The sequence below is a fragment of the Peromyscus maniculatus genome, chromosome 7 (genome assembly GCF_049852395.1).
Source record: "Peromyscus maniculatus bairdii isolate BWxNUB_F1_BW_parent chromosome 7, HU_Pman_BW_mat_3.1, whole genome shotgun sequence".
NCBI classification, from domain to species: Eukaryota; Metazoa; Chordata; class Mammalia; order Rodentia; family Cricetidae; genus Peromyscus; species Peromyscus maniculatus.
In genome coordinates this window covers 28,551,125-28,621,413 of record NC_134858.1, presented here as the reverse complement: position 1 = coordinate 28,621,413, position 70,289 = coordinate 28,551,125, and the positions used below count along the sequence as shown (strand labels likewise).

Here is a 70,289-nt window from a genome sequence, read left to right as displayed (position 1 = left end):
GGCTCACAGAGTACGTGGTCCAGCCCCAAGGGCAGGGAGGAATCCAATGTGCTGGGTATCTGGAAAGCCATGTGCACACACTATAAAGTGTTTAGCCCACCCTGAGGATGGCACTGACCTTTATTTTGGGACTTGGATAATGAGCAGGAATGCACAGGAGTGTAGAAAAGCAGCATTCTAGAAGAGGGAAGAACATAGGTAAATGTCCGGAAGGAGACCGAGTATGTGCTACAGAGCACTGTAGGGTGGGAAGAGATGGCTGGAGTGATCAGGGGCGGGAAGGAGGGGTAGATGATTGGCTGAGGACCTTGAGGTGGTTGAGAGCTGGGTATCCAGATGGGACAAGATGGGACAAATTTTGACAGGAGGAAAATATATGCTAACCTATATAACAAGAACAGAGGCAAAAAAAAAAAAAAAGATTTTCAGATCAGACAAGATTTTTAGATCTGATGTTTGTTTACAAGGGTTGACAGAAATTGTAATATGCTTCTCTTCTTTATTCCAGAAGAATGTAGGATTGTAATGTTCTAGATTTGTCCCTGACAGATCTGTTGTCAGTGGCCGTTCCCTCCCTGTCTACTGTGAAAAGAGACGCACTGTTGGGTTCTACTGAGTAGTGGAGTCTAATGCTTCTTATCACAGTGAAATGTGGCAGCATCATGAACTCCAGGAGAATGGAGAAAGCCCGAATGATTTCCCTGCAGACCTGGAGCTAGAGCCATCTGCTTGGGTTGCTGGACAGTTTCCAGTGGACCCCGTAGCTTTATATTGGCACATAAGCGCTCCATCATGTAATTTCTCCAGTTGTGTGCGTTCTGCTAAACTGTATAATGAGAGTGAGAAGAGAGCTGGATCAGTCCAGAGTGGGCCTCTGCTGTGGAGGACAAGGGAAAGTCAATGAAGCAAGTACCCTGAGAGAGGGACCTGTACCTTGGAAAGCATTGGGCTTCCAGTCAGATCTGGCATGCTCTTGTTGGCGTTTGATGATATGGAGTAGGTATAGATCTCACCCTGGGTTGTCCATGTATCTGTGGCAGGTCTCCAAAGTGAAAAGCCTCCTGCATATTAGAAGAGTATAGGGAAAGGGAGTTGGCAACTTTGGGAGGGGCAGGACCCACCAATCTGGGTCCAGGGTATTGAGAAGAAAGTCAATGGGGCAAGTATGTGGAGATGTTCAACGTCCTTGAGGTGCTCGAACATGGAGTTTAAATGACCCAGGAAAAGAAGCAGCAACATTGCAGAAGTAAAGGCAGATGAAGAAAGTACATACATGGGAATGATCAAGGACGTGGGAACCCTGAGGATGAAGGATGTGTGGTGGGGCTAGTGAAAGATCTGGAAAGATGGCAAGTTGTGGTCAGGGAGCAGGATATTTGGATTTATGACTTCAGAGGTGGAGAAGCTCTGAGTAATCCATAAGTCAGGAAGTGGTCTTGGGAGGGGCACTGTTGACCCTTGTCATCACTGGGACCACCTCTTTGATCTGACACTCACATGGCTTCTCTCGCTCCTTTCGGCATCTGATGCACGTCCCTTCCCAACTCCCCTTTCTCCTCTTTCTGGTCCAGCAAGAGGAACTCACAGCATCTTTTCTTATTTCCGGGGAAATTCATTCCACATGTGTCTGATTCACTTGCATTTACAGAAACTTGAAATCTCTAGTGTCCAAATACCCTTTCAACTATTTTTTCCCTTCCCTTTCTTAGAAACAGGAAGTTGTGTTTGGCTGAGGCAACTCTTTTCAGTGCTCCTGAGACTTGGAAGATGTTTGGAATGAGGAACGGTGAGGTCTGGGGAAGGCTTCTTTACTTTCTTCTTTGCTGGGACAATTGGACATCACCTGCCAGGGAATACTAGAATGTTTTGGTCTCCCTCTACTGAGTCCAAGCCCAGAAGGAAAATGTTCCAAACGGGACAGGTGTCTTTCCCCGTCCCTGTCTTAGCTTGGAGTTTCAGAATGCATTCCCATATTGGTATTTTCTCTCTCTTCCCAATAGTTTTCCCAGAGGAACCCCTTTCTCTCTTCCATGGGGTTTCTGGGTTGGTCGGCAATGTTAAGCAAGTATGGTTACTTCTTTAGTGAGACGTCAGTGAACCTTCCCATTTGAAGAACAAACCAGGGAAACATGTCACAGATTATAACGAGGCACACCTATCTTGCTATGTCTGACAAGGCCGTTCTTGTTTTTGTTGGTCTAAAAAACAGACAGGTGCCTGGGAGGGGGTCTCAATCCTACCGAGGAAGACTGGGAGTCTCAGCTCACTCACAGCTTACATGGAAATCCATCTGTTAGTTCCTCGGTGTGTTAGCTGATACTGTTTAGGATATTATATCTGTTTTATCCAGCCTACATTTCTCACCCTCCCCTCTTTTTTTTTTTTTTACCCCCTGTGCTCCGGATCAAAACTCAGGTTTTCACTCGTGCTAGCCACACATTCAACCACAGAGCTACACTCCAGGGCCCCTACAATATTTCCCTGTGCAAAGCAGATAAGGCCATAGTATCTGTTCCTTTAATGATTGCCCACAATGAGCCAGCAAAAATGTCGGCTTCCATAGGTGAGTTCTTCCCTTTTATGTTCTGCGCACAGAGATTTCCTCATAAAGACACGTTGTCTCCTGCCATAGGCCACCAAAGGACAGTAAACCCGTTTATCTTCCTCGACCACAGCAAAGCTGGTTCCCACTTCCTCTCCCTTTTGTCCTCTCATTTTAAATGACCTTGAGGTGCCCAATGATCTGAATGAGGATGGCATTAGGGGTGTGGCTGGCTGGCAGGGACACACTCCTTCTCACTTGGGGAATTCCCTCCCCAAATTTGCAGTCTCTGTTTGGCTACTTGGGAATAAAGCACAGAGAAGAAACCCCAGGCAAGGATTCACTTATTTTGTATTTTTGTGACAGGGTCTCATTAAGTAGCTCAGACTGGCATTGAACTTAAGAGCTTCTAGCCTCAGCTTCCTGAGTGCTGGGATTGCATAGGTGTGCCACTATGCCTAATTTTGGATTCACTTATTTTAAGGATGAAAAGTTGGGGGAAAACCCAACTTGATGCTAATGCATTACCTTTGGGATATTTGGGGCAGCTGCTTGGAGTATCCAGATTAATGGCCGAGTTACCTGCTGAGTTAGGGTCTCCAACGAGAAAGCACTGGTACCAGTTTCCGGGGCAATGGCTAGAAAATGCAAACTCTCAGCAGAGGAAATCCTGTCTTTCCCTCTCTGAGCTAAAGGGGTGGCCGCGGCTGGCCAGGGCCGACCATGGTGTGGTCTCCCTCTGCAGCTCTGTTTGCTGAGTACTGAGCTGCAGCTGTTGAATTTTCAGACACAAACAAGTATGTATTCTGTGAGCCTTGCTGAGCCCACACAGCAAGGGAGAGCCAAGCCGGATTCCATTCTGCTTTGCACATCAGCAGCTCTGCTGCCAGCTGAACTCCAGGGCAAAAGCTGTGTCTGGTAATGATACAGGCAGTCGGGATGGCACAGCTGGCCCCACAGGGGAGCTGGTGAGGACGGCACACTCGGCTTTGATTATTTGGGGGACAGTGAGAAACGGAAGGGCGTGAAGACTTGCAGAAACACACACCAGTCTCAGCAAACTGGGGTACACCAAAGTGGGGAGAAACAGTGTTGATCACCCATCAACAACATGCCTGTGTGTGCACGCTTGTTTATATTTAGGTAAGCCCGGCCTCCTACTCTCTTGTTTATATTTAGGTAAGCCCGGCCTCCTACTCACTGAAAAACTAGACAGACATGAAAAAGTAGATGTCAATTGCCACCGTCTAGAGACCAGTTAGGGAGGGCAGTAGTGGCTGCAATCCTACTGGCCTTACTTTGTGCTCCAAAGGTCTAAGTCCTTATTTATACCAGGGCTCCATTTTTGTTTGTTTGGTTTTTTGAGACAGGGTTTCTCTGTGTAGCTTTGGCACCTTTCCTGGAACTTACTCTGTAGCCCAGGCTGGCCTCGAACTCACAGAGATCCACCTGCCTCTGCTTCCCAAGTGCTAGGATTAAAGGCGTGTGCCACCATTGCCCAGCTATGTTTGTTTGTTTTTCAAGACAGGGTTTCTCTGTGCAGCCCTGGCTGTCCTGGAACTAGCTCTGTAGACCAGGCTGGCCTCAAACTCACAGAGATTTAATCCCTCCCAAGTGCTGGGATTAAAGGCATGTGCCACTAACCACTGGCCCCCCTAAAGGCTGGGGTCCAAGGCTGCATTTAGCAGAGTGTCTGTCTGCTCATGTCTCATGTCTTGAGAGAAACTTGGAAGCAAGAAAAAAGGGTAATGAAAAACAGGAAGATGTAAATTGAGGTATATCCCCTCTATTGCTAGAATGCATTTCTTTCTTCTTTTTTCTCTCTTTCTTTCTTTGTTCCTTTTTTTGCATGTATATGTTTTTGTGGTGTGTGTGTGTATTCATGTGTGTGGTGCATGTGGAGGTCAGAGGTTGATATCAGTTGTCTTTCTTGATTGCCTTCCACTTTCTTTATTGAGGTAAGGTGTCTTGCTGTACCTGGACCTTGATGGTTGGTTAACTCTAGCTAATCTCCCACTAATCTAAGGTAATCTAGCTTCTCTACTTACTCTACTCAGTTGGCCTGTAGTTCCCTTGTCACTGCCTCCTGAGCTTTGGAATTACAGGCAGCTGCCAGTGCTACTTGGCTTGTTACATGGGTACAGGAGATCTGGACCCCTGGCTTCACACCTGGACATCAAGCACTTTATCCACTGGATCAGCTCTTTGGCTCCTAGGATGCCATTTTTTTAAATGTCCATTTCTTCTCACCCATTTATGACCAAGGACTGAGTTCCTTATATGGAAGATTGAGCCAGAGAGCTCTTCTGAGCCTTGAGGGAGATGAGCTCTGTAGACAGGATTTTAGGGGCTCTCGGGGTTTCCCGTGGGTAACAGATAGGGACCGTTACTCCAGGTTAATAGTGCTCACGAGGGAGTTGGACTAAAAGAGTTGTGAAATACGGATGAAACATGGTGGGGGTCAGGTGCTGAGCAGGTGCTCTTGTCACTGGAGTGATGTTTGTTCCCTAGGCAGAAGGTGGGAGAGGCTCTTGTGTTGTTGTTGTTGTTTAAATGAGGCAGGCCAGCATGTAAGAAGGCTGATGGAGCAGCCTGCTGAGTAGAAGGATACCCTTTCTCAAGAATAACAAGGCCCTGACTCAAAATAAATAAAAAAATGTAAAGACAGGCACAGTGGCACACCCCTGCAATTTGAGCACTGGGGAGGTGAAGATAGGATCAGAAGTTCAAGACCACCTTTGACTACATAGAAAGTTTGAGGTCAGTCAGCACTACATGAGACCTTTTCTCAAAATAAAAAACCAAAATGAACAACAATGAAAAAAAAAAGTATTCCAAAAGTATTGAAAACTACCATGACCTCGGGTAGGAATTTTCTCTAATGCAGGGTTCTTGAAATGCGGTCTCTAAAACAGCAGCCTTCATATTACCTGGGTGGTTGTAGAACCGCAGACACTAGCATGCTGGGCTGAGTCCTCTAAAGGCACTGGGGTTTGAGAGTCATTGGTGGCGCTCACACAGATGAGCAGGTGCTTGCATGAGTTGGACTTTGTAGGCTTGTGAGAACCTAGGGCGGTCGCTTTCTTACTGAAAGCTGAAGATACCCAGGGAAGGTGGCAGCTGCCCTATGTGTACTCTGAGTAAGCTTGTTTTAGCCTTTGTTTTTGGATGCTGGGTCTCTGCCCTTTCCAAAGAAGTAATGAACCAGACTAGACAGTTTCATTGGCATAAGATCCCACTTTAGTTCAGAGACATATCTGCATAAATATTTGAAATGGGGTCCACCCCAGCAGGCGGCAGCCTGAGAACAAGTGGCTCTCTTGAACCCTGTATGGACACCACCACCCTTTAGACACTGGCTTTTAACACTGAAGATATTCATTTCTGAAGATAACTCGGAGCTTGCTTTGACATCACCAATAACGCCTGGCCTCATACCTCTCATATACTGACTTCCCCCTCACTGTGAGGTAGATTGATTATTGGGGAAACCAAATAGAAAAAAAAATTCTTCTTTTTCACTTAACTTTGCCAAGTCCTTTGCAAAAAGGTTGGCTCTGAAGTCTCCCATTTGGATCAATAAGTGCACTTTTATCTTTTAACTTATACCCTCTACTTGAACCTAAGCAAGGTCCAGTCCACTGGACAGTCAGCTTCAGGATCCGTTACCCTCGTACCCTCTTCTCCTCTTCCTTATGAATTAGGCAGTACCCAAAGGGCTGTAGTAACAGGAGGCCTGGAAGGGCCAAGCCATCTTGATAATATCACCTCAGAGGGGACCCTTGTCTATATACCCCAGTAGCCCAAGTCCATGAGCCTAAGACATTTCCACCAAGGGGATCAGAGGGGACATGGCTGGCTTCCACAGGGCTTGACATCTTCAGGTTTCAGAGCCTCATCACAGGTGTCAGAGGCCTGACCCGAGGGGTCTCTGCATTCCACAGTCCGCCGAAGCCAGCTTCCTCCACAAGTGCTAGGACACTCAGACCAGTCCCCCAGCACCCACTCTGCATGGGGCAGTGACTGGATGATGTTGGTGGTCGCTCTTTCTTTGCTATTCTGTGTGCTGAAGTCCATGTCATTGGGGACAAAGAAGGTGTACCTGAGTTTTGGGGGAAAGACCTCACCAGACACAGTCAGGAGCTGTACTGTGAGAGGCTCAGGTAGGGCCTGGAAGCTCTGCAGCCTCTCCAGGGTAGCCATGGAGCCACTGTACTTTAGGACCGTCCCCTTCATCAAGATGTCCTGCTCTATGGCGGAGATGGCCAGGTTGCCATTGAGTAGGTACTGCCCACTGGCTGTCTTCAGTGCCAGGTAGCTGCCATCATTCCGGACCCCTGGGTGGCTCCGCTGTTTCACATCAATGTTCGTGGCACCAGCTGGGATGGTGACAATATCATTGTAGCCATAACTACGATAGAGATAGAACAACTGTTAGGGCTGGTGGCTCCCTAGCCTGGGAATTAAAATGGGTTCCCCCAGGTGCACAGACAAACAGCTCGCAAATCATAAAGCGATTGCCTCAAAGTTCTAAATAAATTAGTTGCTAAGGCAGATAGAATTGTCTTGGGTATTGGGCTCTCCATGGGTTTTGCTTCATCTGGCGAATTTGCTGTGGCTATTGAGGCAGTTAGACATGCAGGAGAGCCTGGCAGAAAAGTGCCGGCAGGCTGGCCCCGCCTTGGTTCAAGTGAGAATTCAAATACATTTGCTTCCTTGCAGCGGTAAAAGTGGGCACGGCTACCTCCAGACCCAGAGCTCAAACTCATGTGGAAAAATATGAACCCTTCACTCATGCCAGAACCCAACCAGGATAGAGGATTAACACTGCCTCTTTGAGTAAACTCTCATATAATATGTGATGACTATGGACTTGGCAAAGATGGAGGATAACGCTTGCTTCTTTACCACCTCTTGAGTGTGCCCAGACACTGTGAGCACCATGGTTTTTGGTGATGGGATACTGTTGGGAAAAATGCTTCCAGTCCATTGTAGACATGGGACTTTATGCAGGACGCCAGAACTTAGTTCCTTGTCCTCCTGTAGGAATGTGGGTGGCACAGGGTTGAGATAAACCATTGAGGAGGGCCATCCGGTGGATTCTTTGCTATTCTTTATGTCCAGCTGGGGCCAGTCGAAGGCTAGGGAAAGTGTCCAAGGCCATATGTCTAGGACCTAGGAGGAAGTGGCGAAAGCGACCCACGATCTGAATAGCTCATGCTTTTTTTTTTTTTCCCCTACTTATTTTGAGCTTAAATTTGAAAATACTTCCAAGTTGACTGCTGGGAACTGGTTCTATTTTTTGAGATCTGCACTACTATAACATATGTACATGAGAAAGAGAAGAGAGAAGAGGAGGGAGGGAGGGGTGGAGGAGAAGGGAGGGAAAGGAGAGAAGTGGGTATAGAGAAGGATGGAGCAGGCTTCACTAGGCAGAAAACTAGTTAGTAAAGAGACAAAAACTCGCCGGGCGTTGGTGGCGCACGCCTTTAGTCCCAGCACTCGGGAGGCAGAGCCAGGCGGATCTCTGTGAGTTTGAGGCCAGCCTGGGCTACCAAGTGAGCTCCAGGAAAGGCGCAAAGCTACACAGAGAAACCCTGTCTCGAAAAACAAAACAAAACAAAACAAAACAAAACAAAACAAAACAAAACAAAACAAAACAAACAAAACAAAACAAAACAAAACAAAAAGAGAGACAAAAACTCCGAGGTACTGGGGCTGGACCGGAGGCTTGAAAGATACAAAGTCATGAATGTACTTGACCCCAGAGTGACAAAGGAAACACTTGACCTTGACCCTACCTTCCGGGACTCTCCAGGAAGTGCAAGGGACAGCAGACAACAATCACCAGGTACTTCAGGAACCTGGCCTGGCATGCAGAGATGCCCTAGGTTTAATCTCTAGCCCAGCAGGAGGAAGAAAAGAAGAAACCCACGTGTTCTTTCTGTCTCTCACCAGCTCTCAGTGTGACCTTAGAAAAGTCAACTGATCTTTTCATGTTTCAGTTCCTCAGCCCTAAGGTAGGGAATGACAGGGTTGGCCTTGCCCAGCAGAATGAAAGCACTTTGGAACACCACAGGAACGCTAATGCACGTGGGGTGCTTGGATGTGAGACGCTCTCTGAATGCTTAGATTCCCAAGGGTGCTGAGCGCTGGTTTGTGCTCTCTTCTCTGATGAAGATCTAGTCATAGAAGGTCGCCGGCCTGAGGGTTAGATGTCCTTTCCGTAACTGGCCCAGGGGAGCTCTTTTGTGCCTGAGTCCTGTGTTACTCAGTGTTGCTCTCCTGCTGATTGACTCAGAGCTGACACATTTCTGTCCGTGTGGTCTCCAGCACTAATAAAGTAACGGCTGCCCTGGTCCCATCCTCTCCACGGCCAGATCCCATGCCATGTGCTCTATACTTCCCACCTCAGGAAATCCTGACAGTGACTGTAAAAAGAGGTGACCACTGTAGAGAAATGGAGACTTGAAGTACTTATAAGGCCCCCTGCCCCCCACTCCCTCTACACAACTATTAACTAGCAGCTGTAATTTATACTTGAGGCCATCAGTGCCCAAAGCCCTTTATGAGATGTAGAGGCAAGAACTCTGCCTAGGTTCAACCACTAGGAGACCTACCTGAAGGGGGTGAAAGAACCGGAGACCTTTCTACAGGTAGTGCCTCTGCCCCCACACACCCCACATTTGTCCAGCTTCTTAGGTGAGTTCACCACATGGTCACAGCCAGCCTTAACACACTGCCCCCGGACGCAGATGGACAGAGTGTCCGGCCCACACAGAGTGCCATCGATCACCTGGGAAAGGGAAGGTAAGAGAGGACATGGAGCACATAGAAGCAGTCTGTAGGTGGGGGTGGTGGGGGTGTCGGGGGTGTCGGGGGTGGTGGGGGTGGCGGGGGTGGTGGGGGTGCCTGTCCTCCCACCCTGTCTCAAGCCAGGAGATTCTTACCTTGGGTTCAAACACTTTGAACTCACTCCTCCCCCGGGCTCTGCAGAACAGCTTGCATCGGTCCCGGGGGGACACTCCTGAATACTTGGGGACCCACTGCAGGAGATTCCCATCCAGATCAGTATGGTTGTAGGCATTGTATTTCTCACACTGCTGCTCCCTGAAGCTTTTGCCTGAGAAGAGCAAGGAATGACATGGAAGTAGCATACCTGCTGGAGGACCCTGGCAGAGAAAGATCTGGATCCAGGGACCCTTTCTTTCTCTAGGCTTTGGACTCAACCCAAGGACACAGGCAGAACCTATTATTTCTAGACACACCTGCGTGCTGGTGCGTGACCCTTCCTCAGAGATCCAAGGGGAGGAGCCATCCAGCTTCACACTGGGCTCCCTGGTACAAATATCCTTCCCATCTGGGCACGTATGATTGGTACAGAGCTATATTTCCAGGACTCTGCTAATTATACGTTGTTGATTTCCCTAGTAACAATGGACATGTGGCAAAGGTTCACTGACATTTCTGGTCTTGCCTCTACATCTCATTTTCTGTAATTCTGAATATCTATGGGAGAGCTCCATCTGCAGGTACTATAATTACCCCCCAATCACCATTGTCTTACTCTTCTGATAATTGGTTTGGTTTGGCACTATTATACTCCAGGATGAGACTGGCACCCCAGCATTCTGAACATGCAAGCATCTCTCTGTGCTATTTCTAATCTACCATGCCATCCTCTGCCAAATTCAGGAAAATCTGTGATTTCAAATGCATGCCTATGACTCTCATAATCTCAGGCCCAGGCCTCCCGCCATCCTCTGGGGACCCAGTGCTCAGGCTCTAGTGAGCCTCCTTGGTGCTTATACATGAAGGCATATGTGCACTACCTTCAGGGGTACTCATGTGTGCTCCCTTGCTCAGTCCTGAAACAAGCCTGCTCTTCCTACCATGCATCTCCACCCTGGCTGTGCATCCAAATGGCCGATGGAGACTTCTAAACACAGATGCACAGTGCTGAGTGTGGGAGTCCATACTGCTGAAGGGGTCCTGGCTGTAATCGCAAAACTTTCAGAGTGACCTGATAGGACAGTTGTCATGAACGATCCACATACGCTGTTTCAGGCTTTAAGGCCCTTTGTGGTCTGGCTCCACGCTGCTACCTCCTGCTGGGCTCCACGTGAGTAAATGGTAGTGCATGCCATACCTGCCTCATCCTGGCACATCCCTCCTGCTCACCAATATATCATCTTCTGGGCCTTCCTTGGCCTAAACTCTCCTAGCTTCTTTCCCTGAATTCCTCATAAGCCCAGGGTTGCTGCCTCACAGAGGAAACCATAATTACTATGTAAAAGATTTTTACCACTAATCACATTGCAAAGTCCTTGAGGGCAGAGACCATGCCCTGTATATGTCTAGCTTCTACATCTATTATAATTATGGACACAAAGGCACTGGCTGATCTCAGTGCCTGTGAAATCACAGTGGTACTGTCACGTATCATCCATGCCTACCTTTCAAAGTCTCAGTACCGGAGAGAAATTTCTGAAGCCTCATATCGTTGCTGATCCTCCTTGTTTAGCAAAACTACAAAGCTTACACATTTCACTGTTAGACACCCAGCCCAATGCCAGAGCATCTTGGCACTTGGGAGAATGTATCCTAAAGTACCCCTTGTCTTTTCACACTGTCAATACTTCCTGGAGCTGCCCAAACTGGTGCTGGAAGGGTTGGTGGAGAAACAATATCTAACTCCCTTTGCTGAGTTGCTGACTGCCCCTTTCCACCTCTGAGTTCATATCTGTGCTTTCTAGCATGACTTAGGGGGTAGGAATGGGCAAGGGGAGGCAGAGGTGGTGCTCCTTGTTGGGAAGGCTCTGTCAGGCGGTTGCCATGGCCGCAAGGGAAGATGGGCAGCTCTTCTCAGAAGGAATGTGCCCAGGCATCACACTCAGAGATCCTCTCTCCTGCCTGAGCTGAAAGTTGGCTGGAGAGACCTTGGAGGTTTGGCTCAGACCTTAGCTTTGGAAAAGGCTTCCATCTGCACATAGAGAAGGGCTCAGATGCCTCCAAGATGATTATTCCCCTCCCTCCATACAACCTCTCTTCAAAGGTCTCTTCTAGGCAGATTTGGTTGGGAGTGACATGCTTTGTCTTTTTACAGCTCAGAGACCAGGGCAAGGGTAATCTCCCTTCTTCGACATTCCCAGCCTTTCCCTAAAGTTAGCACTACCCTGGGTGCTTGAGGACTGGTCCCAAGCATGGTGTCTTGCAGAGTCCATGTAAATGTGGATCAGGACTCAACTCTACACCCGGGAAGACTTCCCTTCCCTTCCTCTTGGGATCTGTTACACTTACACCATCAACTATTCTGGCAGGTAATTACCATTTGGCGGACATTCCTCTGTGTTGCATGATTGGTACTTGACTCTCTCACCCAGGCAAAATCTTCCTCCATTCTGAGGCACTGGATTATCACACTCACGGTTGGAAAACTGTATTCCTCCTCCACAGGTACGAGAACATTCTCCCCAGGGTCCCCATGGACCCCAGTCTCCATCTACCACAGCCTGCAACACACAATGCCACTGAATCAGGACCAAAGGGGAGCAGACTTCAATCATCTAGGTCACTTGGTGGCTATGGACCTGATCTCTTCATCTAGTTATTCTCATCCGAGTGTATGGAGTTCTATAGATGATTTCAATTGCTTATTTAATGATAGTGTGGCTTGCTTGGATGTAACTTAATGAGCACAGAGGATGGGCTGGGTTTGTTTGCTGTGATTGCCCAGTGTACATGAACCCAGCACCTTATGCTAGCCAAGTGCTCAACACAGTAGCTGCTGAATGAGTATGAGGGAGAGTCTTTTATGGTTAAGTTTGGGTCTGGTACAATAGGTTTCCATGGGAGGAGTATGGAGTCACCGTGGTTGCCTCACCTAGGGAGGATAATATACCACTAGCACCTAGTAAATTCAATGATTCTTCTAAATAGCCAACAGTGCACAATTGCCGCCCCCCCCAAGCCTTTCCCAGCTCCACATGTCACTGGTGGCAAGGCTGAGAACCCTTGGTGTAAAGAAATGACCACTGAGAGGTCTTGCCATGATTCTATCAGCTACTGGTTCCAGGGCTAGGACAGTGCTGGGCAACACACAGAATCACTTCCAAGTTTACAACAGACTTATGAGGACAAAGCCTTTTCTTTGATAGCGCCATAGAGAGTTCTAAATCAGTTTTTTTCTATTACTAAATCAATGCTTTGCTCATATAAAAATGGAAACAGAAGACTTAAAAAAATAAACAAATAAAGGAAGAGAGAGAAAGCAAACAAGCTTTCACAATGCACCACTGCCCCCAAAGGAACCACCTCCATGACTTTCATAGTGTCCTTCCATTCTTATGCCCTGGATATAAAATCCTACAGCCATGGAGTTTTCATTTGACAGACATGACACTGCATACAAAAGTTCATTTCCAATCCTGCCTTTTCGCTTTCAGGATAGACGATCCTGTAACTGTTTAATGTCACCCTGCCTCTGAGATGGGTGGTTGGACTCTCCTCCTCGTCTCTCAACACCACGAGAAGAGAATGAATGGGGAGGTGGCTGAGTTGGAATCCATGAATGTGGCGCCAGCCCAGGCTTTGGATGAGAGTATGTGGCTTCCACAGCCCAGGAAGGCTCCCAAGCTCAGCACAAGAGCATGTCACTGAGGACAGCCCTTGGAACGTGCTGGGGCCACCGTGGCGATTCAGCGCTGGGCAGGGCCCAGGCTGTGAAACTCATCGGATGGTATTTCATCATGAAGGCTCCATGACTTGCAGTAGGAGAAATGTGATCAGCCTTGCTGTTTGGATGTATTAAGAGCAGGGCGAAGAAGTGAACCACTTAAAACCCTCACTGGCATTGCCTTGGTTTTTCATGCAAGTTTCCTCTGTACTGGGCCAAGATTTCTCTTTCTGGACACAGGCCACTCGGATCCCTTCTCTCCTCCTCTGCGAGTATGACATTCTTACTATTACAGTTATTCTCTGATTTCTGCTAAGGAACTCAGCTTAAACATGGCAGGCTCTGAATACTCAGACCTTGATGAAATGTTCCTATCCCATGTCACTCTCTATTTATAGTGGATTCCTCCAGGCTCTCATTTGCTTAGTGCCCACTCTCTGGTCTTCACACCATCACCAATCTTACTTTTTTTTTTTTTTGGTTTTTCGAGACAGGGTTTCTCTGTGTAGCTTTGCGCCTTTCCTGGAACTCACTTTGGAGACCAGGCTGGCCTCGAACTCACAGAGATCCACCTGCCTCTGCCTCCCAAGTGCTGGGATTAAAGGCGTGCGCCACCACCGCCCGGCCATCACCAATCTTCATAGGCTCTCACATTAGCTACAAAACAGTTACCAAGGAGGAGATGCTAAAGCATGGGCAGGGATGGCAACATCCCATTGACTGTGAGCAAGCTTCAAAGCGCCTCACACATGGGGGATAATTACAGTTTGTTTTGTTCAAAGATGAGTGATTTTTCTGATAAGCAGCTTGGGCTGAAGTGTCTTAGACTGACTTTCAAATATGGTGCCCTTGCCCCCCCCCCCCACCTCCGGCTTTCCTCTCTGCCCTTTATTTCTCCACCTCCTCACCTTGGGATTCTCCACTTCCTCTCTGAGCACACAGCTGCCAGACAGGCATAGGTGCTCGGGGCCACAGGGTGTACCATCAGCCCAGAGCAGGCTGCCATTCTTTGTGTGGCAAATGGGCTCGTCACTGTCCTGATGGCGGCACCAGAGCTGGACACAGATGTCCTCTACAGAGGTGTTGGGGCAGTGGCGGAAATCAGGCCCGAAGATCTGCTTGCACTGCTGGTCCAGCTCATAGAGGGTGCTGTGGCCTGGGAGGCCTGTGGGGAGGGGCAGGACCGAGGTGGGAGCATCCAGGAGACAGTCTCCTGAGAACAGAGGAAAGAGATGAGTCAGGACAAGGGCAGGGCCTTGCTCTCAGCTCCCCATGCACCCCTGCGCCAAGCTCCAATTCTGAACGATGTACTTCAGTGTCTAGGCATCCTAGATTCTTCATCCTTGATCTAAACATCACCAACATCCAGCCATGTACATAGAGCTCATCTAATCCTGGGCAACTGTAGCAAAGGCTTCTGTAGGACGAGTTTTCTTTTACTGTCCAGAAATGCCAGGCACATTCCCTGTGACGCTCATGTGTCTAGTGACTGCCAGCCACTTGCACTATTAAACCACATCCACTTAAGGACACTGACATGCAAATAAAGCCTGAGTATTGGTATTTGCTCATTCTACTATTTTTACGTCAGCTTTTATCCCTGCCTCCTTCAGAAGAATCTAGAATTCTTGCTTCACTGTTTTGCTCGACAATCCAAACTTCTTTAACTAGGTGCCCCTGCCCTAGACCCTTGCTCCCGTACGACCCGCCCACAGTCTTTCTGCCATTCCTCAGCTGCCATACAGTCTACCACTCTAGCCTGGAACATTCTCTTCTCTGCTCTTTCAAACTACAAACAGTCTTCCATTCCTTTACGTTCTGCTTAAACTCACCGCTTCCAGACAGCCTCCCTAGACTAATTCCTTCTGCTTTGGAATGAATCAATCTGAGTTAGCCCAGAGCTCGGGCTATGGGAAGATGGGGGCAAGGAAGAGCATTCTGAGAGGATGCTTAGCATGCCTTTCTAGAATGACATGCCTCTGAAGTCTCTCCCCACCCGATGGGCTCCGTGAGAAAGCACAGCTGCAGGGAGTCCCCAGGGAGAGCAGGTGCCAGCAGTCAGGAAAGAGGTTCTACAGCAGATGGGTGGGGAGAAGCCGAGGGGAGCCGACTGGGGCATACCATGACCATCATCCAGGAGCTCTGTGAGGTATACCGCACTGCAGGGGGACCAGGGCAGCGTCTTGTTCACGTGGATGAAGAATGGCGCCATCATGTGGTACTTGCCCATGGGCCCAAACAGCCTGGCACAGGGCTTAGAATCATCATGGGGCATGCTGAGAACGTGCCCTGGGTGGGGAGGGGGGTGGGGGAAGAGAGCAGAGAACTGTGGTCCATTCCAGCTGCCCACACCTCCAGGTGCCCTGTCCTGCCTGCATGTTCCCTATGTGGCCAGCAGTGTTGATGGTCTCAACTGCCCTTTCTTGTTACCACCTCCCCAGAGGCATGGCCACCCGGACTTCCTGAACACTTCTGTTTTGGGTCTTACTTGCAGGGCCTTCTTCCAGGAAGCCTTTTCAGATGACGGAGAACCATTGAGACCCTTTTATTTTTTTGGCAGATCTCTCTGGATCTCATGTTCGCTTTTACTGTTGGCTTACACGGCTCTCTCTTCATAACCCATCTCCCCGTGAAGCCTAACTACTTAGCTTCCTTACGTCGTCACGGTAACCTAACACTTCCACTTTTGGGCCTTCTCTGGGTAATGCTGCTGATGGCCCAGGACACCACTTTGGCACTTTGGTCTTATGCTCAGGGTAGGAGTGGAGTCCCTGATAATCATGCATAACATCTATCTACATAGAACCACTTTGTCAATGGCTACATGTGAGGCTGCTTCCTTCTCCGAATCCAGGCCCCTGCGGACCTGAAAGAGGCAGCTTCCTCTGATGTGTAGAGCAAGCTCTGGTAGGACAAGTCTCACCTAGCTCGTGGGCCAGAGTGTAGGCTGCCTGCAGCCCCTCATCCTTGATCACCGAGCAGCTCTTGTTGGGGTCACAGATGGTGCCGACGTCCGCCATCCCCAGGGTGTCACATTGCTCCCCCTTTCCACAGAAGTTCTGTTTGGTGAAGAGAGCACGTTAGGTTGTAGAGATAGGCTTGGAGACCAGAGGTAAGTGCCCAGCGTCCCACTCAGCTTTCCAAGAGACACCACCTGATGGTGCAAACATTACTGAGCCTTCTAAAGCTTTTTAAAAAAACAACAGGATAATCTGTAGAGCTCAGCTTCTGGACATCCCACCTAGCTGTCCTGCATTCTTGATTTTTCATTTTTCTGTCTTGGTTGTGACAGTTAGTTCACCTACCCTTGTTTTTCTTACCTGAAGAAGGACCTAAGAAACACATTATTGTTAAAACAACACCAACATCAATACCAACACCACACACACACACACACACACACACACACACACACACACACACACACACACACACCCCAGCAGGAGGGGGCACTGAGTGACATTTGTCTTGTCTGGGACTTTAAAGACTTGCTTTCAGAGGTAGAGCTGCACAATTACTCTGAGTCTGCCCCTGCAGTGAGACTGCTTGGGCTTAACTCTGGGTACTACCGATATATGGCCTCTTGGTGCCTCAGTTACTTCAGCTGCAAAATGGGTATAACACTACTTCACTTCTATCTGTGACTCTTGTGAGGACTGATGAAGTAGGAGGAAGGCCTGTCATACCTGACTGTGGCCTTCAGGAAAGCTGTTTAATTAAGTCACCACAGCCATCCTGTATGAAAACCCTGGGGTCCCTAGGTTATCATCCCAATGCCTCACTAGACTGAAGACAGAACCCCTTTCCCATTTCTATTGCCAGACCTCTCCTAGGGCAGCTTGAGTCTGTTTCCTCTTGGTATGACCTCAGCAGACAGCTGGTCATAAACTTTTGGAAAAGAGCCCCTCTAAGATTCTTCTCCCCTTGCAATGGCCTCACACTTGTCCTCATGACCTCCTTCTCATCGTTCCAGCAAGAGGCCTCCCAAGTCCAGCTGGGGCCAGCAGGGAGGCAGTTCCCATGTTTGGGCAGGCCTCAAAGCTCTCCCTTTGATCTGCCCATCCCATCTCCCATCTTCCCCGGCTTTCAGAGCCCGCCCACACACCTGTCTGGTGAACAAAATGGCAGTGTCATAGTGCTCTGGGTGGCGGTCACTGGGCTTGTTGAAGCGCCGCTGCCAGGTGCAGAAGCTGCGAAGCGTGAGTCCACCGTTGTCTGACACCTCTGGGCCCCAGCCCTCCTCTTCCACGATCAGCACCTTGACCACCACAAGGTTGATGGAGTTCCTGATGCTTGGGTGCTTGTAGATTCGGGCCGCCATTGCCATCACTGTGAGGATGTGGTTCTACCAGGAAGGGGGAAGAGTGGGAGAATGCTAATCACTTTCATGTCCTTGGCTGCTCGGTGCTACCTACCGCCTCTGATTGGGAGACACTTATCTATCTCACTCACACCAGTCAGACTCTGGGCTGAGCCTTAGATATGCAGCACCTCCTGAGGATGAGGAAGACATTCGAGAACTCGGTGTTATCTCCCCAGAGAAGAAGAACAAACCTCAGTGGCTAGTCCAAGATCACAAAGCTAATGAACCATCATCTGAACCCAGATCTGTTGGATCACAAAATTTAAGCATTTAACATCCGGACCAGCTCCTGAGGTGACCTACTTCCTAGTAATCAATGAAAATTCAATGCAGCCAGTTCTTCCATTGCACCAGCAACATTTCGAGTACATCCACAGCTCTCCATGGAGCATCGATGTTACATCGGAACTGTAAATAAAAAGTTCTCTTGGGTTAGATGGTTTATTCTGACTGTCCGGGACACCAACTCGTTCCTTGCCAAGCACCCCCGTCTTCCCTGGCTTCACTCCAGAAGCAATAGTCTAAAAACTCACAGTCAGTGGAATTTCCCTCTTAGCATCTGTCTGAGCATTTTCCTGGTGTTCATTGGGATAACGTCGACTTTTTAGCATGGGAACTATTAACCCTGAAAACTCTGCCCTAACAGTAACCCTTAGCAACAGCTACTCTGCAGTAGTCCCTGGCCACGGTTGACACATCACCTCATTAACTTCTCACAGTGCCTACAGACCAGGCATTGCCATTCTGCTTGTGAATGAGAGAGTGTCATTCTAGTTCAAAAAGTTCTTGCAGATCACACTACTCTTAACGTTGAGAGACCAGCCTGGGTGTGTGTCTGAGGTCCACACTCCTCCCTAGAGGTCCCTGGAGTTCAGATTTCTGGTTTCTGCCTGGATAGCTCTCCCCATCCCCCGCCCGGCTTCAGTATTTATTCATTTCTATTTGGGGCTTGAGAGAAGAAGCTAGAGGACCTAATGAGACCCACATGCTGGGGATCCCACCTGCTTTCAGTCCCGCCCAGGCCAACTGAAGGGCCTGTGGTCCTATGTCATTAGTTGGCCTCTGGCCTATCCTGGAGCTGCCAACTGCTTCCTTGCAGGATTCCGAGGCTTTGAGGGGAGGCCAGATGGGAGCTTATTGTCCTGCCTAGGGGACCTCGTGGATAATTTTTTGGAGGCAGAGACAAAGGGTGACAAGCTGGCATGCCTTGAGCCCCTGGTGTGACCAGCTGAGCAGTTGCTTGCATGCTTTGCCTTTTTTTTTTTTGGCTCCCTGGAGCTTCACCTCCCTCAGCTCCCCTCTCTCTGTTCTCCTGTGGTCTAAAAGGTGGGAGTAGGAGAGGAAAGGCTGTGGAGGGGACATTCCATCGAGGAAGGCCATGTGTGGGAGTTCCAGATGCATTCCATTATCTGTGAATAGGAGCTGTCTGTTCATCCTACAGGCAATAGACCAGATGTTTCATGAGTCCTACAACAGGTTGACGGGTTTCTGAGCTCAGGTTGCTGGCATGCCACACACTCTGGCTTGTTTAGGCTGATGTAAACATCTTATCAGCAAAGCTGCAACTTGGCCTTTGTTCCCTAAGTTGGATTGCTGAGGGGAAAAATGCAATCACATCATTATGCAACTGGGGGTGACTCCTGAGGAATGGTAGCTTGTGAGACAAGTTCCTGGCCAGATCTTCACTGCTTCTTGAGAGAGGACAGTCTCCTGGTCTGCCTAGTGAGGCTAGGATCTGACTGGACCAATCCCTGGGAATCTCTTCTAGAGCAGTCTACAACTATCCTTCCAGGATTTCTTCCTGTTGAGTCCCAGTTCCAAATCTAAAATCTAGGGAGGGTGAGGTCTTTTCAAAACAGTGTGAGGCCAAGATGCTGGTTTCTAGGTATTCAACCAAGGAGGTCTAATATGAGGAATTGGAAGATTTGGGGGTTCAAGAATGGTTCGTATATGAAAGCTGACCGGACCAAACCAGATTTAGAATGACAGACGATGTACTAGTTCCTTAGGGAAGAGGTGAATGGCTACGTGCAGGGAGTATAGTAGAGGACATTCATGAGATCCTTTTCTCCAGATACTGAACATCTGTCAGCCTGAGATGGCTGGGAAATCACTGCCTCCGGACAGCAGCTGGCTATGAAGACATCTGAAGTTCTTCCTTGTCCCTGACTATCTCAGAAGATAAACTGCATAGTGGAGGGCCACAAAGACTCCGTGGTCCAGTGCTCCTTTGAGGACCTTCAGTCCTTGTCTCACTGAGAAGCAGGTCATCTCCACTACCCCCCACGTCCAGCTGGATCTTCTAGATACAGTGGCAGGAGCTTTGAATCATAGTTCATGTCATAGTGACTCCAGGGACAAGGACTACGTAGCTAAGGCTAGGCATGTTACCTGCCATCTGCAAGCTTCCGATTCTCCACCTGTTTTCCAGGTCTTGAAGGACAGACCTGACTTATGGATACGGGGAGCTGGCCCAGGTGCCAGTCCAGGCAAAGGTCAGATGGCTTGCCTGCTCTGCCACCTGGTGTCTATTTATACCTCCCTGCTTACCACACAAGTATGAACTGTGAGCTAACAGGCGGGAATGAGATTCTTCCCCCTACTGACAGAGACTCCTGCTGTTTGGCAGGCAACTCTAGAACTATCCCAAAGTGATGGAAACCCATGATGACCACAGTCAGGGTGAGTCCAACAACTTCATTTTCCTTAGGTAAAGGTGGCACTTCTGTGGGGGTCTTCTCTATCAGTACCCCCAGAATTCTTTGAGCTACAAGTAAGAACATTCCTTCCCCAGGTTCTTGGATGCTCCGATGGCAATCAAAGCCTGCCTTTGGGATCCTTGTAGAGGCTGAGCCTTGGCAAAGTGCAAGTTCTCATCCTGGCTACAACATTACCTGTAGTAGTTTGTTTATTTGCTCTCACATGGTGGGTACTGAACGAAATCCTGTGTGGCATGTCTGGGGATGCCAGAAGAGTGGCAATGTATGCCCACATGTGACATCCTTACTCTTATTTCCACGTGTGACTCTAGGCCCTAGGATAGCGCTGTAAGGAGGAAAGGGAGAGGCAAAGGGAGAGGTAAGAGTGAGACTCACAGAGCCATCCTTCATCTCACCTTGTTCCCCAAACAGCAAAAGGTGTTGTTGCAAAAGCTACCTTATTCAGGACTGCCTGAAACCAACCTTAAACTCTCAGAGCGGGGGCAATCTGCAGAGATGGTCTCTCTGCCACACGGGACAGCAAAGCTGGAAAGCAGAGGTTAGTGTTCCAGTGATGTGTAGCCAGACCATTAGGCCGACTCTGACAAATGCTTTTTATCACCAAAGGCAACTCTAGGAATAGCTGTGCCTTGGTGAATACCAACTATCTACCAGGTCCTGGCTCAGATGCTTTGTTACATTCTCGAGACAGTCTCAGGGCTTGGGTATGACTGCCCCCATTTCCTTAGTGAGGAAATCAAGGTACAGAGAGATAGATGCCTGCCTAGAAACCCCCAGTTACTTCTATTTTCCTAAGTCTAGATACCTAGCCACCACACTACCTTCAATCTTGGCTGCTACATGGGAAACCAGACCTGAAGTTTGCAAGCAAATAAACAAGCCAGGCTACCCTGCTGTGATCTACGCTCCCCTCCCCACACACTTGATATTTGGACATTTTCTTTGGGAAACAGTGTCTTTGGTCATTCTGACTGCAGCAGAGGCAAGAGATGGAAAGGACTCCCTGTTGGGAAGGTGGGCTGAACATAATTAATGTAACATAACAGTCTGCCACCCATGAAGACTAGCACAGCTGCAGAGCTCATGGAGCTACACCCATGCATCACTCAAACTATCACGTGACTGACGTCAAGAGATGACACTATTTTTTGTTTATGCTACCAGGCAGAGATTCCTCTGGGCAAACCAGCGTATAGAATAACTATAGTACTAGGGCTTGTATGAAGCACTCACTCCAGAAGGTAGATGTAAATGAGATGGCTGCGACAGCCTCCTCCTGGAATCCTCTCCCAGGACCCTGACATCTGAGAATGCTCCAGTCTGCTTTGGGGAAGAAGAGCACCTCTCGTAGACACTCCCTGCTGAGAAAGGCGGCTCAAGAGGTCTGCTTAGTGCTGAGACTTTGTTCTGCTCCAAGGTCTCCCAGGGGACACTTAGTAGCATCTGAGATGTAGACAAAATTCATGGACTCTCCTGAGGTGGTCCCTCTTTCCAGAAAGTTTTCTTTGTCCCATTTCTGACAGAAATCACAGCTGTCCAGACTCCAGAATTCCTGAACTATTGAATCAGGACATCTGGTTCTGCCCCAGGTTATGCTGACTTCTGCTTGAGGTCCAGGTGTGTTGCTCATACAAGTTGCCTTTTTCTGAGAAAACCAAGTCTTGATACTTTAAGACTGGCTTATTCAAACCCACACCCTCCATACAGAAGCCAGTCCTTAACATGGGACCTGCAGGGATGCTCTGAGCAATTCATTCACACAGATAGAAGGCACTTTGGGGAGTCTTTGGGTAATGGGGTGGGCAATGGTGATGACCAGAGTCCCTGATCCTCTAAGGAGTAACAAGACACTTGGACAAGGTAATGGATTTTGGTCTATGCATCTGTGAGACTGTTTCATGATTAGCCCAACTTCTGGAAGGTTCAGCCATTCCCTGAACATCCTCCATTTACAGAATGGTTTTTACATGCACGACCTCAGTGGAAATGCTGTGAGAGAGGCAGAGGAAGACCAGACAGCTCAAAGAGGACATGTGACTTTCCTAAGGTCACACTGGTAAGTGTGGCAAATCTAGCTTGCCACACACCCCAGATTGCCTGAACCTAAGTCTAGCACTCTTTGCTGTTGTACCATACTACCTCTTCTCCTGAGGAGGATCTGTGGTTCTTTCCACACTCTCACAGCTGTCTACTTTGTGGCATGGCTCCTTAAAGCCAGCAGTCTCAAGATGCCCCACCAAAGCGCCAAGCCCCATTCTGAGAAGAAACCACCTTTGTCTTCAAGGTGCAAGAAGAAATTGGCTATGATCCAGATTGGTGTCACTGCCAGCAACAAGGGCATTTGCCAGAACTCTGTAAGTGAGTTCACTTAATCCCTTCACAAGAAGGGCCCCTGCCTCCCACCTTCTTATCTGGCTTCAGAGTTAAGGGCTCATCGTGAAGCAGTCTCACAGATGCATAGACCAGAATCCATTACCTTGTCCAAGTGTCTTGTTCCTTAGATGATCAGGGGCTCTGGTCATCACCATCGCCCACTCTATTACCCAAAGACACCCCAAGTGCCTTCTCTCTGTGTGAGTGAATTGCTCAGAGCATCCCTGCAGGTTCCATGTTAAGGACTGGCTTCTGTATAGAGGGGTGGGTTTGAATAAGCCGGGTCTTAAAATAGCGGGACTTGGTGGTTTTCACAGAGAAAGTCAACTTGTATGAGCAACACACCTGGACATCAAGCAGAAGTCAGTATAACCTGGGGCAGAACCAGATGTCCTGTTTCAGTAGCTCAAGAATCCAGGCAACTATGAGTTTTGGAGATGCCAAGTACATCCTTGAAGGAAATGTTTAATATCTCTGTTTAAATGAGGAGCTGAGAGAGGTGCTAGGGAGGATATTTTGGCTCTGAGTTCTGACAAACTGACTTCCCTGCAGTTTCTCCATGTTCTTCTTAGTCTTTCTGTATTTTGGCTGTCAAGCAGATGTCACAGACTGGTCTAATTTGGGGGTAGATGTAAGTTTTAGCTCTGAGTTTGTTCCTGAAGGAACCTGGAGCCAGGTGTAGTGGTCTTAGTGAATTGGGGAGACTCTCTTCACCCTTTTCTACATCTCCAATACTTACTGGGGGAAAGGAGTCAGAAGAAGTGGCTGGTACCTCCTTTTAGGGTAGGCAGACAATCAAATATGACATCAGTACAGATTAAACCTCAAGGGTCCGATGGCTCAGAGCTGTCTTGCAGTGCCCTGAGCAGAGCCAATACCACAAGAGCATGCAGGGAGACTGCCCCAGGTTTAACCGGTTTGTGCAGTAGATAGAACAGCAATCACTCGGACTTCCCACCCACCGCCTTTCCTTGTCCTCTCTACTTGGTTTTCACTGGAACTTTCTTACCAAGCACATCTTCATCACAGAAAAGTGGGAAAGACCAGATGAGAAGTAGAAGGCTGGCTGCGCCCTTGCCTGGCCATTCTACAAAGGTAATGCCTATGTCCTTAGCACCCACAACAGTTAGGCTAGGCTAAGTCTAGGACGGGGACCCTAATTAAGGACATCACCACTGCCAGAGTGGTAACAGGGCTGTTGTGGTGCTGGGATCTCAGACCCGGGGAACTATGATCTCTGGGCAGGTCAGTTTCCTCTAGCTGAGCCAACATTTCTGGTTCTATATGTTCCAGAAGACAGGACCCTTATCTCTTCTCCTTCTGGTAAGATCTTTGTCCTGTCTCTAGAGGGAGGTATTGGGGACACTTCTTGCTGAGTCAGCACTAACTGCAAGTCGTTAGGAATGCTCAGCTACTAGCAATGTCTTGGACTCAGTTTTTCTGCCCAGGTCATTTGAAAGCTGATTCTGGGCTGAGCGTGGCTCTGGTTCCTTTAGACACAGTAACTGAAAAAGTTCATCCTTTAGCCCAGCTCGCTCCCCTTTCACTGAAACTTCAGTTTTCCAGGCTGAGCCCCCAGGGCAGAAATTCTGTTCTCCTCCCTTCTTGTGCTGGATGCTGGCATTGCCAAGTTCTGCCGAGGCTGAGCGCCAGGTTGGCAAGGTAGTGCATGCCCCTTGATCAGAACCAGCTGGGCTTACAGAAGTTGGACAGCTTCCTTCCAGGTTCCGCTAACGTCTTTTACTTACAGGAACCTCAGTTCTGTCCCCAAAGACAGTCCCAGCCACCTCGTCCCAGCCCAGCTTCCTGTCCTAGGGAGCACCAGAGAATGACCGACAGTAGAGAGTTGCGGAAAGCAGGCCCAGGAGGAGCAGGGCTCTTAAAAAAAGTGCAGTTTTCATCTCCTTTGGGAGAAGCAGGTGCCTGGGGACTGCGGGACGAGACTCAGGATGCCGGCTTGGAAGAGTCAGAGGCAGCAAGCCTACTGTCAATTGGAAGGGACTTAGGGGCTGGGAAGTAGGAAGCCAGGATAGCAGAAGTTAATGGAACTACTACTCTTTCTCAGAAAGGAGAAAGTCTCCTTTGGGATTGGGCTTGGGAGTTTCAAGATTCCCCCCCCCCCACCGCCCCCAGTTGGAAGGGAATTGAAAGTCATTTGGGAAGAGATGGATGTTATGGATTGTTAGGGTCCGCGGAAGGCTCTTGAGTCCTACCTGCAGGTCGGTCCCATAGAAGGCAGCCATGGACGCGTCAGCCACCAGTAGTGTTTCCACGAAGCGAGCCTCGGACACAAACCGTTTGCTCCTTGTTTTGGATCTTAAGGGTAGTGGCAGTTCTCTGGAGTCTTCTGTCTCTTTGCGCAGCCCCTCTTTGTCCTGCTCCCTGCCTTCTTCGTCGTCACTTCTCTCCGGTCCCTGCCCCTCACCCATCTCCACCTCCCACTCGAGTCCTTGAGGGATTGGGAAGACTTCGGCGGCGGCGAGCCCGGGGTCCTCCCGGCGCTGCCCCGGCCCCCAGCGCTGCAGGCGGTGAGGCTGGTCCAGGGAGTCCCCAGCGCCTTGCGGCTGGATGGTGAACTCCTCGCCTGCCAGCAAGAATGAGCCGCTCAGCCCGCGACACAGGCTCACCGCCGCCAGTGACTCTCGCTCCCCATTCACCGTGCCCGAGAAGAAGCAACCGCGCAGCCCCGGCTCGCCCCCGGCCGCAGCGCCCGAGCCCCCGAGACGCTCGATCTTGAACTCGGGCGCCAGAAAGCTGGCGTCGGGCGCCAGGCGCAGCACGAAGCCCTGGCCGAAGGCGGACAGGTGGAAGGCGAGCTCGCTCGTGCTGCCCGGCAACCGCGTGGGCACCAGGAGCTCCGAGGCCTGCGACCCGGTGGTTCTCGGCTCTGCCGGGGCGCCGCAGACGAGCGGCGGCGGCGGCAGCTGCAAGAGCAGCAGCAGGAGGGGCGGCCACCGGGCGGCGGTGGGGTCGCGGAGCATGGGGGCAGAGGGCTGCGGAGCGCGGGAGAGGCAAGAAGGCCGCCGCGCGCAGGCAGGTGCTGGTGGCCCAAGGCGGCCGGGCCGCTCTCTCCAGGAAAAGTGATCAGTCGGATGGGGAGGCCGACGCGGTCGGCGGCAGCAGGCGCGGCGGTCCCCTGGCGGCCCCTCTGGTTCGCGCAGCCCGCTCCTCCTGCGCCCGCCAGCCAACTTAGCAGAGCTCGAGCAGCTGGCGCCCGGGACTGCGAGCGAGCGCTCTCCTCCGCGCTCTCCCGTGCAGCCGCCTCCTTCCTCGGGAAGCACCGAGTGGGCTGCCGAGCCTTTCGTATTTATACTTCCTTCCCGGCTTTGACATAAGAGGTTTATTTTTGATCTCTCACTATTCCCGTTTCCCCTCCCCTGGGGTCAGAGACAGAAACAGAAAAGAGGGAGAGGAGGGGAAAAAAAAAGGTTGAAATGTAAAACCAATCAGGAGTCAGTGAGCCCCTCCCCATAGTTAAGTAGTTAAGCGTCAACTTCAGCGTTTTTTCTTTGTTTCTACGTGAAGACCCAAGTCAATTCCTCTAACGCTGGACAGCCCTTGAAGACAAGTCCTCGAGGTGTGTGTATGGGGGGGGGGGGAGGGGGCGGGGGACGGGGAGGGAGGAGACGCTAGCCTCTTCCTGTGCTCGAGCCAGGTGCTGGGGACAGACACTCTCTCTGGAAAGAGGCCCAGTGCATTGGTCTCAGTGACAGTATTCAGATTCCTGAACAGACCTGGCAGTGTTAAAAGAGGTTTTTGGAGACGATTCCAGAGCCTTTAATGGTAAAACACAAGGAGAGGTAGAAAGTCACACTGAAATCACGCTGATCATGAAGACCATTGCAGAAGTTAAAACAACAACAATAACAACAATAACAACAACAACAACAACAACAACAACAACAACCACCACCACCCTGGTCAAGGCTAGCAAGGACTCTTTGGTTCTTGGTTTTTTTGGGCTCTCTCTCTGTAGACCAGACCTGCCTCAAACTCACAGAGATCCGCCTGGCTCTGCCTCCCAAGTGCTGGGATTAAAGGCGTGTGCCACCACCGCCTGGCACTAGGAAGGACTCTTAATGGCTTGGAGGACAGTGGGACAGTGAGAGGTAACCATCGGCAAGGCAATGCGGATTCAATACCATGAAGTTCCCATTTCACTTGGGAGGAAGCACTTCTCCAGTCTGTCTTCTGTCACACACTTCTGCCAGTTGCCTTGGTGACACGAGGAAAGGTGGTCAGGTCCCTTTTTACTGCATCGTCCACAGCTCTAAATACACATAAATAGGTGGGAAGCTAATTCACCCTGCCACACACCCCATCTTCCTGTAGAAGAGTGGGACCCAGGAAGAGTGCTGCCAGTCTTAAGACCACAAAACCCAACGTTCGTATCTGCTCCAGTCTTAAGGGTGCAGGTCGAGATTGGATTCGGAATCCTGTTCTCTCAGTACCAGTCCAAGACTTAGCCCCACACCCTTCCTGAACGGCCAGCATGGAGGACATACCATTTGCCAGCTCACCTACCCCAACAGACGCAGTGTTTTCCTCATGCTGAGGGTGCCCACAGCTGAGAGAAGCCCTGACACCTTAATTCTCTCTGCTTTTATAGCAATTCAAACAGGTGACCGAGAACCTTCAAGGTGCAGAATCTCCTTGGTTTCCTGCACAGAGAACTGGAAGTTTGGGTGAAACATTCCTAGAGGCAGGGGAACAGAAAGCATCACGGCTTCAACCCTTTTTCAAAAATGAACAAAATGCTTATCCCACAACAGTTTAATACCCCTGGGACAGTGTGACCGGCACGGATAAAGGAGTAATCTCATTCGTCTCAGGGCTGTGGTGACATTTCTATGACTGGACTTTGCCATTAAGTCCCTTGTTCACCATTTTCCAGTGTGGAGCTCCTTCCCCGTCCCTTCTTGAGACAAGGTCTCAACTACATAGCCCAGGCTGGCCTCAGACTCCTTAGTCTCCCGCCTTAGCCTCCTCAGCACTGAAGTCACAGGGATGTGCTGGGACCTCATGCCTGGCTTTCAGTAATAGATAGGCCCTTCTTCACCATGCCTTCTTTCTCCTTTGTGACTATATGAGAAGAGTACCCAGCTCCCCTTTTCTCCTTAGACATTAATGGCTATAACCAAGCTAGGGGAACTAAATGTTGTTGGTGCTTTCAATCGGGAAGCCTTTGGAAACTGCAGCTGCTACTGTTTTAAAATAGGAAGAAGAACCACCTTTGGATGTCCCCTTAGGAGGCAGCTGATGAACTTCGGGCTTTATCTAGCCCCATTTTATCAACAACCACAACTATAATTACACAACAATTGTGGGCTGGCAAACTATCCCAGGAGCCAGCCGGGCTGCTTGGTTCATCCTTCTAGGAGGTTGCATGCACTTCCATGGGAACTTCCAGGGAAGTGCCTGACGTTTGCAGTGCAACCACAAGGTGTCACCCGAACCTCAGCTATGCTTAATCCACAGCTTGCAGGGATGGTGGATCGCTGGGGAGGAAGCCCTTAAACACGGTGGATGAAATCCGCACAGCAAAAACAAACACTATCGCATCCCACCACTGAAAATCCCAAATGGGCCAATTATGAGTTCCTATATTATAATTTTTGTCCCCTCAAAGAACATAACTACTGAAAGGGTTGGCAAACTGTGGTGTATGTGCTAAGACTTTTTTTTTTTTTTAAGATTTATTTATTTATTATGTATACAGTGTTCTGCCTGCATGTATGCCTGTGAGCCAGAAGAGGGCGCCAGATCTCATTACAGATGATTGTGAGTCACCCTGTGGTTTCTGGGAATTGAACTCAGGACCTCTGGAAGAGCAGCCAGTGCTCTTAACAGCTGGGCCATCTCTCCAAGCCTAAGACTGTTTTTTATACATCCTACATGCTAAATAAAAGTGTTTTACATATCTTAAGTGGTAAATTTAAAAAACTGACTATTAATATTTCACAACACCTGAAAATGCCATGAAATTCAAATTTCAGTGTTTATAAGAAAGTTCACTGGCAACAGACATTCATGGATACTTTGGCTGCATTTGAGCTGTAAAGAGTATGGCTGGATGACCTTGAAATGTTTACTACTTGAGCCGGGCAGTGGTGGCACACGCCTTTAATCCCAGCACTAGGGAGATGGAGGGCAGCTGATCTCTGTGAGTTCGAGGCCAGTCTGGTTTACAGAGTGTGTTCCAGGACAGTCAGGACTACACAGAGAAATCCTTTCTCTAAATACCAATGTGTGTGTGTGTGTGTGTGTGTGTGTGTGTGTGTGTGTGTGTGTGTGTGTGTATTATCTCTTTCTACAAAAAGGTTGTTGACTGAATGTAAAAAGGTGTTAGTTTGAATTCATTAAATTTGAAGTGTGAAATGTAGGTGCCACACATGTGATTCTTAGAAAGTAAGAAGACTCAAAATAATTTTTTGCTTGGAATATGAATGGGAACTATGAAAAGTTAAGATGTCTTTGTTTTGTCTTTAAATCTATATTTAGCAGTCATTCAGTATTTAATTAGCATGCTGGCACATATTATAGGCCCATTGTAAACTTCAAGTTGTTTTTGGTTTTCTTAAGATCTGTTTAGATTTATTTATTTTATATGTATGAATGTTCTGCCCACTTGTATGTATATGGACCACATGTGTGCCCATGGAAGTCAGAAGAGGGCATCAAATCCCCTGGAACTGGAGTTACGGACAGTTGCGAGCTGCCGTTTGGGTGCTGGGAACCACACTGAGGTGCTCTGGAAGAGCAGCTGGAGATCCAGATCTCTCTCTCTCTAGCCTCTTTAGTTTTCTAAAAATATTCATTTATTTATGTGCATGTTTGCATGAGTGTATATGCATGTGTGCATATTCTGACATGTGTGGAGTCCAGAAGAGGCCACTGGGTATCCTGCCTTACCACTCTCTACCTGCTCTTTTGAGGCAGGGTCCCTTCCTCGGCCTGGGACTTCCCTTTCCTTGGCTAGGTTGGAAGCCAGCACGCCCCAGAGATTTCCCTGTCTCCATTTCCCTTGGGACTGGTTATGAGGGATGTTAGGCTTGTGTGGGTGCTCCTGACTATGCCGCAAGCTCTCTTTATTAGGGAGCCATCTTCGTGGTCCTGAACTTTCGGTTTTTAATTAATTCATACTATTTCTCAGTTAATCACTAGAGTTTTATACACGGCTTGCCTCATAACTTTGTAGTGTGTACTGAATTCTGGTAGGCTCTAGGCTTCCAGATTCTTTCAAAACTGGGAGAAACATTAGTGGTCAACTAATCCACTTCTGTTGGCATTTTGGAGAGGAGGGCAAACGCAGGTTTCAGTGACGGACCCAAAGCTGTGTGAACCGTGACGGCTTTGCTACCCTAAGTTCTCTGGCGCCTTCTGCAGAGAGGCAAAGGCTGCTTTGCTCCAGAGTTTCCTCTGCAATTCGTATTGTTTCATCACCACTGACTGCAAACCGTGGGCGAGGCATTGTCTTTTTGCTCATTTCCCTTGCCTCGGTCACATTTGCTCCACAGTAGTGATAGCTGTCATCCTGTGAATGCTTGCTTCGTGCTAACCACTCAGCTGAAGAGGGGATCAGACAGGGGAGAAGCAGGTTTGGAGCACTTAAGTGATGTGCCTAGGGTTACTTGGCTGACAGGTGATAGACACAGGCTTCCTCACCAAAGTCAAATGCTAATGAAATAGAACATTTTGGTGGAAGAACATCTCACACAGTGTTAACCACGGTATTAAAGGGCTAGAGAGGAGTGTTGGGCCAGTGTCCTTCTTTGGGAGGATGCTTAGTCTCTCTTTCTGGACCCTGGCTCTTTCAAGGTTTCAAAGAAAGAAATAAAATGGCTTCTCTCAAAGTCCAGCTACAGCTCTTAAACATAAGCAAAGTTCATTCCTTCCAAATCGTTCTGTGCTGCAAGTTATGCCCATTTCCTGTCATTTTAGCTATCAGATGATGGCCACAACTTCACCTAACAGTCACCAGAGAAAGGACTTCCCAGTCCCTCTCTGTCCTACCATTGAACACACATCCCAGGCATGCCATATTCCATTTCCGACACCAATTTTATATTGATTCACACCTGTTTTCTTCATCACTCAGGCTTTGGTGCTGTCACTCATGTGTAAGAGAGGCTCCATGCAAACCTCTATCTGCTCAATTCTTTCTTAGTCCTAAGTGAAACCTCTGGAATAGAGTTCAGTATTTACAAAACCAGTCATTCATATTCTCAAGGCTACCCTGGCAAAGAAGCAGTTATTCTGATCAGTTTCTGCTTTCACCTGGCTGCTGTGGTATTCTCAGACAGTGTCCATGGGCATGCAGCCAACTGTGTTATCAGCATCGCGAGAATCAGACTAGCACAAACAACCTTATGGTGATATTGACATTCTCTTCCTAACAAGAGTTTTATTGATTTAAATACACCAAGAAACAAAGACCAATAACCTTGCTGTTTAAGTTCTCAGTGTCTGCTAATGTGTGCATCAAATTGCTTAAGAGGTGGTCCCTGCCCTCCAAGTTAGCCTAATGAAGGAGTGTTTGGGTAGCATACATGCACAAAAGATACCCGGGATTCCAGAAAGAATACATCCATGGTTATAATCTGTGATTACTATGTAATTGACTTAAAAGAGTAACTTGGACATTTGAGCAATATAGGTAATAACTATGGCCACAATGAGAATAGCCTTGGGACTGCATATGGCCAGAAGGTGGCAGTGGTGGAACTTGGTGTTTCTAGAAGTAACTATCATGGCGTGAATGAGTAGAAGGAGCAGTCCTTTCTACTTCTACAGAACGGGGAGCTGAGTGCTCAACTGATTCCTGACAGCCATTCATTGAGGGAGGTAAGTTGCCTATCTTTTTTTTTTTTTAAAGATTTATTTATTTATTTATTATGTATACAGTGTTCTGCCTGCACATATCCCTGCAGGCCAGAAGAGGGCACCAGATCTCATTACAGATGGTTGTGAGCCACCATGTGGTTGCTGGGAATTGAACTCAGGACCTTTGGAAGAACAAGCAGTGCTCTTAACCTCTGAGCCATCTCTCCAGCCCAAGTTGCCTATCTTAGTTAATGTAACCGATGTGCCCTCTTTCTTATTAGCCTTTCTTCACTTCCATCTATGGTCTTCATTAAGACCAGTGTCTCTCAATTCAAAAGGGAGTCTAGGAGGGCAGAAATAGCTGAGGTGTTCTCAGGTCCAAGACCACTTGGATCTCAAGAATGCCTTGGCTCCTGCATACCCAGTTAGTTACCAAAGTAAGCAATACATTTCCCTAAATTGTCACTATTTATTACAACCACCAGATGGGAGTCTTGTTACATTTACCTTTTGTAGCTGCTATTAGAGGGTCTGAAACCTCCTTAAACAATGGTCTCATCTCCATGTAACCATTTTACACACACACACACACACACACACACACACACACACACACACCTACTTTGCACCCATTTAGCTTTGTTTTGAAAGGAAAAGGGAGATGAATGAAAGGAGCTAGGCACTTCAGGATAGAGAATAATTTTTTAGGTATGGCAAGGTGCTTAGTCAAGATTATGAATATATATATATATATATATATATATATATATATGTGTGTGTGTGTGTGTGTGTGTGTGTGTGTGTGTGTGTGTGTGTGAATATATTTTCAGTAAGTTAGAATGTGAAGTGCAATGACGTATGTAAGCATGTTTAAATTACCAGCAACATCCCTGCCTGCCGCCACCACCACCACCATCACTACCATCATTCCACCACCACCACCATTACCACCACCACCGCCATCACCATGGTCATCATCTGTTCTCCCATCTGGCCTGGGGGAGCAGCTGTAAAACATCTGGAATAACTCTTACCACCTTTCCACCCAGCTGTCAACTCCAGAGTTGCCTGGAGCTCTCATCTGACCTTCTGCTTTGAGGACCAGCAGAGAATCCAGTAAGTCGGGAACACTTGCGCTCAAGAGTAACCACTGCCAGGAATATTCGCATTGTGAGAGAGCGGAGGAAAGAGAGCCAAGAGAAACAAACAACGGACAGGCTTGCAGGCACTGTCCCTGCAGCTTGGGAGAGGCCGGGGCCACATGCCGTGTCCCCAGCAGCTGTGTGGCCTACTGCAGCTTGCATCTAGGCGGAACTGTCATTTTAATAGGTCAGTGGAAGCAGTCAAACAATAACAAGAGACACATGTAAGAGTTTTCAAAAAGCAGGACTTCGGAAGAGGATGGGAGACGATATTGTAAGACGCACCTGTTGGAATTGTCAAGGATTATTGAACAGTGCAACATTCTTTCGAGTCTGGATAGGAAAATCTAGTTTCTACTGTTTGTTGTGTCTTAAGACATCTATACTTATGGGAAATTCTTCACCTGTCCACCAGTCTTACCTCCTTACATTACAAGGATTATTTTCCCCCCAAATGTTCTTCCAGAGAGCTTAGTCTGTTTGGGTCTCATCCTGCTTGTTGTCATTATAGAATTTCAAAGAGAGGCATAATCAGTCTAGGGAGATAGGACCTACGAGATCCCTTTTCTGACAGATAGGGAATGAGACTTATGAGGCATTTATCTGAACAGAATCACACGGGTGATTGACAGGAGATTAAGGGCTGAACCTTGGGTTCTCAATGCAGGTTGTTTCCATGTCACATCTGGGCACAGTGTAACCCAGAGCCCATATCTGTGTGTCGATGGGGCCACCAGCAGAAGTGGCTCATCAGAGTGCAGGGGTTGTACTGATGTATTTCCACATCCTCCCTGTCACAGTGATTGCGTGCCTTCATTCTGACCTCTTTCTTTTATGATGGCCTTTTAAAGGAGAGACTTATTCCCTACTTTTGCTTGTATGTGTGTGTGCCTCCATGCATTTATGTGCATCACATGCATGTAAGTTCTTGTAGAGGCCATAGGGTGCTGGATCCCCTGGAACTAGAGTTATGGGTAGCTGTGAACCTTTTGATACTGTGCTGGTAAATGAACCTGGCTCTTCTATGAGAGCTGTAAGTGTTTTTAACCGTGGAGCCATCTCTCTAGGCCTTTATGTTTGTCTCATTAAAAGAATCTTCCAAATGGAACAATCTGAGATCTTCTGATTTTCTGAAGCACCTCCAAGCAGTGCTTTAGTTTCTATGAACTCATCGAGACTGTGAAACTACCTTTTGCTTGCATTAAAGGTGATTGGGAAAGAAGCCAGGCCTGAAGACACAGGAAGAGGGTTTACCGTCTCAGTGAAGCAGGGGAGGTATGGACAGATGTGGCTTCTGGTGCAGTCAATACAAATATTTAAATAGTATTGAAGCTTCAAATGTTGAAGGTTTTTCTTGGAATATTACATTATGTGGGTGTATACATGCTCACTTACACTCAGCCCACATAGGCACCCATCTATTCACATGCATGTGCACACACTTGCACGCACATGCACAGGTGGACACACGCACACACATTTGAGTGGTGATAGGAGACAAAGCTCACTCTTCTGTTTCTCCTTTCTTGCTTTTCTTCTCTTGCTCCACCCCTGCCTTCTACCCCAGTCTTCTCTCTTCTCCTTGACTTTGCTCATTTTTTCCTTCTTTCTAAGTTGTCTTCCTCTCTGCCTTTCATCACCCAGCTGCTCATCATCTTCACTTTCAGTCCTTTCACATATCGGCTGTGTGCCAGAACTGGTCCTGGACACTGGGACAAAGAAACGCAAATGACATTTCTGGTGTTCTGAATATCTCTTTCATCAAGACTGCCCATGGTCTGCCTTGACATAGTCAAGTAACTGTCCTATTACAGTTGGTATTACAGGTGCAATACTAAAGCCGAATGAAAGGCCCAGTGCAGAGAGTGGGAGTCCAGTAAACACTTGCAGGCACACTTAATCGATAACTTATTTGATCACAGAGATAGGTGTGCTTTGGTGGGCAGAGGGAAGGTTGTGAAAGATTCACCCGAATGTTTTTTTCCTTCTTCTTAACTTCAGTGAAACCAATAGGATTTTCCTGGGCACGAGCAGGAGAAAACTCTCTTAGGAAGGTGTAGATGCGTGCATGCATGTACATGCTCTCTCACACAAGGACACTAAAGTGTCTGGTGTGTCTGATAAAATAAGGAACTAGCTGGATGTAGTGTAGCAAGCCTGTAATCCCAGTGCTGAGAGAGGAGTCAGAGGCAGGAGGGTTGCAAGTTTGAGGTTAGGCTGGACTGCGTAGGAAGATCCGGATTATAAACGAAGGGCTGGGAATGTAGTACTGTGCTAGAGCACTCGCCTGTCGCGCGCCCGCAAAGCCCTGAGTTAAACCTGCAGCACTAGAAAAAGAAAGCAGCCTCACAGGCCTGCAGGACAGGGACTGCTGGAGGAGCCAGCCGGGGCGGGGGCAGTGTGGGAAAAGATGTATTTCTTGCTCTGGGTACTGTGTACTCTCTTCCAGATGGCAACATAGATGTACTAGGGGTTTCTGAGCAGGGAAAGGCCATGATGGCATTACAGGAGCTGGTGACTAACAGGAAGACCTCAACTGGCCAAGGCACAGAGAATAGGAGACGGCAGAATTCTCAGCCCTAAATGAGGCATCTGTATCCCATCACCTCCTCCCGAGGCTCCATGATCGTGGTGGAAAAATGGATGGAAAGACTGTAAGAATCAGAGGTTCTGGGTGACTGCAAGAAAAGTGTCCTCCACACAGTACAATACGAGCACATGAACCCTTGGCAATTGTAAAATGATGTACAAGTCCCATACAAGCTCAAGCCAGAACAAATCCCAGCATGGAGAGGGAGGTCAGCATGGATGTTTGCCTGCATGTATGTCTGTACCCAGTTTGTGTACCTGGTGCTTGTAGAGGCCAGAAGAGGGCATCTGATCCCTTGGAACTGGAGTTACAGATGGTTGTGAGCTGTGTGGATGCTGGAAATCAAATCTGGGTTCTCTGGAAGGGCAGCCAGTGCTCTTAACTGCCGAACCATCTCTCAGTCCCAGTTTTCAGCCCTTTGATTCCCAATGTCTTTGAAGATGAGAGAATTGATACCTACAGGGCTCATCCATATTGAGTTGTGGGTGCTCAGTAGTAAATTTTATCTCCACTTTGGGCTATGCTTTCACCTTGGCCGTGCATGAGGCTTGTTTCTTTGGTTCACTCACATTTCCACTTCCTGAGTGAAATGGAGAGGTGTGGAGCCTAGAGGAAAGCAACATGCATCAATTAGGTTAGTACCAAAAAGAGATGCCTGAGAGATAAGCATCCTACCATACAGTTTGAAATGAGCTGCCAGACAAAAGACTCGAGGGCCTGCATGTGTGTGGCAGCTGTGGAGCTTGATCTGTTTGTGGGGCTCCTAGCAGTGGGATCAGGACCTGTCCCCTGCTCCTAAGCTGGCTTTTGGGAGCCTATTCCCCATGCTGGATTGCCTCACCCCGCCGTGATGCAGGGGGAGGAGCTTGGTCCTGCCTCAACTTGATGTGCCATGCTTTGTTGAGGCCCATGGGAGGCCTGCCCCTTTCTGAACAGAGACCAGAGGTGGAGATGGACAAACAGAGGAGGAGTGGATGGGGGTGGGATAGAGGGGAAGTGGGGGGGAGGATGGGGGAGGGGAGGGACCAGAGGAGAGGAGGGAGGGGAAGCTGTGATAGGGATATAAAATAAATGAAAAAAAATTAATAAAAAAATTTATACCATTAAAAATAAACCACAACAACTTGAGGGCAGTAACTTACTTACTGGAGGCCTCCCTATCATAGCCCTGCTGGTCTCGGGAAAATGCTGGAGGGATGGAACGTGGTTAGCAAGTGGGCTCAGCTGCTGCTATATGCGTTTGCTTCTGCTGGCCTTTGTTGATGTGAATCGTGGCCCCTAGAGTTGTGTACAGTCTGTGGATCTGCTGACAGCAGCTCTTCCTGAGGGCCTTTCTTTCTCCTCCCCTCCTAAGGACTCCGTCCTTACTGGGTACAATCTGAAGTCCCACCGTCCGAACTTGGCTTGGAAAGACAATTTGATTCTCTTAAGCTGTAAATAAATGTACACTAACGGGAACCATTTTCAAGCTGTTGTGATGACTTTCACACCAGTGGGAATGAAATGCTGGCCACACAGTTTTGAGAAAAAGGAGCGAAGATGTGTGGGAAGTGTGGGAGAGCCGCAGAAAACACAGTGGTGGAGGGGCCAATCAGGGAATGCGTGCACAGAGGGGAGGCAGGCCTTCTCTGAGGGGACAGGAGTGGAGGAGCAAGTAAGTGTTTGTCGCCTCTGGTGTGCACAGGCTGTATGCCTTACCCTCTAATTTACCTAAGTGAAGTGAGCAAGAATCCACTACTCTTCTCTGTTTTTCTTGGCAGAACAAATAAAATTCAAACTCCTGAAGTGAGAACTGTATCTATCATACTTGCTAATTATGAGTCCCAAATGGTGCTGTGATAATAAGAATCACTCTGTGGATCCCATGTGTCTGTGCTTGTGATAATAAGAATGTTGTCTCTAAAGGACAGAATAAGGAATTGAAAACACCAGGAGATGGGAGCATGGAGCTAGGTGCCTCCAAATGAAGGAGCATCAAACAGTTGTCTGGGCCCTCCCTGTCTTGCCAAACTACAGTTGGATTATGAGTTGGCCTGTTCTATGCTCTGTGCTCTTCTCTCTCCATCATGGATGGGCTGGCTCATTGAATTTAGGCCAAGCACAAACCCTTCTGATTTTTCCAGCATCTTATCAATTTACCTGCTGTGGGAGGAGAGTTTTTTCTATTTTTTGGGCAAGGACAGGATTGGCTCTCCTTCTAGAAGTCAGACTGGGCTTCTGAGGGGCTGCATATTTCCAAAGCTATGGGTAATCTCTCTCTCTCTCTCTCTCTCTCTCTCTCTCTCTCTCTCTCTCTCTCTCTCTCTCTCTCTCTGTTTGGGTGTTCTTTCTAGGGGGAAGTGCCTCACTGTTTATGATCTCTGAGGTCCCCAAATCATTAAGAATCTTTGCAGCATTGCCCTGGTGATCCATGGTGATTTCCAGTAAGCTAAGTCCTCTCAGCGGCACTGTGCAGGGAGGGAAGTGAAAATGAATACCATGCAAAATACACTCTTGGATTCCAACTTGAACAGTGCCATTCTATTCTGAGGGTTCATTGTAGAAGTTTGAAGAAGTTCCAGAGAAGGTAGACTAGACCACTTTAGGGCTTTAGTCTTAATTGTTGACCCAGGCAACTCATGGATTCTTAAGAATTCCATTTAAGCCAATTTGTATGTGTTTAAGGAGTGTGAGAAGGAGTATCCGAGGGAGGAAGACCTAGAGCTGCCTATGATGAATACTGAAGATAGTGAACACGGAAACACTGAAGGCTGAGGAGGCCCTGCAGTAGAACTTAATGTAAAATAGGTGCCTTGGTCTTAATTCTGCTACTCCTCAACAAGGAGATTTTTGTCAGTCATTCAAATTCTGTGAGTCTTATTTCCTTTTTGCTTAAATTATTATTTAAAATTTTATTATTCTTGCTTATTATTAGTGAATGAGTGTGCATGTGATGTGTGTATCTGAAATGTGTGTGTGTGTGTGTGTGTGTGTGTGTGTGAGAGAGAGAGAGAGAGAGAGAGAGAGAGAGCGTGAGCGCACATGTGTGCCCTGTGTGCTGTGGAATGCCTGTGGAGGTCAAAGGACACCTTTCAGGAGTGATTCTCTTCTTCCACTGTGGGTTCCAGGATGCATTAGACTTGCTTATAAACTTCTTTATCCACTGAGCTATCTTGCTAGCCCAAGGCTAAGTTTATCTTACCCAAAGTAGAGCTATTAATGACCCCTGTAAGTCTTCTCCCCAAAGTTATTTATAAGGCTAAAGTGAGAGAATACGTATGAATTCTGAATTATATAGGATTTTGTATATTCCTAGTGTTTTATTAGAAAGAAGGATAGGTTGGTGGAAGTAACTAATTTATTTCTGGAGACTGATGAAAACAATTAAAAAGATTGTCTTTTTTTTTTTTTTTTTTTTTTTTTTTTTTTTTTGGTTTTTTGGTTTTTTCGAGGCAGGGTTTCTCTGTGTAGCTTTGCGCCTTTCCTGGAGCTCACTTGGTAGCCCAGGCTGGCCTCGAACTCACAAAGATCTGCCTGGCTCAGCCTCCCGAGTGCTGGGATTAAAGGCGTGCGCTACCACGCCCGGCTTAAAAGATTGTCTTTTAATGTTTAACATTTTCATATATGAATGCAATATATTTTGATTGTATCCACTCCGACTTCCCACTCCTGACTCCCACTCCCTAGTATGTCTCTTTCCCACCATCTTGTCCTCTGGAATGGTGGAGTTCATCCTGGAGCTTCATCTGATGTCTAGAGGTTGTCTTTTATCCCTATCATGGTGGAGCTGGAGGCTCCAGGTCAAGTCCAGTCTCGAAGGTTCTATCATGGATGCAGGTTGGGGAAGGAGCATAGTGGATGAGCAGAGGAGACGGAAGCTTGTTTGGCTGGACAACTGAATTGTTTTCAAAGTCTGTGGGTAGGAGTTGAGAAGTTATATTTGAGTTTGTCTCCACTGAAGGAGGCATCCATCCAACAGAAAGCAAAGGTGTGGCTATGTAGGGAAGAGCCAAGAAGTCCAAAGTAATTGACATTGAGGTGTGTACATGCAAAGCTATAAAATAAATGACTGAATCGGGGTGCCCGAGCTTTGGGGGTGGTGGCTGGTATTTAAGACTACACGAGTAGAATTCAGGTCAGAAGAAGGACACAATCTGGAATCACTTGTTGAGTTTGCTTCAGCCAAATCAAGACCCTTGGTTCTGTTCTAGGATCCAAAGGAATTAGCACTGGAAGTGTCAGGAGAACTTCTACTTAAGCTCTTAAACCCAGAGAAGAGAACAAGAGTGGGTGGTTCAGAGGAAAAATAGAGTTAAACATTTCCTCGAGCAATAAAGAATGGACCCGGGCCCAGAGCTATAATTCATAGGGCCTTAGATGAACCTCCAGCTGCCCCAGCTGTCCCCACATCTGGAAGGAGAGTAGTGGAGGCCTCAAGTAGTAGTGGAAACCAGTGAAGGATCTCAACACTATGGTTTATCATTTCCTTGGTCCCCCAGGGCGCTCTCCAAGGCTGCACCCATTGACATTCTGTTTACTTTTCTTTCTCTGGTGTAGAGTCCATGATGAGTGGATGAGATGCACGTGGCTTTTAGGGATCTTTGACAAAGAACGATAAAGACATAGGGAGACAAGGGCTGAGTTGGTAAGTTCATAAATTTATTTTCATGTTGCGGTATAAAAAACATGAATTAAATCCCAACCTGGTGAACTAATGATTTATAATCTCTAATCTAATCTAAAAGTGCTTCTGATCACTTTCCTTCCCAGAGAAATCTCGCCTAACCAGCACAGTGCTTCTTCTCCTAGTCTCCACAGGGCTCATCTTGGTATTTTGGGAAGAACTCCCGGCATGCCCCAGGCCAAAAGAGTCATCTTTGGTTAGAAAATCACCAGCCTCGCCTCTGAAGGAAGCAAGATCTAACCTGATTATGGCCGATAGCTCTGGCCTCAGCGCGTTCCTTATTGAGCTGATCTTCTGCCTGGAACAGACCTGGCCTAGTCATGCAGTCAACACCTGTGCTGGAGACTGTCACGGAGATTGACATGGGGGTGAGGGTGGGGGGGGGGGAAGGGGAGCCCCGATTCCGATGAGACTCCGAGGCTTGATGGCTGTAGCTCTGTCTCAGGATATGACAGCATAGTTAGAAAAGGGCAAGCCAATGGAACCTCTCTGTGTGAGCGCAATAAGTGAGGGGCTTCCGTCATCTTTAGACAGGCATAGGCGGGATTAAGACAATATCCAATGCTTCCATAGAGCTACTCTTGTGGTAAGAGCTACATGAAGCAGCTAAGCTAGTTGATGAGGTTAGAGCAGGTGTTCAGTGTTCAAGTAGCATGAGTTCATGAGCTGAGTAAGGCAGCTAGCTTACTCAGCTCAAACCAATTTACTCATTTGAATTTGAGATGTCTCAACCCTGAAATGAAAGTGCTGGGTTCGGTGATGAGGTAGTTAGTGGGCTCCGGCTTGTGCCAGAGAGGTGGGGGGCACGGAGAATCGCAGCACACGGGGGAGTCTCCTTCATGAGGCAAGTTTATCAATTTTGGAGGTGAAACTGTTGGTCAAGTATTTTACAGACTAGGGTAAGTAAGCTGAGCATAGAATAGGTCCAATCACTCATTCAATATGTATGGAGAGTCCAGTATGCCCAGCACTATGCTGGGTCCTGAGGGATAGAACAGTGAAGAAGACACATGAGGTCCCACTCTTACCCTATCAGGGGCACAGGGAATCAATACATAAAGAAGTAAAGACCCAGGGCCGAAGAGATGGCTCAGTGGGTAGAGGTGTTTCTGCACAGGCCTGATGACCCGAGTTCCATCCTCAGACCCCACAAGGTGGCAGGAGAGAACAGATTCCTGAGAGGTGTTTCGTGACCTCCATATGTATGCTGTAGCAGATACACATACAAATACACATGTAAACACTCACAAATAAATGTAATAAGAAAATTAGTTTTTTAAAAATAGAGATAAAAGCTAAGATCTAAAGAAATAATTATAAATTACATTGTGATTAATTAATTAATTACATCATAATTACATTGTGACATTGGGTGGCTTGGAGACAGCCCATGGAGAAGCCGCCTGTCGGCTGAGACTTCAAGGGTGTTGAGGACCAAACAGATGTTTAGAAGTGACAACATGGTTAGGCTTCCAATCTTTCTCTAGGTAGAAAGTGGCACTTTTTACAAGGATAATTACATCGTAGAAGACATAGAAAAGCAAGAGGGTGGTAGCCGTGGGGTTCTAGCATGGAAAGTGGGCAGCTGAAACCATCAATGAGTCCCTTGCCAGAGCTGGGGAGGATGTTTCCACAAGCTTTTTTCCCTTATCTGTTGAGAATATGGAAAACTTCAGAAGGCTGTGATGCCAATTGGAGTGCTTAGTAAAGCCTAGTAGTGGTGGTGGTGATGATGATGTTGACGATGATAATGATGTTGACGATTAATATGACAGCAGGCAATATATCTAGTATTAGTAGATACTATTTTAAGAAACAATTTTTGTGTTCCAAACACTGTTGCACTCTTTGGAAGTATTAGTTATTTAATCTTCACAACTATTGGAGCTAAGGTGTTATCCTTACCCTTTCCCCATTTTAACAGCGGGAAAACTGAAGTTTAGGGGAATACTGTCATGGACCCAAAACTGTGTAGCTGGTATCTGATGAAGGATGTGTGATTCTGGTCTCTGTTTCTATCTCTGTTTCTATCTCTGTGTGTCTGTGTATGTGCCTGTCTCTGTGTCTGTCTGTCTCTTTCCTCTTTTAGTTACACATGTAAGGGTTCCATCATCAAATTTTCCTCTCTCTATATCTATTTAGGTATGTGTCATCACACTGATCCTTACGCTACACTGCCTCTTGTAGGACTCAGTCAAATAGTCACAAATATCTGGTGTAGAAGTGTCTTTAGAGACCAGAGATTTCCAATGTGGTCCTCACAAAGACCCTGCTCACTGGACAGACAAGGAGACTCAGAGGCTGAGAATCAGATCATAACAAAGCAGCATGGATTCTGAGTTCTCACTTCCACTCGCCTGTGCTTTACACCATCATAACCCGCCCCCCTCCGCCTCATTTCCTCACTGGAAACCCCTGGCAAAAGTGACTGAATAGAATTGTCTTCCCAAGAGGGGAGAGACAAGGACCAAGTAAGATAATGCACACAAAACTTTCGGTGCAGTGCTTGGTCCGCAGTGAGTGTGCAACACACGCCTGTGCCTTTGTGTAAGTCCACACGGTCAGGTTCCGTGCTCAGGGGTGCACTCTTTGGACTGTGACTGGGGAAGGGAGATTGGAAGTTCTTGGGTGGGGAGGAGGTTTCCTCTTCCTGGGCTTGCCATGTTGATTGACAGGCAGCAAGACCTTGTTCAAACCCATCATAATGAAAGTAAAATGCGGTTGGAAGTCTTGTAAGCCACCATCAAAACTGTCGGGTGCAGGAGAGGAGCTGCTTGTCTAAATACATGGCTTTTCATTCCTGAGTTGCTCTTTAATTATAGGCCTTCTTTGAACACTCAAACACAAGGCCTTTGTACACTGTAACTCCCTCTTACACACATTCCTCCCATATGCCCACTTTCCCTTTCATTTATAGAGTATAAACACCCATCTCTTACTCATTCACATAATGAATTTCAGATCCTTTGTCTCAGTTAAGGAGGGGCCTCAGTAGAATTATGGGCATCTGTCAGTCTTCCTGTTCCAAGGCCCTAGAGGGCTCTTCTAAGGTTCTTTATGGGGAGAAGATAATGGGCAGAAAGAACTCTTCGTTTAGGGACCTGGCCCAGTTTTCTCTTTCTTTGACGATGGAACCCGTTTGCTGGAGTAGCACATCTCTAACACAGTTCCCCAACCCTTTCTCACCACCTTCTTCATCCTTAAACCTGTCACACTCCCCCTCTAGTGTTCTCTTCCGAATGCAACCCAGAGCATTTGTTTCTTGAAAGACTTTCTGCTTACAAGAGATACTAGGTAGGAAAGCCTCCTTCCTCTATATGATTTCTTTCTTGTTGGTGAAAAAAAGAGATTCTGCCCAGATTTGTTTATCTTATTTTATGTATATGAGTGTTTTGCCTGCATGCATGCCTGTGCCTGAAGAGGTTAGAATGCATTGGACCCCCTTGCCCTGGAGTTATGGATGGCAGTGAGTCATTATGTGGATGCTAGGAACTGAACCTGGGTCCTCTGCAAGATGGTGCTCTTAGCCCCTGAGCCACCTCTCCAGTCCCAAATTATGCAAAAACATGAGAAGCTTGAAGTCTAGTGCCACACTCAGTTCCCCAGGCTTATCTCCAAGCTGGATGGGAACTTTACAGCATGATTGTGCTTCCTCCATCTGATCCATACTCTCCCATCCCAGTGCCCTGCCCTATACTTGAAAAGGATCAAATGGCATATAGAAGATGCATGGTCTACTTTTGCTCCTGCCCACCAGTCCCTTGGCTGTCCTGGGTAGAAGAGAAGCAGCATTTGCTTGTCTGTCTCCTTTAGGCACTAGGAAACCGGTAAATGTTAAGTAAGGGCTAGCATGAGCTATACCTCCAGCATGACCTATTTTGAGGGCCCTTTGCTATGTATGCATGGGGAGATGGAGACACTACGTGGCAGGGCATTTGGATTCCCACCTTCGCCTGCTCTCTTCTCTGGGAGATCCGGGCTGTGGGAGGAGGAGTTGAAGATTTCAGTGGCTTAAGACCAGAGAGAACAATCAGATAATTAGGAAGTGATGCGGGTTTTGAGAGTTTGTCATCTTTGTTTGGAAATACAATTTATTTAATTATAAGTTTATAGAATTTAATTTTAAATAATGACTGCGTTGAACAGCTGCCTGGCAGAATTCCTGCAAATCTGACAGCCTGGCTGGGCCCAGACAGCACAGCACTAACCCCACCGGGCAGTCCGTGGACCCGGGTGGCTCTGGGTTCAAGAAGAAGCTGGCTCTGTTTCTTGGAGGTTGCTCTCCCAACACTAAGATGTTTAAAGGGGGTCTCTTTGGCTTGAGGTCTTTTAGGAGACTTAATGGTTAAGAAGCAGCGGGTGGGGCTGCTGCAACCGGAGGAAAGAGGTGGACCTGGAAAAGGGAGTCAGTACTGTCTTAGTTCCTGACTCCCCTAACCGGAAGGCTAAGACTTAGGGAACTCACAGATGCCCAGCCAGGCAGTACTGACTGATGCATCTCAGTACTGGGGTACCTAGGGCAAAACGCGAATAGACTCCAGCGTTGGTTTCTTAGGTCAGCCCACGCCTCCTGCCTCAGCAGAACGCCACTCCCTCCCCGCCAAGTGGCTCTTGTTCAGGAGGCGGGACCGAGTTCTCCGGTGGCCCCTGGAGGCTCCAGGCTGCGAGCTCTGGGAGGCTGGGAGGGGAGTGAGGGGAGAGGCGCTGACTGGGCAGTCCAAAGAGGAGGGGGCCTTTTATAGGCTCGCCCAGCGCCTGGTTTGCTGCACCGCGAGTGGCTGCGGTTAGCGAAGCAGCCCGCTACCTCGCGCCACTTCGCCACGACAAATTTTCGCCTGTGCACTTGACAGCGATCGTACTAAAAGCTCCCAGAGCGCGTTTTGCTTAGGGAGGAACAGGTAGGAGGCGCGGGCTGCCCCGTGCACGCTTGCAGCTCTGGAAGGAGTCTCCACGACTTGGTTGGCTGTCCTTTCTGGTAGCTGCCTGTTGTCCCGGGCGTTGGTTTGTGGGCTACAAGGGGACAGTGCCTGCCGTGGGAGCCGGGCTAAGTCCCATCTCAGAGCGCGGCTGTGCGCGGCTGTGCGCAGCCCGGCGCCATGCTTCTGCTGGGCATCTCAATCTTGGCTCTTGCCTGGCGACCTGCTGGCAGCTCCGAGCCGGAGTGGGAGGTGGTCGTTCCAATCCGACGGGACCCGGACATCAATGGCCGCCACTACTACAGGAGGGGTACGGAGGACTCCGGGGATCAGGGTCTCATTTTTCAGATCACAGCTTTCCAGCAGGACTTTTACCTACACCTGACGCCGGATGCCCAGTTCCTGGCTCCTGCCTTCGCTACTGAGTATCTAGGTGTCCCCTTCCAGAGGCTCACCGGCAGCTCTCTAGACCTGCGACACTGCTTCTATTCCGGGTACGTGAACGCGGAGCCAGACTCCTTTGCTGCTGTGAGCCTGTGCGGGGGTCTCCGCGGAGCCTTCGGCTACCGAGGCGCGGAGTATGTCATTAGCCCTTTGCCCAACGCCAGCGCGCAGGCGGCGCAGCGTCACAGCCAGGGCGCACACCTTCTCCAGCGCCGGGGTGCTCCGGTAGGGCCTTCCGGAGACCCTACCTCTCGCTGCGGGGTGGCCTGGGGCTGGAACCCCGCCATTCTGAGGGCCCTGGACCCTTACAAGCCACGGCGGACGGGCGTGGGGGAGAGCCACAGTCGGCGCAGGTCTGGGCGCGCCAAGCGCTTCGTGTCTATCCCACGGTACGTGGAGACACTGGTGGTGGCGGACGAGTCAATGGTCAAGTTTCACGGCGCGGACTTGGAACATTATCTGCTGACGCTGCTGGCCACGGCGGCGCGACTCTACCGCCACCCCAGCATCCTCAACCCCATCAACATCGTTGTGGTCAAGGTGTTACTCCTAGGAGACCGCGACACCGGGCCCAAGGTCACTGGCAACGCTGCCCTGACTCTGCGCAACTTCTGTGCCTGGCAGAAAAAGCTGAACAAAGTGAGCGACAAGCACCCTGAGTACTGGGACACAGCCATCCTCTTCACCAGACAGGTGAGTTGATCTGTCACCTCTTAGGACTCAACCCCATTTTCTTAGTGTCATTGCGTTTAGCTCTCCAAAGCTCCTTTGTGCCACTCAATGCCTCCTTTAAATTGGTTTCTTCCGAATTCTAGCGTTGGAAGTTCTAATTAGAGCCAGCCTTCTCCTAAGCTCAGCAGAGCTCCACCTCACGTGCTTCTGGGAGGTTGGAGGAGAGTCTGCTTCTTTCGAAGGTGTTGTCTTGACGCAGCCAATCAGCACCTTCTGGATCAGGCGCGGAGGGGCTGGAACCCGGGAAGTTGCCGCCCCTGAGCTGCAGTTTGTCTTCAAGGCTGATAGGAGGCGCTATGAGGATAGTGTTATAGATGGTGGGAATGGGAACCTCCGCCTCCCCTATGAGGGTGGCTAAGTTTTCTCTGACATCTCTAGCAGGCTTACTTTTGCTGAATGTAGTACTGGAAGGTGATTCAAGGTCAATCCCTGCTACATTTCTAGTGGGCAGCATGTCGTCCTTTCTCTGTGTTGGGTCTGGGAATCCTGGACTGAGATGGAGGGGACCGCTACAATAGTTTGTGGGTTGCTGTGAAAGACCAGACTTAAGCATAGTCTCCATTGCTGCTTCTCCCTCCACCCTTCTCTGTCGGGCCTTGTCCAGTGACTTCCATACTGTTCTGAGCATGCAGTGTAGTAAGGGCACCTGTTTGGAACTGGAACTATTTCACTCGGAGTGTCACTAAGAATTGAGCCGGGGAAACTATCTCCCGATTTTCTCCCATCCTTGTTAGTAGATGACGACCCGTTTGAGCAGCTGCATTCTAAGCCGCAGAGCAGACAAGACCGCTCATGTTCCAGTCCTAAGATCCTCCCTTGCTGTGCAAGGTGGTGTGAGCGTAGTCAAGAGCATTTGGACATTCCAGCCGCAGGGCTGAAAAGACACTAAGTTGGGACTAAAGAGATGAACCCAGATGGGGGGAGATAGCCTTGCCTTCCTCATGTCTTTACTCGACCTTCTATCTCAAGAACTGGTGAACATTTAGAACCCTAAGCGTTGACTTAAAAGTTGGGCACTGTGACGATCTGGATTCCTGAAATTCTTTAAACACTGGAGGAATAGAGTCACCCAAGCGCCCCGCTTTCTCTGCTTTGGGGGGCCGTGACTCGAATCCCTGTAGTGCGCTTGTATTTTCGTCCTCATTACCACAGCACTACAGCCACAGCCCAGAGTTCTTGGTTACCTCCATGCCGCTAACTCTCATTGTTACTAAATGGCCACTTAGAGTTGGTCTGGCGCCCAAGAGCTGGAGCCGGAGTCTTCCACAGTAACCCATTTGGCACAGCTAGTCCCTTCCTGCAATGGAACTTCCTCCTTTCCCAGCCTCTTCTCCTCCCACCACCTGGTTTCTCTAGGGAGGTCTTTGGCCTGAGTCTTGTTTCCTTGTACTCATTCTTCCAACTGAGGTTTGTGGAGCGGCCGCAGCCCAGCCCGGCAAGCCCTGCTTGAGTCATGGGGAAACTGCAGAAGAGCCTTCGACTTCTGCACCCAGACCAGCTCTGCAGTCAGATTTCTGGGAGAAAAAAAAAAAAAAAGCAAAGGCCAAGAACAGGATCTCTTAATGGGTAAAGCAGCTGCTGTCCCATCTGCTACCTGAGATGCCCCTGCGGAGGTCGCTCCCTGGCTCTAGAATAACAGACCTCAGTGCAGTTGTGAAGGCTTGAGTTTTGGAACCGACCTCGAGAAGAAGAGCCCCCGCTGGGGAAGTAGGCCATGTCGTCAGAAGGAGATGGCCTTTTTGAAGAAGCAGCAAGCGCACAGCACGGAGCGGGGCAGCTTCTGTTTCTCAGTGGTGTGCTAGACCCCCAGGGGTCCCCCGTGTCATCTGTGCATAATGGGTACAAGCTGCATGACCACTTGGGTCAGAAGTGGTGATGTGCAAGATGTGGCTTAGAAGCTGTTCTCCTCTTAGGCATTTAGAGGGCAGAGCCAGAGAGCAGGGAGTCTGTTGGCAGGCCCATCATCAAGGTATGTGTGTCATGCTTGTATAAACAGCTCCTCCCCCACCTCCTCGCCAGCACAGATTTTGGGGCCTGCTGTACTCTCAGAGTCTTAGGAACTTCTCATTCCTGAGGCAGCCCCCCCTCCCTCACCCCTAGTCTCCCTGGGGAAGGTAGAGTGTTGGATGAGAACACGGGCAAACAGCTGTTCTTTCTAGACCAAGACAAATGGGATCTCCAGGAACCTTAGCTGTCCGGAAGAGGGAATACATTGATCATACAACAAGTGTTTTGACAATTGGAAGAGTTTCTGTAAAGATTCAGAATAAGTTCACGGACAAAGAGAGCACATCTGATTTTGCAAAGCAGCCAGCCTCCAGGCTCATAACAGCAGGGTGAGGTCAGCCCAGGAAAGGAACGAGGAGCTGCCGAGGATCAGAGCCAGAATCATTCTCACTTATTTCTATGAGGAGCACAACAACTCTGGCTTCTTGTTGCACCAGCTGCAGATGCCAGGTATTTCCTGCTGTGACTCAATAGACCCCGATTTCCTGAGTCCTCCTTGATTTCAGGTCCAGTGCCTCTGTTGTTTCAGTAACCCTTTGCGGTAAATGGCTTTTGTCCATTCACTCATCCATTCTCTTGGTACTTCTTGAGCATCTATGACTTCCATGTACTATTCTGGCTGGAGCTGAACATTTGAATAAGGTGTGGCCCAGCACTCCCGTCCCACCAGGAATGATCAGTGTGGCAAAGAGCTGTGTGTGTGTGTTTGTGTGTGTGTGTGTGTGTGTGTGTGTGTGTGTGTGTGTGTGTGTGTGTGTGTGCTCTCTTCCCAGGAGCTGAGGATGCTCTCTAAGAGCCTGGGTGCAGAAAGGGCTCCTGGCAGCACTGAGTGAGGACAGAAGTCTGCTTCTGTGTTGTAAGTGACCTTCAATCCTTCCACCATCTGCTTCACTATTTGTGACATTTCCTCTCTTGACATGACTTCATTTTCATTTTTATGACTTGCAGTTTATGTTTTCCTCCTGCTCTCACTCATTTTATTTTTCTTTGCTTAGAGTCATTTCATGGAATTCTCTTTCGCTTCTTTAACCTTTCCTTTCTTCCACTTTGGGGGTTATCCGGGGGACTCAACTGTCTTTTTTTTTTTTTCCATCCATACTCGGAGCTTTCCCCTCTCCCAACCCTAAAGTTTGGTGCTGATTTTGTGTTCTTCGTCTTGAGCAGTACCACGTCTTGTGTGTGTGCACCCAAGTGAGTGTAGGTACCCGTGGAGGTCAGACATGTAAGATTCCTCCTAGAACTGGAGTCGCAAAGTGGTTTTGAGCTGTTTGACTTGGAGGCTGGGAACTGAACTTCAGATCTTCTGCAAAAGCAGTATGTGCTCTTAACTGTTAAGCCATCTTTCCACACCCTGTGTCGGGGCATGGAATGGGGTGTTTTCTATACTGTGCAAAGCAGAATCTTTCAGGAAACAGAGCCTAATGTTTTCTATAAATCAAATACTTGCAGCAAGGTAGTGCATTATGTGTTCAGATTAAAGGCTATGAATAGTAAGATGATTTGTGTTTTATATCCACCTCCCAGCATGGTGAGAAGGAATTTTTATTCCATCAGGCTCTGGTTTGAAGTCAGACTTTGGAAGATATTGGGAGAGAGGAGACATTTGAGGATTTGGTATTGCCATTTCTTGGTCACAACATGGCAGTGCACCACTGCTTTTGAAATGAGAAAAGGGAGGTGGGGAAAGAGAGGAACAGTGGAATATAGTTGTTCTGTGTCTCATAGAGTGAGTACTCCCCATTTTTTCCTACTCCAAATAAGTAAGCCTAATATTGACGGCAGAAGATGGGGTGGAGGTAGGGAGAATCCTTCCTTCTGTGTGGCATCTTCTAAGTATCCGAGGCTAGTTTGAGTGCATGGGCTCATGGGCTTCTTTCTACTACTGTCTCAGCTTTAGCCTGCCCTTTTCCTCCCTTCCTCCCTCCTCCCTCTTTTCTCCCTCCCCTCCTTCCTATCGCCCTTCTTTCCTTTCCTTCTTTCCTTTCTCCCCCCTCCCCTTTTTGATCTATTCTACTGTACAGTTCAGGTTGGCCTCAAGGCTCCTGCTCGTCCTGCCTCAGCCACCAGAGTGAGGGCTTCCTCTCACCCACCCCCTTTTACTAAAGAAAAACAATGATTTATTCTTCAATTTATTTTATGTGTAGAAGTGTTTTGCCCGCATGTGTGCATGTGCATCACATGTGTGCTTCATCCCCTCGTAGGTCAGAGGAAGGCTTTGAATCCCCCAAAACTGGAATTGTGGGTGGCTGTGAGCCACCATGTGGGTGCTGGGAACTGAACCATGGTCATCTGCAAGCGCAATAAGTAAGAGCAATAACCACCGAGCCATCTCTCCAGCTCCATTCCTTCTCTCTAACTACTGGGTTAGTTAACAAAGATGATATCTCCTGCCTTAGGTATTGCTGCCTACCTTCCTTTGAACCTCACTGTGGTTATCTCATCCCCTCCACACCTCCATGCTCTTCCCGGCCTGTCTTGATCCCTTAACTTGGACACATGGTACAATGGAAATGAATACTTGGCTTGGAGTCAAGCAGAGCTGAGCGAGAATCTCAGCACTTGGATTTCCTACCAGCGGTCAGCTATTTGAACTCCACTACCCTCATCTTTAGAAGGCAGAGCATCATATTCAACTTGGGCAGCTACTTTGAGGATGAGCTGCCTAATCATCTAGCAGAGGCTTCCAATGGTGGCAGCTGCCCTTTTCACTACTTTAGCGGTTGCTTTGCCGATGTCTCTTGTTCTTGAATAAGTACACACGGGTCCTTTGCCAAAAATGTAAATTTGGGATAGCCCTGATTTAAAGCATTTTGTAGCATTGCACTTGCAAGTATGTCATACTTGCCTGATTATTAATACTCTTGTGTTTGTGTGAGGATTGTACATCAGTACTTGGCAGTTCCTTTAAGGCAGGCATCACATCATGCCTTTGTAGCCCCTGCCCGGGCCCATGCATCTGGTAGTTCATCAGGTGCATGGAAGGAAGGTTCAGGGCAAAGTGCTGGCTGCCTGAAGCTGTTGGGTGCTTGAGTACTTTGCCTCTGCCTGGGGACCATTAATCCAGCGTTCAGGCTGTCAGGCTGCAGGGTTGATTTCTTCTGGCGTTTCTTCTTGGCTCTCTGCCACCAGGCTTTGCCCTAGAGAAAGGTGGGGCCCCATGGAGGAGCATGTTAATCCACCCTGGAGTCAGTAGACAGGGTGCACAGCAGGGACAGGGTCAGTGTGTCAGTGCAGGTGTGGGGCGAGGAGCCAGCAGCTTGCTCAACCAGCGTGGCCTCAGCAGATGCTGCTGCGATCATTTATTCTAGCCGGTTCCCTCTCCCTGGGATTCTCCTCACCTGTGGTCACCAGCACTGCCTTGACCTAGTGGTCTGGGTGTGTGTGTGTGTGTGATCATTTCCCTCTTGAGTGTCTTCTGCACCTTCATTCTTGGAGTAGATAATGCACTGCAGAAGGAATCCTGCTAGAACTCAGCCCAGGGGCTACACTCTTACCTTTCAACCTCTACTCTGCCTAACTTGGAGTTCTCTGCAACCCTGGGACAATGACCTACTCTATGTGGCTCTCTTCTGTAAAACAGAGCTTAGTAATGGCATCTCTTCTGAAGGGGGATTCATTGAGTAATCCAGGTAGAACTCTTGCTGCAGCATCTGGAACACTGTGGCAACCCACTAACTGCCAGCTGTCCTCACATAGTTGACAAGTACCCTCTCTTGAAGTGCTGGTTTCTAGAGAGGTTCAACCTTCCTGCAGATGTGTTGGCTTCTGTTCTTCCTCAGCCAGGCAGTTACTGTCCTTTGGACTATTCTAGTCTCTTGTGCTAATTCCACTTCATACCTTTGGAAGGATTTATATGATGGTGATACCACATTTGTTAATAGGAATAGCCCACCTTCCAGGCTTCACTGTACCTTTTTTCTTAGTTTTTTTCTTAGTTGCATAAGCTCCGAATTGTCAGATTTCACTTCTGGAAAAGCAAAGCCATTATTAGAAATCATAAACAAATAGATTTTGTGACAGACGAAATCATGATGACACACAGTACAAATTCATGTGGGAAACAAGCCAGGGGCCCAGTTAACACTTTCTGTTGGTGATCGTTGTATCCTTTGTAGTAGGATGTAAGACCCCGAGCTTCACTTAATAGTACATGGCCTTGGGTGTGTAACTTCAGCTCATCTGCAAACTGACAAGTTGGTTCTGAAGTTCTGGATGGCTATGGACACTGGAATGTCATTTACAAGGAGCCCTGGCTCAGGAACCTGGTTACATAAGAACACATAGATTTTTTTCCCCTCCCTGCCAAAATAAAAAATTTATGGGCTGGATTGTTGTGGTTCCCCTTCCCTTTCCCCTTGTGCTACTGGGAAACAGTGTCTCAGTATCTGCATGTGCACCAGAAGAGATAAGGGAGAGGTCCACAAGGAAGGCAGAGAGTCAGGGATTTGGGCAGCGGATGTATGTGGGGAGCAGTATTGGTGAAGATGTATCTGGCCACCACAAAGTGCCAGTCTTATTTAGACCTCCAAACCTCACCAGGAAAAGTTAGGAAAGCAGAGTCCACGAGGATCAAGTTCTTGGCTCTGATGATTCTTGGATCCTCTGGAAAAGCAGCTGTGATTGTAAGAGAAATGGCAAATTGCCAGAAACAGTGAATCAGGTAGAGACTGGGCTGAAAGATGCCTGCGTCTTCCGGGTAGAAAGAAACAGGGCAATGTCTATACTTTAGAGACCAGTGCCTGAGCTAAAAGAGGTTAGAGCAAACCGAGTGGCTCCGAGTTCATTCAAACAGGGTGGAGACATTCATTCTGTGCCCATTTATGAGGTACATCTGGGCCCTGTGCAAACACCCGTGGGCATTCTCAGCTCAAAATCCCAGGATCACCATTTGCTTCCTTGACTGGGTGAAGGGGGACAGAACTTCTGACCCTAGCAGCATGTCTTCCCATCCTGAAGATGCTGATGACTGGGGGCTATCTGTCCCCTGCAACATCCCTCCCCACAGGGACTTTGCTTATTCCCTTTATTTAATCCATGAAGCTAAGGTTTCTTGATAGAAAGAACAGGTTGCTCCTGCCCAGGAAGGGCCTTCAGTTGCTCATCTGTGCGAGGGAAGATCTACTCTCTAAAGAGGAAAGGCCTTGCTACAGAGACCTCCCAGCTGCAGAGGCTGCTACAGGGAAGTCAGGATCCCATGCCAGCTCTTGCTCTGGTCTGGTCACTTTCGGGCAGTGTGGGAATGAGCAGGGGCAGAGGAGCCTGCCTTTTCCTGTGAGTTGTATTGCTCAGCGTGCATCAGTAGATTAGAGGCCCCTATGGTTCTTTCTGTTCTAAAAGTAGGTCATGCTGTGTGTTCCTGTCAAAACCAGCAGGGCCAGAAGGGGCTGAGCCCTTCGGACTGGAGAAGGAAGGAGAAGAGGTTTAAGTCATGGGAGGGTTCGAGTTCTAGTTGAGAACTGGCTCTTCCCTTGAGTAGCAAACTGAGGCTTTAAGGAAAAGAGGCACTTGGCCCAAGACACATAGCCGCTTAAGTAACGGGACCTAGATCTCTTGGTTCTTGTTCCTGTGTCCCGTCTCTCTTGCCTGAGGTCAGCCTGAGTGTGTGGGTGGCCTGCAAGCCACAGACTGTTCTTGTCCTGGAGGCTGGAGGCTTAAGCTGTAGGTCTGGAATCTCCAGATCACCACCTCCAGCAACAGAGGTCTGTGCTTTAGTGTCCGTGGGCACATGATGCTTTGGCCTAGCCTTGTCTTAAGGGTTAAGTTCTGTATTAAGAAATACATGAATTACTGTGTATTTCTTTCATATCTTCCTCTTTCCCTCCTGTCCCAAGCTCGTCTGTGATCTTTTGACAGGGGCTGTTTCTTAGGTTTTTAGGGCTCTCGGGAGAACTTTCTGGGAGGTGAGGTCTTTGGAAAGGGAAGGGCACCAGGTCAGGAAGGGAAAGGAGTTGGAGGTCTCTTGTGAAGTTCCTGGAGGTGTTACACTGTTCACACAGGCTGTAGCACAGAGGTAGGGCATGCAGAGCACCTGTCACTGACTCTGGCACCTCGGGTTCAGGCTGGTCACCCTCATGGTTCTCTGGCCAGAAAAACTGTTAACTCATTAGTTGTGATTATCACCTGACCGTGGGAAGGCAAGTTTGACTGCTCAGGTGGTAAACTTCTGAGTGCTTTGGATTAAGTTTTTGCTGATTCTCTCTGTACTATGACCACTTTCATCTCATGCCTTCTGGCCCCACGAACCCTGTTGCTTCCTACCATCCCCAAGATCAGCATACACACACACACACACACACACACACACACACACACACACAGAAAGATACACAAAGGAAACAAAATTGAGTAGAGCTCTGCAGATATGCTTACCTTGACCTCCCGGTTTTCACAGGAGAACATGGCAGCTTATTCTTAAGCATTGCTGAGCCATAGGCTGTGACATCCAAATCCCCAGTCACACAGACCCTTAGATTGTGACTCTTCTGTGTGACTTGAGCCTCCCCAAGCATAAGCTTCTTTGTGGGAGGGGATAACTAGCCAATACTTCAGTGGACAGTAGTGAGGATTAGATAGAGTCATACATGTGGAATTCGTGCCTGGTGTTGGCTCTTAGTGAACCATGGTCATGATTAATTATGATCATGGGCTTACTTTCCACCTTTCAAAAATAGCTGTGATGATATATCTACCTTCTAAGACTGTTGTGAGGGCCAAATCTCCATATATTTAAAAAAACAATGACATAAAGGAGAGTACGTTGGTGTGACTGATTTAACATCCACCTTCTGAGAGGAACAAATTGTACACGAGTATTGTCCCATTTCCAACTTCTGGGTTCTCAGGGTTTCTAGATGCATCCATGGCCTATAATACTGAGCAAGGCTTTTGGGATTTCCATTGGTGGAGTCCCATTTTTCATTTAGCATCCTCTGGAAATAGTTCCTAATACAGTGTGCTGCTGGGAGGCCTAGCTTCTGCACCAGCAGGCTTCTAGATAAGAAAGGGGGACCCTCCCACTTAGGTGATGATCTCTGTCTTTTATTCCTAGCGACCCTTCAGTCTGTGCTCCCCTTGAGCTCTGGTAGCTCAATAAACTTTGTGTAGACAGTGGCTCAGGTTCACTCTTCTCTGCTTCCTGTCAGCTCAGGGAAGCCAAGTCTCTGGCTGGGGTAGATCCTTGGCTGGCCAGCCTATGGCTGAGAATCTGAACTTGATTCATAGTTGTCCAAAAGGCAGTCACTCAGCAAAGACAGGGACTGCTCGGAGCTGCCCGTGGATGGGGAACATGGTTGCTTTCTACCCCTGACATGCCTCAGGGAGCTGTGATCAGAACCCCGCCCTACTGTGGGAGTCACTCTTTTCCTGACCTTCTCTATATAAAGCTGTGGTCCTTGTAGTCTAATTCTGTACCTCCTAATTTCCTCCCACAGGACTTTCCTGGGTAGGGCACAGTCTTCTCAGTGAGCCATGGAGCTTTCTTCTTGGGGCCACTTCCTTCAGCCTGGGCTGATTCCTTGAATAAGGCTCCACCAACCTTTAGCGAGAAAGATCTGGCTGAAAGACACTGGGGCTAGACGGCAGCAGCAAGACTCATAGAATGCCCTTTGTTTTCGCCCGGCCCCTTCTGTTCCCATCTCTAACTTTCATCTGGCTCCTCTTCTCCTCCATCTGGCAGGACCTCTGTGGGGCTACCACCTGTGACACCTTGGGCATGGCTGATGTGGGTACCATGTGTGATCCCAAGAGAAGCTGCTCTGTCATCGAGGACGATGGGCTTCCGTCGGCCTTCACCACTGCCCATGAGCTGGGTAAGGCTGGAGGGGAGGGATGTTGACCTCTGGGGTTGATCTGGATTTGTGATGGGTGCTTTGGAGGGAGAGGAAACATTTATATTTGATTTCTCATATTTTGGCACTGTAGGCATCCATTCTTGGGGCCAGCATCTGCCTTGGCATTGGCTTTAATTTTTTTCTAATTTCGGAAGCCCAGTTGACACCTGGGCACTTTGGGGAGAACACCTTAAAGACAAGGTGACACACTGCTGTCCTTCCCTGGCTCACAGCCTGATGAAGGAGAGGGGAGACACAAGCTTGTGTCCTTCAAGACACAAGTTAGTCTGTAGGACATCTACACAGAAGACAGTGGACAGGTGCCAGGGACCAGCTTGAAAACCATCACCGGGTTTTCTTGCTTCTCCATCTCCTCTTGCAGCCCCTCCTGCCTGTTCTCAGCCCTCTGCTCCTGCCTCCTGAATCCTCTTGTCTCATCCCACAGGCCATGTGTTCAACATGCCTCACGACAACGTGAAAGTGTGCGAGGAGGTGTTTGGGAAGCTCAGAGCCAACCACATGATGTCTCCGACACTCATCCAAATTGATCGTGCCAACCCCTGGTCAGCCTGCAGCGCTGCTATCATCACTGACTTCCTGGACAGTGGGCACGGTAACCCGGGAGACGGAGAGGAGCAGGGCTGAGCGGGAAGACCCTCACTGTTTGTCCTCGATGGCGGTGTTTACCCTCTCTCTACAAGTCCTCTGTACCTGAAAGATGACAAAGAATTGGGCTCTGACATGGCTCTACTCTAGTCATCCCTTACTTCACTTCCCCTTACCATTTAGATTCTAAGCCAGCCAGGCCTCGATTTCCCCAGCTTGTCCTAACACATGTCCTTGGATCTGTGCAGGTGACTGCCTCCTGGACCAGCCCAGCAAGCCCATCTCCCTGCCCGAGGACCTGCCAGGCACAAGCTACAGTTTGAGCCAACAGTGCGAGCTGGCCTTTGGGGTGGGCTCTAAGCCCTGCCCTTATATGCAGTACTGTACAAAGCTGTGGTGCACAGGCAAGGCCAAGGGCCAGATGGTGTGCCAGACCCGCCACTTCCCTTGGGCAGATGGCACCAGCTGTGGTGAGGGCAAGTTCTGCCTCAAGGGGGCCTGCGTGGAGAGACACAACCCAAACAAGTACCGGGTAAGCTCTTATGTCAGGGAATGCTGGGAGAGGGACGAGCCTGGATCTCCACTGCCTTGGTCTTCAATGGAAGCTGTTGGTCACGTTACGACTGTGCCACATTGCATTACTGTGCCTCCATTTCTGTCTGTGGTCTCCTCTCTGTCTTTGTCTCTGTCTCTGTCTCTCTCATGTGAGCACACCAGTGTGTGTGTGTGTGTGTGTGTGTGTGTGTGTGTGTGTGTGTGTGTGTGTGCATATACGCATTTGCCGGAGATTTATGTCAGGTTGTTTTGCTCAATTGATGTTCCACTTTTTTTTCTTCGAGAGAGGGTCTCTCACTGACTCTAGAACTGTCTAGTGAGCCCATAGGTTACACCAACCTCTGCTCTGTATCACTGAGGTCACAGCCACCCACTACATCTAACTCTATGTAGGTGCTGGAGGTCTGAACTGAGGTCCCGTACTTGCCTAGCAAGCGCTTTATCCACTGAGCCACCCCCTCAGTCCCCTGTTCTTGTTTTGACACTAAGACTGGAGAAACACTATAACAAGCCAGATAATGTCATGAGGCTTTGATACATGAGATAAAGTCTTTGGCGGTACTGGGGACTCTCAGCTCCAAGCCCTGGGCTTTCCTGTGTAGGGTGGCGCTCTGGGATAGAGCTGAAAGTCTTAACGTGAGTTTTAATTCTCCAGCTCTGTGTTTCTTCCCTCATCAACCATTTCTGTATCCAGGGATGTGGGATCACACAGATGAACCAGGTGTAGGAATGAAATGAAGCAAAACCCCGGGCATGCTGCAGTAACTGGACACATCGTGAGCTCAGCTACTGTTGTGCTTATCTTTTTTTTTTTTTTTTTTTTTTTAGCTGAAATATAATTGAACAGAAGTTTCCCCCAGATAAACAACATTGTCAGTTAAGCTGGACCAATAGCACCAAAATATTCTCTGAATGGAATTCAGAATTTATAGTCTTTAGGGCTCATGTTAGGGAAGCAACAGAATCTGTACTTTTCCAGGCAGGAACAAGAAGTCTGTCCTTGACCCTGGAGATGACTACCCCTCTCCTACCCTTGTTCATAGTCCGGAGAGGATACACTACAGAGTTTCAAAGAAGCAACATTACAAAAAAGTGTCTGGGAATGGGTGTGGTGCAGAATTATTTTCTTAAAATCCTTTTCTGTGACCTGAGAATATGTCCTTAACTAAACCTTCAGCTACTTACTAGGCCAAATCCTTTGAGGAGGAGGAAAGCCGTGAGGGGTAGCAGGATATCAGTGGGCCGAGGGGGAGCAAGGCCAGAAGTGGTCCGAGTGAAGCATGTGGAAGCAGGCTCCTTGGCTATGCAATATTAGGTAGGCAGTTTGGGAGGAAGGTTGTATTTGGCTTGATGGTCACGCTGATGAGTTCAGACTAGAAGGTTCTGAGGACAGAGGAGTCCAGAGGATGTTGGACACAGGCAACATTGCCAGGACACACAGTCTTTCCACTACACTCTCAATGTCTTTTCTGAACAGCTGCTTCACCATCCTGTGAGCTGAAACCTGCCCCTTCACGGGGGCATTACCTTAGTCGGTCAGAGCCCAAGGGCTTATCCTATACATGACTGCAGCCTTGAGGGAGTCCTTCAGCTTTCCTGTTCATAACATCTGTCCGACCACAGTGTCCTCTCTTCCCACTTATTTCTATCTAGGTTTGGGATTCCAGAAATTCTTCAGTCTGGACCTGTAGTCGTTCATACCACTGCCTGTTTCTCTGCTGCCTTCTCATGCCCTGCTTCTTCCCTGTTGCGCTGAGAGACTGCCCCCTCACCCCATCCCTCTGTGTCACGATCTCTTAGATTAGTCACCACCTTGGTTCAGTCCAGCTCACCCTCTTTCTCATAGGTGCCCGCATAGGTGGATGTGGCTGGAGTAAAATGTACCACTGTGCTCGCTGGTCTCAGTTTACATAAAAACCCTGGGAACTCAAATGGACCGATACAGTGTGTGGAGGACGGAGGTCAACCTTGGATGTCCTTCCCTGTGTACACTGGAGGAGCTGTGTGCCACTGAGCCTCGTCTCCAGCCCTGAACTACTTCTGTGTTTAAGTGAATCTTGGCAAGTCCGTTTGGACACCTGATAAACATTTTAAACATGGCAGCCATAAAACTGGGCTCCTCACCACATCCCCTAAACCTGCTTTGGCAACCGCACCTTCCAGTTGTTTATGCCAAAACCATTTGCTCATACACGTAACATCTGATAGCTCAGCCATTCCCATTGACCCTGTGTTCAGAATCGACCCAGAACCTCATTTCTCACTGCTTCCTTGCTGTCAAATCGTTCCAGGCCACATTCCCTCTTCCCTGGAATTTGGCAGTTTTTCCACATCTGCTCTCTGCATTTCTGATTCTCACAGACTGTCGTGAACAGACCAGCAGCCAGTGGGATCCTTTGAAAATAGGAGTTAGGCTAGGCCACTGCCTACACCTACAGGGCCTTCTTCATACTTAGCTTGGAAGGAGACAGCGTAGTCTCTGCCTCCATGGCCTACTTCTGGTTTCCTGCTAACACTGCTGTGATAACGTTGAACCCTCCATGCATCCTTTCTTGGCCATGTCTCTTGCTTCCCCTGCTTGGACTACTCTTTCCATAATACCTACCTGGCTCATACCCATAATTCTTCAAGGCAGGTGCATATCTGAGAACCCAGAAGTCTCTTACACAGAGCAGTCTACCTCACAAAGGCTCCTGTTAGCCCTACTGCCTCCTACTTTTAACCCCATCAGATACACACAAACTCCAGCTCGATTTTACTGTCTGTCTTCCCCTCATTGGGCTGTGGTGGCTTTTAGGGGAGGGGCTTACTGCACCTAGTGCCAGGTATACAGTAGGAAGTGAGCAAATATTAGTGAATGAATGGATGAATGGCAGGCACACAATGAAAGTTTTTGTACAAATAGGTGGAAAAGATTCTATCAAATAGATTTTGTCTACGGTGCTGAATACTGAAGAGAAGCTGAGATGTGAAGGCCTGGGTACAGTCACTCATTCTTTAGGTGACACTGCTGACTTTAGAGAGGGCACCTTCATGAGGGGCTACCCACATGTGGGAGGCTACAACATGCAGGCTTCAGAGAAGCTCAGATAAGGGAAGAACAGACACATAGTTGACTCTTAGAACACGAAGGAAGGAATGTTAATGCTTTGTGCAAGTAGTTCCTGCATAGGGCCATGTGGTCGAGCATCTATGGATGCTCCATGAGTGACAGCTATACTTCCAGCTCAGCCGTATCTCTGTGCCCAACTGACACGTGTTCCGGGAGTGAGAAGCCAGCCTACTATCATCCTACAAAAAACACAATTAAGATGATAAATCTTTCATCCTCTTAAACAAATGAGCAGATGATGACATCAAACTCACCGTAATTTATCCCAAAGCTGGATAGTGGCTGAGGGTTGCTTCATGCTCTCTCGGCACAAATGTTAGCATTGCTGATGCATGTGATGCCTTGAACTTTCTCAAAGGCAGTCCTGATGGAGGTCAAAATCATTCTGGTTTGGTAGAAAGTCAGGACGTTGGCTGTTGGTTACACTGGCCCAAGGTTTGGAGCCAACTATTGATACACTAGCTGCATGCAGGGAAGACTTGGAAATCCGTCATGGAGGCAGGCCAGGGGCTTTCATACGTGCCACCCAATTGGAATCTTCCATGCAACCTCAGATCTGAGTGTTTCTGGTCTCATTTCGTGCAGGTGAAGTGTGAAACCTAGGGAGGTTTGGCTACCAGCTAAACCCACTCCTGTGGAGCAGGCAGAGGCAGGTGTAATAGTCAGTCCACCAGCTTCACAGCCCAAGATGCCTCTTCCCAGAACTCTCATTTCCAACAGGGAACAGTGGGTGTTTGCTGATGAATCAGTTTAAGTGTTGGGTGGGTCTTGAACACACAGACTGTTTGCTTATCATTTTTGTAAAATCTCATGATACAAAGTGGACTTCATTCTAGAGAGGAGGGCTGGGAACTGAGAGCTTTCACTGGGAGCTTCCGTAGGTGAGGGGCTGGGTGTGGCACCTGGGCCTGCTGGAGAATAATCTGCTCTTCCACACAGGTGGACGGCTCTTGGGCCAAGTGGGAAGCATACGGCCCCTGCTCTCGCACCTGCGGTGGGGGCGTGCAGTTGGCCCGGAGGCAGTGCAGCAACCCTACCCCTGCCAACGGCGGGAAGTACTGCGAGGGAGTGAGAGTGAAATACCGATCCTGCAACCTGGAGCCCTGCCCCAGCTCAGGTGAGGAGACAGGACAGCGGGAGCCTGGGCCTCCCTCCGGGCTGTGTGCCTGGAGGTCACTCTTGCTCACAAACCTTGCCATCGATATCTGCGTTCTCAGGAAAGAGCCCAGCACAAGTTTACAAGTGTAAACTCTCCTTGGCACCATCCCTTTAGCCGTTCAGCTTTGGCAAGAGTGTTTTCTCCTTGCTGCTTAGAGCGGGAGGCTGACTGGATCAAGGGATGGGCCTCTAGAAGTCTTCACTTTAGACTGTTTGTTTATTACTCACAAGCCTACCTTGTAAGCAGGAATCCAGGGTCCATAAACTTGGTGGGAAAAATTTATGTTTTAATTTCCAATGATGCTTCTATCCTAAAACTTAGACTCTTCTCAAATTAGAAATTTAGCACTTTTTTTTTTTTTTTTTTTTTTTTTTTTGAGGACAGGTCTCACTGTGTATCCTTGGCTGGTCTTGAACTCACAAAGATCTGCCTAAAGAGATCTGAGATCAAAGGCATGCACCACCCTGCCCAGCTCAGTGCTTTTAAATTTACCTTTCCACCTAAAATTCAATATTTTCTTCACTTGGGCAACAAAGGACAATAGCAGTATAAATTCCTGTGACTTTGTCATCAGCTGAAACTATGACTATCTTTACATGGTACTTCAATTGTTGAGGAAGTCTCACAATGCCTTTCTGTTCATCCTAACCTCAAAATTATGGCGGTTATATGAGTCATCATTGAGTATTGCTTTTTTAATGCATTACCAAGAGCACATACGTCAGAAGTTTCAAAGTATATCAATAGTTGCTTATCAATAGAATTGGTATTCTTGTAAATGATATAATTTGTGTAATGCATTTAACAACGTAATGAGAAGAGATTTAATTAATAGGGTGCTGAAGGGTTTCATCATACAAAAAATGTTTAGGACGCCCATTATAGAGGAAAATTGAGGCTAGGTATTGGAGAAGGTGGTTGTGGGATGTCTTATTGTGTACATGGTATCTTTTGGTTCCAGACAGCTTTAATATTTGGAGGTAGGGATGACTATCATATGGCAGAGGGGCTTTTAGAGCTGGGAGGGACGCTGTCTTTTGTATCTTCCTTGGCTCTTTTTTAGCTTCCTTTATGTGCTTCCTTCCTGTCCAGCCTCTGGCAAGAGCTTCCGGGAGGAGCAATGTGAGGCTTTCAATGGCTACAATCACAGCACCAACCGGCTCACCTTAGCTGTAGCATGGGTACCCAAGTACTCAGGCGTATCACCCCGGGACAAATGCAAGCTCATCTGCCGAGCCAATGGCACTGGCTACTTCTATGTGCTAGCACCTAAGGTGAGTGTGCAGGGACAAGAGACAGGGCCAGAGACTAGTCTTCTTCAGAGGCACACCTCACTGAGCCGCCCCTCTCTCTTTTCTCTGGGGAATGCCGTAGGTGGTGGATGGTACGCTGTGTACTCCCGACTCCACCTCGGTCTGTGTCCAAGGCAAGTGCATCAAGGCTGGCTGCGACGGGAACCTGGGCTCCAAGAAGAAGTTTGACAAATGTGGGGTGTGTGGCGGAGACAACAAGAGCTGCAAGAGGGTCACAGGGCTTTTCACCAAGCCTATGTAAGTTCTGGGCCCTGGAGGGTACAGGCTAGGGGGATGGGAGTGGTGGTGGTGGAGGTGGAATTACTCCTAGGCATCGAAAGCTTGGCTTAGAGTGGAGTGAATGTTAGTGTGGGTGTATTGTTGTATTGTTGGTGTCAAGGCCACCCGTACTCTTTTTGGGCTGATAATCCATCTATGTATCCATCCATGTGTTCATGTATCCATCCATGTGTTCATGTATCCATCCATTCAGCCAGTAAACAAAGATGAAGACACACCCCAATGGGAGATGAGATTTGGGGAGATGGAAATGTTGCTAGGATCTGTCTAGTATTCTAGAGCTGGACTGTGTTGGCTAGTTTGATGTCAACCTGACTCACGTTAGAGTTATCAGAGAGGAGGGAGCCTCAGCTGAGAAAATGCCTCCATAAGATGAGGCTATAGGCAAGCCTCTAGGACATTTTCTTAATTAATGATCGATAGGGGAGAGCCCAGCCCATAGTGGCTGATGGTCCTGGCTTCTAAGAAAGCAAGCTGAGCAAACCAGTAAGCAGCATTCCTCCATGACCTCTGCATCAGCTCCTGCCTCCAGGTTTCTGCCTCATTTGAGTTCCTGCCCTGACTTCCTTCAGTGATGAGCAGTGGTGTGGAAGCCTAAGCTAAAACCCCCTGACCTCTCCAGCTGCTTTTGCTCAGGGTGTTTTGTCACAGCAATAGTAACCCTAACGCAGACAAGGATGGAGCTGTTGTCAGATCTCAGGTCTCTGATTTCTGCATGACCTCGGGCAAGTGCTTTAGTCTTCAGACTTCTAGACACTTAGTTGTAGATGGATTTCATATTTAGTCTCATGAAGAGGAAGGAACTTAATTTTAAAAAGTTAGTACAGCACCCGGTGTGTGACAAATGCTTAATACATGCTCATGAGGGAAAAGAGGTGGCATGAGACAGTCACCAGGCTTTTGTGGGCCTTGAGGTCCTGGCCCTGGGATCACATTGAGAAGAGAATGAATGAAGTCTCAGCAGCCAGGGAAATGTGCCCCATAATTAGCTTCTTTTAGTCCAAACTCCAGTGTCTGCAGCTTAGCAGCTGGAGCTTTATGAGGCTGACCACACCCTCCGTTGGAAGTCCTAACCTATGTTCTGGAAGAAGCAGGGTGAACAGAGCATGAGAGATCTCAGTTGGGAGCCCGGTGTATGGTTAACCAAAAATTCATGGGACCAAGTGCAGAAGAGAGAAAGACCAGATGGTCTTCCTGGAGTTGGACTGCCCCCTCTGGACATGACATCCTCTATTGAGCCCCTAGGGGTGCACAGGGAAGACCCCAGCTCCTTTTCTCCGAGCTCAGTTGTTGCTGATACAGAGTTTTTGAAGCTGTCTTTCTGAAGGACATGCAACAGGGTGGTTACATGAGGTGTTTAGAGGAACTGAGTGGAGCCTGAGGAAGCATCTGCCTTAACTTAGCCTGTGTGGATGAGGATGCAGGAACCCAGAGCAACGAGCTGACTTACTTAAAGGGAGTTGATATCTGAGTCAAGGCCTAATTCCTGACCCTGACTCCAAGGTCATTACTCTGACCGCATCCAATAACCAACCTTGGACTTGATCACTGTATACTTACATCCTCTCCACTCTCCTCATAATACCTTATGCCTTTTGAGTCTTCGGTGTCAGGTGCTCTGCTCTGTGATTGATGTTCTGTGGGCTTCCTTACCCCGGGACAGTTCTGTGGTGTGTGAAGTTATGAGCTCCATTTTTCATGGGTGAGGAAACAGACTTAGAGATGCTGAGACGTATCCAAGATCAACAGCCACATAAGGGGGAGTGCTTCTTTCTAAGCCTCAAACTTGCCTTTTTATTATTCTCTGGATTCACCCAAAAGACAAATTTACTGAAGGACCAAAAGATCACCATGTCCTACAGCCTAGGCATTCAGCTTAACTGAGTCTGACTTTCAGCTTTCTGACTCCTTGAGCTCTGGATGGTGGTCATTAAGCAGCCTTACTCTGTAGCTGGAGTTATCTCCAGTCCTGCCCAGAAGCCACTCAGACTCAAATAAACACATAGATGCTTATATTATTTAAACTGTTTGGCCTAATGGCTCAGGCTTCTTGCTATCTAGCTCTTATATCTTAAATTAACCCATTTCTATAAATCTATGCCCTGCCACGTGGCTCGTGGCTTACCAGTACTTTACCTCCTGCTCCCCATGGTGGTTGCTGGCAGCAACTCTCTGCCTCAGCCTTCTTCCGCCCAGCATTCTCTTCTCTCCTTGTCCTGCCCACACTATCCTTCCTGCCTGGCTACTGGCCAATCAGCATTTTATTTATCAATCAATCATAGCAACATATATTCACAGCATACAGGACATCCCACAGCATTACCCTCTGCTGCCATTTTTTTTTTTGTGATGTATCCCAAACCCATAATCAGTTCTTACTTTGAAGAGGATAAAGGATGTTGCCTTAAGCATCTGTATAATGTATAATCTCTTTACTCTAGGCACGGTTACAATTTTGTAGTGGCCATCCCTGCAGGGGCCTCCAGCATTGACATCCGCCAGCGTGGCTACAAGGGGCTCATTGGGGATGACAACTACCTGGCCCTGAAGAATAGCCAAGGCAAATACCTGCTCAACGGACACTTTGTGGTATCTGCTGTAGAGCGGGACCTGGTGGTAAAGGGCAGCCTGCTCCGGTATAGTGGTACTGGCACTGCAGTAGAGAGCCTACAGGCATCTCGTCCCATCCTGGAGCCGCTGACCGTGGAGGTCCTGTCGGTGGGGAAGATGACGCCACCCCGGGTGCGTTACTCCTTCTATCTGCCCAAAGAGCCTCGGGAGGACAAGTCCCCTCGCCCCAAGGACCCCCGGGGTTCCCCAGTGCTGCGCAACAGTGTTCTCAGCCTTTCCAACCAAGTAGAGCAGCCAGACAACAGGCCACCTGCACGCTGGGTGGTAGGCAGCTGGGGGCCTTGCTCGGTAAGCTGTGGCAGTGGCCTACAGAAGCGAGCAGTGGACTGTCGGGGCTCCCTGGAGCAGCGAGGAACCTCTGCTTGCGAAGCCGCGCATCGGCCAGTGGAGAAACGAGCCTGTGGGGAACCCTGTCCAACCTGGGAGCTCGGCAACTGGTCGCCCTGTTCTAAGAGCTGTGGCCGAGGATTTAAAAGGCGTCCGCTCAAGTGTGTAGGTCACGGAGGGAGGCTGCTGGCTCGGGACCAGTGTGACCTACGGCGCAAGCCCCAGGAATTAGACTTCTGTGTCTTGCGGCCCTGCTGAGGGGGACTATCTCTTCCACTCCTTTATTCTCCACCCACTGTTGTGCTGGTGCTGCGGTCAGCTGGAGCAGAGGATGGCGGTCAGTGGCCTGTGTCACAGTGTCACTCAAATCCAGAACAAGGACCATGGGTCTGGGCGAGAGGTTCCTTCCTCCTTGGACTGGGCAGGGGGAAGCTAACTAATGCACAGTCTACCTCATGCCCTGCTCCTCGGGGCCCAGTTGTGGGGAGAGGCTTCAACAGATGGGTGCTGGGCAGAAGGTGCTGAAGCCCAGCTTCCAGGAACCTGGAAGTTGGGTGCCTTCCAGGCAGAACATCAGGGACCTTGGCCCCCCTAACGGAGGCCACAGGCTGCTGGAAGAGCCATGGCCTGCAGCTTGGCACCCTCAGGTGATCCCAGGAGCTTTGACATATCCCTGAACAAGGCAGGGTTCTCACGGTGCTTTCAACCCTCTTTCTTTCTGACTGATGTGGACCTAACAGTAAAATTGTTCAGGTGTCACTAGAAGCCAAAGGGACAAGGAGATGGGGTTCATTTGGGTGCAACTTCCCTGTCTGGGAAAAGGTGGATATGTACAGGGAGTTCCATGTTTGCTCTTCTTCCATCGTGGCCCCCCTTGAACAACCAGCACCTTGGAACCCGGATGGCCAGGGCATTAGATCTGTGGAGGCAGCACTGATGTGGCCCCTGAGGCTTTGTAGGCAGCCAGGGAAACTGCAGGGACCTCTTCTTGGTCAAGAGAGCAACTATGGCAAACAGAGGCTGCCACTTAAAAGGGGAGATGATTTGATGACTGAAGCAGGGAACACGAGAGATCTAGAAGGTTCTGCTCTCACTGGGGTGAGGATGGGTAGGTGCTGAGCTGTGGGATCTGACTTTAGGGATGTCACTCTGGGCTGGGGGAAAAGGAGTTCTCATGATGAAGACACTGCATGGCCCCAGGGAACTTCCACAGTGACCATAGCCCTGTACCCACAGAGGGAAGAGTGGGTGTGCCTGGGAGGGTGAGATGCTGAACACCACCTGCTGACAAGTCAGTCTTCTTCCCTGGCACCTCCTGCTGTCTCCTGTGGGCATGCTACATCACATCTCCAAGTCTTCACCTTTCTTGTAGGTAAATGGGGTTCATTGTTTGCTACCTCAGATCATGCTCTCTAGGACAGAAGTAACGTGATGCTTCCACCATACTCAGTTATCATCATCGTAGCTGGAGCTGCCCAGCCACAGAGCTGAGTGTGTGCGTGGATTCCTGTTTCTCACAGCCTGGCTATCTGCTCTGCTGGAGCTCAAAATATGAAGACAGAATAGGGTGGAGTGTCTTTTTCTTCAGGTTCCTTGGGACCAGGTTTTAGGAAACACCAAGAATCAATGCTCTGACCTAGGGACTCTTGGAAGCCACCATCAGAACTACTGGAGACCCATCTGTCATTCTTGTAGACGTGTCAGGGAAATAGGAATCCAGGTATTTCTTACAGTAGGGTATCTCTTGAAGACCCAGAAGCTCCAGTGTATATAGGGTATCTTCAAAGAATAGGCATCGTGTCCAGGGTCTCAATGGAGGACTTGATGGAGAGAAGACCAAAACCCTTATCTTCACTGTGGGGGAGAGGAACCAATGTCAGTTCTTTTACATGTCCCCTGGTAGTCAAAATCTACATACTGGCCAGAGGCCAGTTTAGCCTCTAGGACAGTGGTTCTCAACCTGCAGGTTGCAACCCCTTTGAGGGTAGAGTGACCTTTTCACAGCGGTTACATATCAGATATCTCGCATATCAGATATTTACATTATGATTCATAATAGTAGCAAAATTACAGCTTTGAAGTAACAATGAAAATAATTTTATGGTTAGGGGGAGGTTACAACATAAGGAACTGTATTAAAGGGTCACAGCATTAGGAAGGTGGAGAATCACTACTCTAGGGTGTTATTCTAACGCTGGTTGATCTCTGGGCTGGAGACCTTGGATAGAGCTCCTACAGCAGGTGAAGGGCATGCAACCCTCTGAGGCTGGGCTGCAGTCACCATCGAAGGAGAGTGTGAGGGGGAAGCAGGGAGCACTGCAGAGCTCTAACAACAAAAGGACCCCAGGGCCTGAGGCCAGCTGATGACAGCGTGGCGCCCCGTGCTTGGTGCATTCTATGTCTACAAGTAGAGGTGGTGCTGGGCTGTGCAGACAGGGTTAGGGGTAGGGGCAGGTGGGAAGCAAGGTGACCGGCCTCGAACGGAGCAGTATTGCTGTCAGCTATTTTACAAAATCTTTCAAGGAAGGATGGCCACTCTTGTTCCTGACACATGCCAGGTGTCCACACTCTTTTTTTTTCCCTGTCACAATAGTTTTTATTTTTGATTTATAAATTTCTTCTTTTTTAAAAGAAGTATGACGGAGACAACTTGGGAAGTTCGTCTTGCCTTTGAACATTTTCTGTCAACCTGTGCTGAGCAGAGATGAGGTCAAGGCACAGGTTTCTTGTGATGGAATAAGAAGTCCAAGTGATGTCCCATGACTGTGGAGAAGAACACTCTGGTGGCTCCAGGAACTTCTTCACTGGAATATGGACCAGTATGACTTCGGGTTCGGGATCCCCTACCCTCCTTTACCTATTGTGTGCACTGATTGGAGGATTTATACCCAAACACCCTCTTATGGACTTGGCCATGTTGGGGGAGGGGCTGGAAGGAGCCCAGCTTGGAAGTCAGCTGCTGGAGACTCTAGACACTGTTGTTGGTAGAGCCCCTTCCCCGTCTAGGCTTGCTTCTTTTGCATTTTGTGTACTGCAGAAGGATGAGAGGGTCTGGGGACTGGCTGAGCGTGTATACTGTGTATACATGGGAGGTGGCTGCTGAGGTGACAGCAGCCTACTCCTAATAAAGTTGGATGTATTTAAAACTTGCATCTTGTTTCTGTCACTGTATCTCATCCGTGGATACATTCTTCATGCTATGGTGGGGGTGATGGGGACAATGGCCTCAATGGCAGCCCCACCCAACCCTTCGAAGTCTCAGTTGATCAGGAGGTAGAACAAAGGGACTATGTTATGAAGGGCTGCAGTGAGTGTAAAGAAGAAATCCAACCACTTAAAAAAAAAAATCCAGAAACCTAGTTGGCCCAGAATCCAAGGTCATCTCTCAGAATCTCGTTTTCTATCTACAGAGTGAGAAGGGTAGATTGAAGCATCATTTATGATGCCTTGTGCTTCATCCTTTTGGCTTCTAGGCACAGCGATGGTTGAGATGTTGGTGGCGACCTAATTTTAGTTTGGGTTCAGAAATAGATGGCTTTTTTGACTTTCTGGCTGAGAACAACAATGTAGTTAGAGTTTTCCTGCCTTGCCCACAGTCAGGACAAATCTCTATCACCCGCCAGTCCCACAGCCACTCAGACCCAACCAAGTAAACACAGAGACTTATATTGCTTACAAACTGTATGGCCATGGCAGGCTTCTTGCTAACTGTTCTTATATCTTAAATTAATCCATTTCCATAAATCTATACCTTGCCACATGGCTCGTGGCTTACTGGCGTCTTCACATGCTGCTTGTCATGGTGGCGGCTGGCAGTGTCTCCCTCCGTCTTCTTGTTTTCTCTGTTCACCTCTCTATTAGTCCTGCCTATACTTCCTGTCTGGCCACTGGCCAATCAGTGTTTTATTTATTGACCAATCAGAGCAATTTGACATACAGACCATCCCATAGCATAATTTCTCCATATGCTTGGCAGCCCCTTCAGATTTGCTGGTGAGGAGGACAGAGAGGAGGTTTGCCCAGAGCTTCAGCTCTTTGGGGGTCTGGGGAAGGGCAGAACCAGCCAGAAGTATCTACAGGACTCTATGGAGTACCAGAGGCCTGGAAAGGACATTGAGGGGCTTGGGTCCATGCCCAAGATCAATGGATCACTGTAACAACTTTGTAAAATTGCCTATGACATGGTTATCTTCTTGGGCGTCATTTTTGTTTGCCCCCTGGTTTCCATCGCAGCAGTTGCTGGTAGGACTTATCTAAGGTAAAGGTCCTGTGGGCTGGTTTCAGGCAAGGGGATGTCAGCAAATGGAGGGAACAGAAGGAGGCTGGGTTCCACTGGGAAACCAGGCCTGGAGCCTCAGGAGAACAGCCAAGGTAACACAGAGGCCAGTGCCCATGCAAGCTGCCTTCCAGAGCAGACAAACCTGCCTGTGTATGTTTATAAGCTTTTTAGAGAAGGAAAGAGCAATTTCCTAACTTTTCTGGCTTTTG

General features: G+C 48.6%; 2 protein-coding genes across 4 annotated transcripts; one reads left to right on the top strand and one right to left on the bottom strand.

Moving 5' to 3' along the window:
* Nucleotides 1–5,759: 5,759 nt before the first annotated feature.
* On the bottom strand, nt 5,760–26,031 carry Adamts8 (ADAM metallopeptidase with thrombospondin type 1 motif 8). The gene is made up of 9 exons (XM_006976562.3): nt 24,887–26,031; nt 17,323–17,562; nt 16,141–16,276; nt 15,339–15,506; nt 14,126–14,430; nt 11,871–12,054; nt 9,493–9,665; nt 9,163–9,338; nt 5,760–6,953 (listed from the first exon to the last, which is right to left on the bottom strand). Exons 1-9 carry the CDS (start codon nt 25,652–25,654, stop codon nt 6,383–6,385), a joined length of 2,721 nt encoding a protein of 906 aa, XP_006976624.2. The 5' UTR covers nt 25,655–26,031; the 3' UTR covers nt 5,760–6,382.
* Nucleotides 26,032–44,561: 18,530 nt separating this feature from the next.
* Nucleotides 44,562–68,951, top strand: Adamts15 (ADAM metallopeptidase with thrombospondin type 1 motif 15). 3 transcript variants are annotated; one of them, XM_006976563.4, is made up of 8 exons: nt 44,562–45,944; nt 55,666–55,798; nt 56,265–56,432; nt 56,674–56,957; nt 61,032–61,209; nt 62,344–62,525; nt 62,626–62,801; nt 65,285–68,951. In XM_006976563.4, the coding sequence occupies exons 1-8, from the start codon at nt 44,988–44,990 to the stop codon at nt 66,057–66,059; spliced, it is 2,853 nt and encodes a 950-aa protein (XP_006976625.2). In that variant the 5' UTR covers nt 44,562–44,987; the 3' UTR covers nt 66,060–68,951. The 3 variants fall into 3 exon arrangements, with proteins under 3 accessions (XP_006976625.2, XP_076432032.1, XP_076432031.1); XM_076575917.1 differs by lacking the exon at nt 44,562–45,944 and adding an exon at nt 47,825–47,952; XM_076575916.1 differs by lacking the exon at nt 44,562–45,944 and adding an exon at nt 48,252–48,440.
* The last annotated feature ends 1,338 nt before the right edge of the window (nt 68,952–70,289 follow it).

Bases quoted from the DNA above. Each gene is read 5' to 3' on its own strand.
- Adamts8 (XM_006976562.3), bottom strand. From the start codon at position 25,654: ATGCTCCGCGACCCCACCGCCGCCCGGTGGCCGCCCCTCCTGCTGCTG. The intron at 15,507-16,140 runs GTGAGACTTGTC...CTCCCCACCCAG, and splicing joins CACTCTGGCCCACGAGCTAG to GGCACGTTCTCAGCATGCCC. The intron at 14,431-15,338 runs GTATGCCCCAGT...CTCTGTTCTCAG, and splicing joins GCTCCTGGATGATGGTCATG to GAGACTGTCTCCTGGATGCT.
- Adamts15 (XM_006976563.4), top strand. From the start codon at position 44,988: ATGCTTCTGCTGGGCATCTCAATCTTGGCTCTTGCCTGGCGACCTGCT. The intron at 56,958-61,031 runs GTAAGCTCTTAT...TCTTCCACACAG, and splicing joins ACAACCCAAACAAGTACCGG to GTGGACGGCTCTTGGGCCAA. The intron at 61,210-62,343 runs GTGAGGAGACAG...CTTCCTGTCCAG, and splicing joins GGAGCCCTGCCCCAGCTCAG to CCTCTGGCAAGAGCTTCCGG.